Raw genomic sequence first — 72,089 nt, 5'->3', positions numbered from 1 at the left:
CTCCCAATCAGCCACCCTCTCAAAGACTGTCAGAAAAGCTTCCACATCATCCCCAGTGGTCATCTTCTGCATGGCCCGTCTTACCGCCTTCCTGACTTGTGAGTCATCAGTCGGCCCTGGGGGTGGGGCGGTCTCTCTGCCCTGGATGGCATCCGCCAGAATCTGTATCTGCTGTTGCTGCTCCTGCTGGTGGTGCTGCTGTGCCTTTTGCTGCAACTGGATCTGTTGCAGTAACAGTTTGGTCGTCTACTGTTGAGCTTGCTGCTGCTGCAGGATCTGCTGCGGCTGTATCTCCCGGTGTTGCTGAAATTGTTGCAGGTCCTGCTGATATTGCTGCTGCTTTCTCTGAACTAAATGCTTGATAAGCTCCTCAATGCTGCTGGACATCTCTGACTGGCTGACAGCCTTCACCTAGGACATCCACCGTTCTCTGTGGCAGGTAGCACAGTGTAGTCTCAGCAACACCTTTGGTGTTGCTCTCTGGCTTCAGCCCATCACAGCCTGGAGACTTCCCTCTCTAGATCACACACTACACACAGGAAACAATAGTGACTGAGCATTTGAACCTTGCTCCGCCACACCCTGAGGGGAGGTAAGGGAATGGCCTCCCACCCTCCTTGCCATTCCCATAAAACCACACCTTGTAAGAGAGATAACCCCCAGCATATAACATGCTGGCAGAAACTTAATAGGTTTTAGTTCACACAGGAGAGCAACCTGCATGACACATACCTCCCCTCTTATATCACACCAGTGACTCTGTCACAATATATACAGCTGAAACCAGAAGTTTACATACACTATATAAAAAGACACATATGCATGTTTTTCTCAATATCTGCCATGAAATCAGAATAAACCTTTACCGTTATATTTCAATTAGGATTACCATAATTTTTAATATTTGCCAAATGCCAGAATAATGAGAGAGCGAGAATGTTTTAAGGCATTTTTATTACTTACTGCAAAGCCAAAAGTTTACATACACTAAGATTACTATGCCTTTAAACAATTCTGGACTGCCCGTATGATGATGTTGTGCTGTTAGCTATTCTTTTACAGAGACTTTCAGCTATTACAGGAATATTTTCTTAATGTTATGTTTAATTGTTTTTTTTGTACTTTGCTGCCATCTACTGGCTGATACCCACCTCTGTTACCCACAATCCTTCCTGTCTGTAACTCCTCCTATCTCCTGCTCCTCACTTCCTTCTTCTTGTTCAGATTCATCTTGTCTATACATGCTGTATGACTGGAGAAAGGATTCTCTTGTTACCACATTACCTGGCGCTTCTAATAACCTACAGTCCCTACCTCATCCTCATCCTTCACCTTCCCTCACCTCATCTCATCAAGGTACTGTAAATAAACCTGTTGAATTCATCACTGCATCATCATTCTGGATTACAACGTGCAGTTCATGAGGAATAGAAGCACAGGTCAGTGAGTTAACGCTATCCGCCATTGCTTATACAGAGATCTGTGTCCACACTCCTCAGACACATCTCACCCCACGTCCGGTGACAGAATAGATGTCATGTGTTTGGCAGCTTCTGATATGTTTTTTGACAACATGTGAATTAATTAGAGACACCTGTGGATGTATTTTAATGCACACCTGAAACACACTGATTCTTTGTGTAGCATCATGAGAAAGTCTAAAGAAATCAGCCAAGATATCATGAAGAGAATTGTGGACTTGCACAAGTCTGTCTCATCCTTGGGTACAATTTCAAGATACCTGAAGGTGCCTCGTTCATCTGTACAAACAATTATACGCAAATGCAAACAAGATGAGAATATCCAGCCATCATACCGCTCAGGAAAAAGACGAGTTCTATGTCCCAGAGATGAACGTGATTCAGTCCGACATGTGCATATCAACCCAAGGACAAAAGCAAAAGACCTTGTGAAGATGATGGCAGAAGCTGGTAAGATTGTGTCAATAATCACGGTAAAACAAGTACTGTATCAACATGGGCTGAAAGGCCACTCTGCCATGAAGAAGCCATTACTCCAAAAGAAACATAAAAAAGCCAGATTAATGTTTGCAAATGCACACAGGAACAAAGACCTTCATTTTTGGAGACATGTCCTATGGTCTGATGAAACTAAAATTGAACTTTCTGAGCATAATGACAATTTACTGTTAATTTAGCATATAATTTTATATCAACATTAAGCAATGAGATTGGCACTTGGCTAACGCACAAGTAGGGGTCCTTTCCGGCTTTTGGGATTATTGTGTCGTGTGTGGCTGTTGCTTAAGGAGGAAAAAGGGATGACTCAGAAATATGGTTAAAAGATTGTATCATTAATAGGGTCAGTAGAGCTTGGAATGATTTGTAGAATTTAGACGTTAGGCCGTAAGGACCTGGGCTTTTGTTTCCTGGCAAATCCTTTATAATCAGAGAGAGTTCCTGAGGAGTGAATGGGGCTTCAAGATCCCTTACCACATCCTCCGGAAGCTTCTCAAAGAAGGACACGGGCGGGGCTGAGAGTGACGGATCAGAGTCTCATCTGGGGAGATTATATAGTTTGGAATAGTAAGATTGGAAGACCTCAGCAATTTCATTGGTTGTGTGGACCCGTAGGCCGCGCGCATTTTTAATACTTGGAATATGGTTTTGTGTAATTTTGTCTCTGAGGACTTGGGCCAACATTCTACCGGGTTTATTTCCATACTCATAAAATTACATCCTATTTGGAGAAAGCGATTGTGGGAGGTCTTGAATATATGCTTGACTTCAATTCTGGCCGCAAGAAGATCCCTAAGGGTAGCAGTGAAGAGAGCACTCTTGTGTGCTGGTTCAAGTCTTGCAACCACTTGAACAGCGTCTCTTAGGGTTTGGGCTCTCTCCCTCTTTATTCTAGTGCCATGCTAAATAAAGATTCCCCTCAGGACACACTTTAGCGCCTCCCATTTGATTGGTGGGGAAGTGTCATCAGAGGAATGATCTGAAATGAAGTTCTTTATAGCTGTTTCGATATCTGAATTACAAGTGGATTCTAGGAGTAGAGATTTGTTAAGGCGCCAGGACTATGCTACTTTCGTGAGTGAGGGTATTCTGATAGAGCAGAAGATGGGGGCATGATCTGACCATAAAATGTTACCTATGCTGGTGGAGATCAGCTAGGGTAGTGCACTATGTTGAAGTAGAATATAATCTATACAGCTATAAGAGTTGTGTGGAGTAGAATAAAAGCTGTAGTCCCTGTCTGTTGGTTGTTGCAGTCTCCATGCGTCATAGAGCTGCAGAGCTAATAATAACTTTTTATATGTTTGATGCTCATGTAAGGGAGATGGGATTTACCTTTGGAATTGTCTAAGGTTGGGTCTAAAGTGGTATTCAAGTCACCGCAAAGAACTAGGTTGCCTTTCACCAGAGTAGCGGCATAATCAATTAAATTAGAAAGGAAGGGAGCTTGATTTTGATTTGGGGAGTAAACATTGATTATAGTAAGAATTTGACCTTCCATAGATATGACGAGTATTATGAATCTAGCTTGTGGGTCGGTGAAGCAGTCGATTACCTGATGGTTCAAATATTTATGTATCGCATTTGCTACCCCTTTTGAACGAGAGGCAGGGTTGTTAGCAAAGTGCCAAGATGTGTAATATTTATTTCTAATAGTGGGGGAGTGATTTACTTTAAAATGCGTTTCCTGGAAACAAAGCAGGTGAGCTTTGCGGCTGTGAGAATGGCAAAGGATCTGCGCTCTTTTTTCAGGGGTGTTTAATCCTTTAGCATTAAAGGATGCAATATTTAGGTCTTCCATGGTAGAGCTAGGCGTGATTTTGACAAGTATGGCCTACTGCTACATGTCCGGATTGAATGGGAGCTATTTTTATACTGGAGACAGAAGGGAGGGAGAGACATACAAAACAAACAAAACTCATCAGAACAAAGCAAAAGCAGTAAAATAGATACTGCAGCATAAACTAGGGAGAGAGTTAAACAACACAGGAGCATGGAGGTTGTGCAGAACAGCAACATAAGCTCTCACCCTATTGGGGAAGGAAAAGTGGAGGCCATGGTATGAGAACCTACACTGAAAATGCAAAGTAATGTGAGTTATCACTGACAAACCCAATGTTGCAGTAATTAAAAGCGGGGTCTTAAGGACTACTTAAGAAGAGAAAGAAAAAAGACCAACAATTTCTAACACATTTATCAGACTTGATAGGGGACTCACACATTAAGTGCTAGGACCAGGAGTATACAATACAGATGTGAACGAAAACAGTGGGCAGATATGAGTTATTCAGTTCAGAACTTAGATCACTCAATGGGTCGCTGGCTTCGGCTCTGGGGTTGGTCTCCTCTCTGGCTGCCTCAACGGCCCTCTCTCGAAGGAAGGACTTTTTATTTTGGAGTGTCTCGTGGAACAGATCTGGGACCCGGTCTCTTCCTGAGGTCCGCGACTTTGAGTGACAGGATTAGCCAGGGGGTAGGTAGATTTCGGGGAGGTCCAGTCCTTGCACGAACGCCGGGAGGTCCTCGGGAGAGCGAAAAGTGAAGGTGCGGGCTCCCTTTTTCATGTTCAGTGAGAAAGGGAACCCCCAGCGGAAGGGGATATCCTTGGATTTAAGCAAGTCCAAAACAGGTTTTACTGTAGACTCGCTCTTTGTGCCAGGGTGTGTCGAGAAAGATCTTTCGGGATGCGGATAGGCGAGTTGTTCTATGTAATCAATTGTTTTTTCCTGGCCACCTTCAGGATCCGGTCTTTAAGAGAGTAAAAATGGATACAACAGATAATGTCTCTGGGACAGGATACGTCCGGATCAGCCGGGCGAGTGCACTATGGGCTCTATCCAGTTCAATTGCCTGGCCTGGAGGGTGCCCCAGAAGTTCGTTGAAGATGGTTGTGAAGACTGAGGGGATGTCAGCAGGGGAGATAGATTCTGGAAAGCCCCGTATGCGTAAGTTATTGCGCCTATTCCTGTTTTCCAGGTCGTCCACATTTTGTTGAAGCCAAAAAACTGTGTTGAATGCAAGCAGACCTCATCTTGGACCGTCTGGATGGAAATGGCGTCAGCTGAGTGCAGTCGTGATAGTTTGTCAACTCTGGTAGGGATAGAAGTAAGTTCAGTGTGGAAATGAGCAAATTCCTGTTTGCAATCTGAGACCACTTGGTTGGTCAGGGCCAGTATGCCATTTCTTGTAGGAATTGACCGTAGAAGAGTGCGAAGATCAGCAAGATAGGCTGGCCTGTTGTCATCAGCCAGGGACAAGGAGACCGTTGCCAGGGACACAGGAGCCGCTGGGTTTTGTTCACTATGAGCGCTATATAGTGGTTGGTGTCTGGGGGGGACTGTCTCACTCTCTCCCCCGAACAGGATCATAGCAGATGTAGAGACTCCCCTTTCCCCAAATTGGCCGAGGGGAGATAGCGGATTTTTGGGGCTGTTGCTGTGAGGATTGGAGGGGGCCCCAAGACGAGCCCGATGACCAAGTGGGGGAAGTGTTCGGTCCTGCGAGGGCAGAATTCAGGGTCACCTCAGGGATCGATCCCTCCAGGGCATATGAGTCCACTTGAGCCTCAGCAAGTATTGCTGGAAAGGAGTAAGGGGTGCTGTCTCCTTTAAGAAAAGAAGGGGAAAGAGTTAAACTTACAGGGTTGCTGAAAGGTCCCTGATGAGTCAGCAAGGTATGGGGCAGCGGACTCAGCTCAGTTCCCGAGGCAGGGGGTGAGGGTTGAGAGGTGGTGCTGACCTGTCTCTCGTCGCTGCTACGGCGGTCACCATCTTGCGCCGACATGGAGAACCTCAGAGGACCAGGACGTTGCTGCCCATCGCATGGTACGGAAATCCGACTAGTGGACCCCCCCGGTGTCGCAGGTGAGGTGAGAGCATACTCCCAGGATAGTGTTCGCGGCGAGGGAGAGTGTGTCTTCTGATGAGGATGGTGGCCATCTTGCGGCGTGGTATCAGTCAGAGGCTGTAGCTGACCAAGGGATCTACACCTCTCTGGGAGGCCTTGGCCCAGCCTGCTTCCAAGCGCTGCACGCTCCTCCGTCTGGTGACGGCTTCTGTGAACCCAAAAAGGATTCAATGTTTTCCAGGTGAGGTGGGGTGCAAGAAGAGGACCTGGTCTTTGTTTCTTTGCCAAATTTGCCCATATTTATATAGGCTTTGCCTTTTCCTTGCAAGCAAATTAAATGAAGAGAATAATACCAAAGAATTTGTGATTGCAATCATTTTCAGGAAGAAGCTGAGTATTATCTGACAGAATTGCAGGGGTGCCAATACTTTTGGCCAGCACTGTATAGCCAATCTGATAACTTTGTCCATGCCATTAAATTTAAAATTGAAAATAAATATTTTCCCTTTTTCTATCTTTTTTGTATGGGACTCTTTTAATAATTGTCTTTGCGTTGCTGGACCCACTCTCTGCAATGCCACATCTAAGACGTTTTCAGGATACCCTCTCTGAACAAACCTATTCCTCAACTCCTCAGCCTGATCCATGAACCGATTGTCATCTGAATTGATTCTTTATAATCTTAAAAATTGACTATAAGGTAGTGAGTGCTTCAAATGGACAGGATGTACACTCTAATAATGTAAGAAAGAGTTTGTAGTAGAGGGCTTCCTGAAAACCTCCATCATCAGGGTATCAATATTCACCATTACTTTAACATCCAAAAACTCCAAAGAGGGTCCTCCAATATTGGAAGTAAGCCTCATGTTCAAATCATTAACCTCCCCAAATGATGAATATGTCATCCACATATCTCAGATAGTCTGACATACTTCATATAGGAATTAGAACTAAAATAGATGCATCTCTCTTCAAAGACGGCCAGAAAAAGATTTGCAAAGGTGCAAGCTACCGGGGTCCCCATCGCGGTCCCCGTTCTTTCTAAGTACTAACTGTCCAAAAATTTGAACGCGTTATGACTTAACACGAAGTTCACGCCTTCTCTAATAAAATCTATAGTAGCTTCCTCTTTTTGCGTATTTCCCAATATTTGACCCATTGCCTCAACGCCTTCTTTTCTGGTGTATACACTTTCTACGTCTATTGAGACTAAAGAAAAATCCTCCTGCCACTGAAAATCTTGTATAGCTACTTAAAAAGCACTGGTGTCCTTAATATAGGAGGGAATTGATGTAAGTAAGGGTTTCAACAGCCAGTCCATATATTGTGAAAGGGGTTCTGTGATGGAACCTATCCTGTAGATGATGGGACGTCCCAGCAGTTTGTGAAGAGACTTTTTGGTATGAAATACCAGTGAGGTTTTTTTGGGAAAGTGGGAAACAAACGTTCAGCTTTTTTTCTTGTTAAAACACCTCTTTCCACCTGCCGCCTCAAAAAGGACTGTAGTTTGTTCTTAAATTTATGTGTAAGGTCAGACAGTAATTTGGTGTAACTATTTTCACTAGCCAGTTGTCTATATGCCTCTTTGAGATAATACTCCCTAGTTAATAACACCAGATTTCTCACTTATCCGCCTCCCTGATGATGGTATCTTCGCAGCTTTTTAATTCTTTCAACGCTCTTAGTTCTCCTTTATTGAGATTTTAAATTACTTCTTCCACATCTCTAAGAACCTGTGCCTGAAATATGTCAATTACATTTTCCGGGTATATAGGGGGCATGTATGTGGACTGAATCCCCCCTGTAAACAATTTTTTTGGGGGGCTGTCACCACGTCTTTCCAAAGTAACTGTGTCACTGGTTAAACTCAATAACGCAGCTGCATCATTCAAAATCTCTCCTCTTGAGTTACTCTCAGAAACCCCTACACAAAACCCCAAAGTATCTACACTGCACGGCCTTTCTTCTTCTGGAATCTGAGTTTCCACCTGCGTTGGGGAAAGAAATGCTTTCTATAAATGGATTTTTCTGGTCCCTTTGAACATATTAATTTTAAAATCGGTTAGATCAAAAACATCAAGATTACAGTAACCAAGACCCTTTGATAATAAAGAAATGGAGTCAGTGTCTAGTACGTGATTAGTAAGGTTAATGATGTTATATTTATAATCGTTCTGTTCAGGCTCTACCGTTCTGGGACCTGCGTTTCTTGCCACCTCTCCTGATTCTTCTCCTGGGGGGCACTCACGCTGTCCCAAACTAAAGGGTCAATTGCCATTGAGTCCTGATTAGTGGTCACCTCCTCACTATGACTCAAATCCGAGTCAGTTGTCCAATAGACCTTTTGCAGTTTTCTCTTGTTTCGTATCCTGTTATGGAAATTCTTATTTCTATTATATGCAAATTTATCTTTATTTTTTTGCCATGTGAAAATCTGTCCTGCATCATAATCTCCCTTGTCCTGAATGAATTTTTCATGCTTATTCTGTTTTATCTCCATTTGAGTTAATGCCAGTCTTTTTTCCAGTTTGTTATTAAAATTTGTCCATTGCAATTTGGTGAAATGGGATCTTAACTCTTGCTTGGTTTTATCTATTTCTGTGCTGATTTCCAGGTAGTTTTTATTATTCTGTTATAGCATCAATTTAAGTAGCTCTTATGAACAGCGGTGGAGTATATTTGACACGCCCCCTGGGGCCGTGGAGTACTCGGTGCCGGGCCGGTCGGTTCTTTTAGGAGAGTCACGGTGGCGTGACCCGGTCCATGGCCCCGGGCGGTCATCGATAATAAAGTTTTGCGGATAAAGTTTCGTGATGCCACCCGCGGTATGCTGCTATAGGTGGCCGCCGCTGCTGTTCCGATCCACTGGGGCCATTGGTGACGCAGCAATTAAGTCAAGGACACAGCAGGGTGCAGTCTTCAAGTTTTTACTCACAGTTCTTATGATGTTCCAGGTTACAACTGCCAGCAGGTTATAACAGCCCACCGAGTCCTGTGTCCTCCGTGGAAGAGATCCAGCCAACTCTCAGATAATTTGGGTGCACTTGATCGGGACCCCCTTCTTGTGTACCTTTCCCGGGTCGTCTCTCTCTGCGCTGGCTCTTGCCCTCCTACCCTGCGCCTCACACACAGTGTCCCGAGCCAGTGTCCGCGGGCCTTGTCGGGCGACGTCCTCTCTGTCCCCTTGGTCCTATATGGCCACCTTTTCAGCGAATGTGTGTGGTTTTGGCTACAGCACTTAGAGATACCGCAGCCTCCGGTTTGCTAGCAGAGTCTTGCAGTCCTCCACTAGTCTGGGGCCGGTCCCATACTGCGACCTGATCCCTTCTCCCGACTACAGTCGGCGTGAATTTGGGTGCACGGATGGACTCCGCACTTCCCATGCCCCTAAAATCGCTTCTCTGTCTCTGGAGCCCTTCTCTGACCCCCTCGATCCTCGATAGACAAAGAAAGTTTAGTAAGTAAGATTTCTGGTGTGGCACATGGAGGCACACAACACTCGTCAGACATGCCAGATTTATTTAGAGGCAAGTGCCTCTGAATAAATCAGGACTGTCTTACTCACACACACCTCTCATCAAGACTAGTGTGAATTACTGATTTAGATGAATCGAGGAGATATACTTTTGATCATCACAATAACAGCACTTACAGCTGAGCACAGCAGATATTGCAGATCATAAACTACATGAACAGAGCTGTGACAGTAAAGAGTTTAAAGTCATTGATATCTTCATCATGATCCATATTACTACCAATGTTCATCTACTCAGATTGCACATCTATGTGCTCAATTTTATGTCCTTGTCTGTAATAAATGTGGCTTAAACCCTAAACTCAATATTAGAAGAAATGTAAATATACTGTTGACCATATAACTTACCATGCTTAAAAATACCTTATACTGTATAAGTGAGACTGCCATATAGTGAACAATTAATACTTCAAAACAGTACTCAACTAAATCTAGCATGTAGTGTTTAAATGTGGATTGTTTAGCATATGTTTGCTTGGACTTTTTTGAGGTGGAAAAATCCAACATGGTTTTATAAAAAAAAACAACATCCGAATACTTGCACTTTTTCATGCGGTTTCCAGTTCTGATGCAGTTTTTTATATATATTGTTTAATCCTTTTATTCTGTTCATTTATTTTTAGCCTTTTGACTTCAGTGTCAAACTTGGTGCAAATTCCACAAGGAGTCCAAAACAAAGAAATGACATGTACTCTTTATATTCTGGAGCGCAGAACTTGTTGTATGAACAGCATTGGTGTTTCCTACAGAAATAGGAAGCTTATTCCAAGAAAAACCTTATTCCAATCAAAACGCTTTTGATATTAAATTTGGAGACTAATCCACTCCAAAATCCACATAAAAATAACTGCCTAATGCACCCTAAAACATTATAATTTTCATGTATTTTTTTACATGAGGCCAAATGTAAATGTTTCAATTTTAGACAGAAACCCTTCCAAAAAAGGAACTACTTTATAAAGTGTGTTGTTCCTTGGATTTTATTTTTGTATTATTATTGATTATATGATAATTCATTTTTAAAATTAAATAAAATGTGCTGTTGTAACATTTATTTTGTTATTTATTTCTGTATCTGTTGGGGGTTGCCATTTTTATTTGCTGGTGTGTAACTGTCTGAGCACTACACTTACACACCCCAAATATGGCAGTCCCAGGCCATAGGAGAGTGGGTTCAGTATGCGACTACATCTGCTATACTGTGGCTGCCTCAGCTGTGAATTGGGCACAACCTTTTGGGTTGGCTGTTATAAGCGCTTATCCTTTAACCCGCTAACATCATTCATGTCCAAATTTTGTAAAATCATAGATGCAGCTGTTGATAATGGTGTTATTACTAAGGAGTTGGTTTCGGCACTACGGGTCAGGGAGCCCTTGATTGCGACTTTATACCTATTACCCAAATTGCAAAAAAATCTGCAAATACCACCTGGCCGCCCAATAATATCTGGTGCAGGCAATTATGTAGAACAAGTGAATCGGTGGATTGATTCACCATTGCAACCACTAGTGGAGACCCTTCTATTGCTTCTGTTGGACACTGGGGATCTTTTGAGGCGAATTGTTGGTCTCTATGTAAGCTCAGATATGATGCTGGTGGCAGGAGATATAGAATCTCTCTACACCAGCATCAAACACACAGATGGAATTAGGGCCACTAAGTGTTTTCTGGGCAAATCCAATTTAGGTGCAGATGAGTTCTCCCTAAGTGCAATCATATGAAGTTCCAAGATAACACACAACTTTTTCACGTTCAAGTAGTCCTTCTACCTGCAGCTCCATGGGACAGCCATGTGGGCTTTGTTTGCCCCCTCATATGTTAACTTGTTCCTGGGGCTGTGGGAGAGGGGCCTCATCCTGTTAGGTTAGCAGTTGTCAACGGACCATGTCCCCTTTTGGATGCGGTACATTGACGATATACTGCTAATCTGGCAGGTGTCTGTAGAGTCACTATGCCAGTTCATGGAGCTCTTAAATAGGAATGACATGAACATTCACATCTCAGACCAAGTTGATGTGAATAAAATAAATTTCCTCTATGTCACTATAAGGAGAGATGATAACAATTTTTTACAAACTAACATCTTTAGAAAGAGTACAGCCACCAACAAGCTGCTGCATGCCTCCTCTTCCCATCCCAAATACATGATTCAGTCAGTTCCAGTAAGCCAGTTTCTCCGTTTGCAAATAATGTGCTCTGACAACTCTGATTTTGAAAAACAGGTGGAGGACCTGAAGGTATGGTTTCACGAGAGGGAGTACAGTAAATGAGCAGTGAAAAAAGCTTACAACCGGGAAAAACATTCTACATGTTTCGACCTCCTTTACAAAAAGAGGGAGGAAAAGAACAACGATAAGGTTAGGTTTATTACCAATTATCATGCCCAGTTTTCCTGCATGAAGGCGTGTTTGGCAAGAGCATGGCCCATCCTTCAGACTGATTACACAATCTCTAAATTTATACCAGAAGTGCCTAGAGTTACAATCAGGAGATCCAAAAATCTGCGCGACCATCTAGTGCACAGTCACTATCAGGGTGAGTCGAAGATGACATTTTTGGACTGTGTTGATCCTGCGCCTGGATGCATACCGTGTGGCCAGTGAGTTGCATGCCCTAATGTAGAACGTACCAGTACTTTTTTTTAAAATTCTTCTCAATCCAAAACCTACGATATTCGTAGACACATTACCTGTACATCCAGGTGTGTCATATATTTTGCCACATGTCCATGTGGCTTGATATATGTTGGGTTAACCAATCATCAATTTAAAGTAAGATTTAGAGAGCACATATTGGGCATTGAGGCTGCCACCGACCCCTCGGATGAGTCCACTCTCAGGACTGATCTGATGTTTACTATTGATTGATGATAGATGTTGATTATCTGCATGTTCCTTAGCTTAACTGTTGTCCATGATTTATTTCATGATGCATATATGCTCCAGCATTGTATACAAGGGTTTATATTCCATGTGAGGTCTTGATTATGTTGAGGGAGGGCAGCAATGACCCTTCACGGTTGACCAAGTGAGTGTCAAATTATTATGTTACAAGGTTGATTGCAATCAGGGAACCAGACGGAGACAGAGCTCTGTATGGGAGGATTCGGAGAATCTCTAATCCCGTTTATTTTACTTAGCATTATATATTGTTTTGAGTATATCAATAGCCAATCACCTACAGCCATACTACAGGCTTAAACCAATGTTAGTACAATTATTATGGAAACACACATATGGTCATATTATCGTTAGTTCAGCACATGATGGAAAGTTACAAGGTTATACATCCCGGCTCAGACTAGTTAGATAACAGGAGCAGGGTATTTCATAAAATGTTCTTGAGAGAAAAGGTTCTTGTGAGAAAATTGCATGTGAAGCAGGAGAAAAGAATAAAAGAATGTATGCTATGCAAGGAGTAATAATAACATGATTTTAGAAGCAAGCAATCAAAAATGAAGTATCTATAAAAGTAACTATAGCATGAATATCGATATGTCCTTTACAATTATAATGCTGGAATATTATTTGGTTTTATGTATTTGTACTTACATTTGATGGTACAATAAGTTGTTGATTCTCTGTCCACTTTATAAATTTATACTTTAATACATTGCAGAATTGTTGACGGTCGGCTGGTAAGTAATTGTTCTGTTGACAGGATTGTTCTACATGAAGATGCCCAAATGATATACATTAGCTTTACTTACCTTTTCGGTCCCACGTAATCGTCCAAGGTACCGGTACGCATGCGTGCCATGGTCTCAATGCTTTCGGCATCTCTTCGTGAGAACCTGCGTGAGTCATGTGTCATGTAATTCTGACGCGGGACTCACGTGATGTCGACGCCGAGGACCACCCAGATTATTATGACGTGGTATGTGTCACAAAGGTCCTCAAGGAATGTGATTGGTGGACACACATTTAAATAGATTGCCAGCACACCATTGCACCGCCCCCTGACGAAGGTTCGCCGAAACATGCATTGGGGCGGAAGTGTGCCTAACCAGCAAGTGTTATTCTTCTAAGATCCCCTTACTTAAGGTATATATAGACTCTGCACATTATATGACCTGTATCTAATGCCTAAGTGTACTATCTTTGACAGGCATAATCATGTAGTGGTTAGGATTATGGATGTGTAAATAACTATGAGGGATTGGTTCTCTATCTATTACCCTATTATACCAGATGTTTCTAGGTGATCTGCAGGTCCTGTCTACTTTTGCTCATGGTTTCCGTGTCACCTGTTCTTAAATTGTGATACACTTGTTTGAATATTTGAATATTAAATAAAGTTTCTATTCTGAAATGATTCAGGGGTTAAGCACGTTAAGCACTCTCCACAAGGAAAAACGTTACCCCTTAGATACCGGTCTGATGCCTCTCACCCAGCCAAACCAGAACTCACACTTTGCACTGATGAGGGGCAACACCCAGAAACATAGTGTCTGCAAATTGAGTTTCTCATTCTGACTTTTATCCAAAATCATGTGACAAGGCTCGTTAAATGGTCAATATTGACTTTTTGGATTGCTACTTCTTATATGTGGCACTAGAGTTCTAGTTCTCTTCCTCTCTGAAGAGACTATTTGCATATTTCCCAGAGGAGTATTGCGGCTTAAAAAGTCTCCATCCCTTGACATGCTTAAGGTGTTACTCTCTGCAAGGAGAAAAGTTACTTTTTTTAAACTTCACAGCCAGTGCTAAACCCCTCCCACGCTACTCTCATTGGTCAGGACTCTGCCTCTGCACTGCTCTATTTAGCCAGTGTCTCAGTGCTGGATCAGTGTCAGAAAAGCCATCCTGGGACTTCTTGTCCTCTTCATCTTCAGCAGAACTGCACAAGTTGCCTGCAATGTGACCATTATAGCGATAGTGCTATAAAGCTGTTAGATATTCCTTTATATTATCCTGCATTAGAATAACTGATGTGCTCCCTCTCTGCCCATCTACCTATATGTCTGTTAAATCACCAACTTATCTTCTACCTACACAATATTTTCTCTCACTGTCCACTTCTATCTCCGTGTATTAGAGTACTGCTCCTATATCATGTATTAACCCACATTTACGTGGTCAGTATTCATTCAGTATTTCACATCAGTATTTGTAAACCAAAACCAGGAGTGAAGGAAAATTCAAAAGTGGTGACGTGTTTCTGTTATACTTTTCCTCTGATTGTTCTACTCCTGGTTTTGGCTTACAAATACTGATGTAAAATACTGACCAAATACTTAACATGTAAACGTGGCCTTATACAGTATTGCTGAACACTTGTCACACCTGTCCAATCAACCCTGACTCTCCATTGATATATTTTACCTGTTTGTTTCTTAGAAAGCCTATTTTCCCCAGCTTCACCCTCCACATCTCATCATTTCTGCTCAGAACACTTCTGGGTTTACCTGATCTTCCCTGAAGGCCATGGCCACCACTATCAGTGTTTGGATAGTATTCGCTCAGAATTTTTTCTCAGGAATCAGAGCCAAAACCAGGAGTGGGTGATAAATGCAGAATTGGTGACTTGTTTCTATTATACCTTTTCTCTGATTGTTCCGCACCTGGTTTTGGCTCCTACTCTGGAGAAAAAATACTGACCAAACACTGATAGTGGGAACATGGCCCAATAGAAACAAGTACACCAATTCTGCATTTATCACCAACTCCTGATTTTGGCTCCCACTCCTGAGAAAAATTGCTGACCGAATACTGACCAAATTCTGATAGTGTGGTTTTCTGTTGAACTTTATGTTCACATTTACAACTGGTTGTAATGAATATACATATATATATATATATATATATATATATATATATATATATATATATACAGTCATATGAAAAAGTTTGGGCACCCCTATTGATCTTAAGCTTAATGTTTTATAAAAATTGGTGTTTTTGCAACAGCTATTTCAGTTTGATATATGTAATAACTGTTGGACACAGTAATGTTTCTGCCTTGAAATGAGGTTTATTGTACTAACAGAAAATGTGCAATCTGTATTCAAACAAAATTTGACAGGTGCATAAGTATGGGCACCTCACCAGAAAAGTGACATTAATATTTAGTAGATCCTCCTTTTGCAAAAATAACAGCCTCTAGTCGCTTCCTGTAGCTTTTAATGAGTTCCTGGATCCTGGATGAAGGTATTTTTGACCATTCCTCTTTACAAAACAATTCCAGTTCAGTTAAGTTTGATGGTCGCCGAGCATGGACAGCCCTCTTCAAATGATCCCACAGATGTTCAATGATATTCAGGTCTGGGGACTGGGATGGCCATTCCAGAACATTGTAATTGTTCCTCTGCATGAATGCCTGAGTAGATTTGGAGCGGTGTTTTGGACCATTGTCTTGCTGAAAGATCCATCCCCTGCGTAACTTCAACTTTATCACTGATTCTTGAAAATTATTGTCAAGAATCTGCTGATACTGAGTGGAATCCATGCGTCCCTCAACTTTAACAAGATTCCCGGTGCCGGCATTGGCCACACAGCCCCAAAGCATGGTGGAACCTCCACCAAATTTTACTGTGGGTAGCAAGTGTTTTTCTTGGAATGCTGTGTTTCTTTGCCACCATGCATAACGCCTTTTTGTATGACCAAACAACTCAATCTTGGTTTCATCAGTCCATAGGACCTTCTTCCAAAAAGAGATTGGCTTCTCCAAATGTGCTTTTGCATACCTCAGCCGACTCTGTTTGTGGCGTGCTTGCAGAAACGGCTTCTTTCGCATCACTCTCCCATACAGCTTCTCCTTGTGCAAAGTGCGTTGTATAGTTGACCGATGCACAGTGACACTATCTGCAGCAAGTTGATGCTGCAGCTCTCTGGAGGTGGTCTGAGGATTGTCCTTGACTGATCTCACCATTCTTCTTCTCTGCCTTTCTGAAGTTTTTCTTGGCCTGCCACTTCTGGCCTTAACAAGAACTGTCCCTGTGTTCTTCCATTTCCTTACTATGTTCCTCACAGTGGAAACTGACAGGTTAAATCTCTGAGACAGCTTTTTGTATCCTTCCCCTGAACAACTATGTTGAATAATCTTTGTTTTCAGATCATTTGACAGTTGTTTTGAGGAGCCCATGATGGCACTCTTCAGTGGAGCTTCAAACAGGAGAACAACTTGTAAGTGGCCACTTTAAGTAGCTTTTCTCATGATTGCATACACCTGGCTATGAAGTTCAAAGCTCAATGAGGTTACAAAACCAAAAAAAGTGCTTTAGTAAGTCAGTAAAAAGTAGGTAGGAGTATTTAAAACAAGAAAATGATAAGGGTGCCCATACTTATGCACCTGTCAAATTTTCTTTGAATGCAGATTGCACATTTTCTGTTAGTACAATAAACCTCATTTCAAGGCAGAAACATTACTGTGTCCAACAGTTATTACATATATCAAACTGAAATAGCTGTTGCAAAAACACCAATTTTTAGAAAACATTAAGCTTAAGAATAATAGGGGTGCCCAAACTTTTTCATATGACTGTATATACATATATATATATATTATGTATATATATTGCAGATGATGGTGAAGAAGTCTGGTGTGGTAAAAGTAAGCAGTCCACGTGATCGTCGGGACTGGATGCCGGATGAAGACGGCATGGTGTCGTTCTACGCTGTAGGAATGGAAGAAAGTCTTGCAGATATGAGCATGCTGGTGGAGTACCGAGTGACCTACCCTCGAGAGGTGGAAAAGTTGAATCTCACTAGACTGCGAGTGGATAGACAGCATCATCTGAGCAGCAGAAGATGGCAGCCGTCTAGAAAGTGTGAGACCAGACAGAGAAAGAGCTCCCTAAATTTCAGAGCAGCTGAGGTTAGGGACCTTTCAAGATGTCCTGGGAGTGGGTTTGGAGGTAGTGAGACCTCCAGTGACTCAGGGTTGAGTTGCCCATACAATCGACCCAATAGAGGGCGGAACCATGTGGAGTCAAACTGTTGTATTGACCGCTGGGAGCGGGAGAGACCTGGTAGGGTTTCGACTGACCGCTGGGAGCAGGGGAGACCTGACAAGGTTACGACTGACCGCTGGGAGCGGGGGAGCCGCTGGGAGCGGGGGAAGTTTGACAAGTTTACGACCCGGAAATGTGACTTGACGGAGTTGATGACATTGACAGATGGTAGGTCCCTAAGGAGTGGGCTAATGTCAATGACTAATGTTCCAGGGGCTGGAAAATGCAAGGGTCAAGTGCATGGTCTCAGTGTGAACTGTGGGATATAGACTGTTTGTGTATGTTATGTGTTCAACCCCATAAGTTTGAACAGAGGGGGGGAATATGTGATGTAGCAGACAACCCTTTAATGGTTCGGTGTGTTTTTCAATGACCATGTACCTTCCCCTTTAACGGACTGGTCACATGACTGTGACATCACACAGGTCCTTATGCACACAGAGGGTGTGGACACATGACTCTGACATCAGTTAAGGTCCTATCTGTGGGTGTGCTGCAAGATATATAAACCCTGTGTGTTCCTGTGTGGGTGTGTTCCGGTGTGTAGGAGTTCCTATGTGTTGGGAGCTCCTGTGTGGGCACCGTGTGCAGAGGTGAAAGGGGTGTGACAGGCGTGTTTCCTGTTACCCGTATGTGCGGACACCGTGTGAGCGGCACGAGGCTGTTCACTGGGTGTGTGTGTGGGAACACCGCTCGTGTGAGGCCTGGTGAGGCTTGGTGGACTCCGGTGGAGGTGAAGCCTGGATCCCTGTGAGAGTGTGGGGGGATGCCAGTAAGCCTCGAAGTGCCACACAAGCGTCCTGGAGGGCAAAGCCTGGATCTGAGTATGTGAGAGATGCCAGTGGCCTTGGACGGGTGGAGGGCTGGAGACCACGTGTGGTCAAGCCTTAGAGCCACAGTGGTGGCGGACTGAAGCAGCTAAAACCGACTAAAGGTAATACTCTTTGTGTTATGGACATTCACATGGACATTGTTTTATTATTACCTTGCGGAAGGCTGTTATTAGAACCAAGTGGGCCTGTCTGCCACTTGGGCTTGTTTGACATTATGTGTGTGAAATGCGGTTTATGATGAGATAATAAACTGTGGATTGTGAAACACGGCAAAGTAGTTGCTGGTGTGCATTGATTGATGCAGCAAAGCGAGTATCCCCCAGGATAATAAGTAGCGCTGCCTTACAATATATATATATGTGTCACATTTCTGTGTATGATTCTGTTTGTGAACATGTCCATGTGTATGGATACTCCTCGTACATGTGTGTGTATAAATGTGTAAGTTTGAATACAGATAGGTGCATGCATATGCTTTCATGTGCATGTATATATACACCCCTACATACAAATCTGTATGTTTGTGTGTTAATACTTGTGTACTGTGTTTCATATATATTCAGCTCTGGCTCGGGATAGCACGCGTGCTGGGTCACGCGTGCAATAGATTTTAAGTGCAATAGTTAAAAGTGCAGTTATACAATGGCAGGAAGCTGATAATCCACTCTCCTCTCTTCTTCTTCACACAGGTATTTAACTGCTCCATCCATTTGTGTGTGCTGTCTGATGATAAGTGTGAACAGAGTCATATTCTCTAGCAAGATTTTTCCATGGTATTTAATTGCTCCATCCGTTTTTGTGTGCTGTCTGATTATAAGTGTGAACAGAGTCATATTCTCTAGCAATATTTTTCCATGGTATTTAATTGCTTCATCCGTTGTGTTTTTTTTTTTTTCCTGTTCCTATTTTAGTGTTCAAAGCTTTCTATTTCACTGTTTTATGGCCTCTTTGTTTAACATTGAGTGTTTACTCTGCATAGCATTGCCTGCTCTGGCCTTGTGCTAATTGACTAATTACTCAGTATGACCAAGTGGTGCTGGATTTTAGTAGACATTTCATTTCATATATATTCAGCTCTGGCTCGGGATAGCACGCGTGCTGGGTCACGCGTGCAATAGATTTTAAGTGCAATAGTTAAAAGTGCAGTTATACAATGGCAGGAAGCTAATAATCCACTCTCCTCTCTTCTTCTTCACACAGGTATTTAACTGCTCCATCCATTTGTGTGTGCTGTCTGATGATAAGTGTGAACAGAGTCTTATTCTCTAGCAAGATTTTTCCATGGTATTTAATTGCTCCATCCGTTTTTGTGTGCTGTCTGATTATAAGTGTGAACAGAGTCATATTCTCTAGCAAGATTTTTCCATGGTATTTAATTGCTCCATCCGTTGTGTTTTTTTTTTTTTTTCCTGTTCCTATTTTAGTGTTCAAAGCTTTCTATTTCACTGTTTTATGGCCTCTTTGTTTAACATTGAGTGTTTACTCTGCATAGCATTGCCTGCTCTGGCCTTGTGCTAATTGACTAATTACTCAGTATGACCAATTGGTGCTGGATTTTAGTAGACATTTCATTTCATATATATTCAGCTCTGGCTCGGGATAGCACGCGTGCTGGGTCACGCGTGAAATAGATTTTAAGTGCAATAGTTAAAAGTGCAGTTATACAATGGCAGGAAGCTGATAATTCACTCTCCTCTCTTCTTCTTCACACAGGTATTTAACTGCTCCATCCATTTGTGTGTGCTGTCTGATGATAAGTGTGAACAGAGTCATATTCTCTAGCAAGATTTTTCCATGGTATTTAATTGCTCCATCCGTTGTGTTTTTTTTTTTTTTTCCTGTTCCTATTTTAGTGTTCAAAGCTTTCTATTTCACTGTTTTATGGCCTCTTTGTTTAACATTGAGTGTTTACTCTGCATAGCATTGCCTGCTCTGGCCTTGTGCTAATTGACTAATTACTCAGTATGACCAATTGGTGCTGGATTTTAGTAGACATTTCATTTCATATATATTCAGCTCTGGCTCGGGATAGCACGCGTGCTGGGTCACGCGTGCAATAGATTTTAAGTGCAATAGTTAAAAGTGCAGTTATACAATGGCAGGAAGCTAATAATCCACTCTCCTCTCTTCTTCTTCACACAGGTATTTAACTGCTCCATCCATTTGTGTGTGCTGTCTGATGATAAGTGTGAACAGAGTCATATTCTCTAGCAAGATTTTTCCATGGTATTTAATTGCTCCATCCGTTTTTGTGTGCTGTCTGATTATAAGTGTGAACAGAGTCATATTCTCTAGCAAGATTTTTCCATGGTATTTAATTGCCTCATCCGTTGTGTTTTTTTTTTTTTTTCCTGTTCCTATTTTAGTGTTCAAAGCTTTCTATTTCACTGTTTTATGGCCTCTTTGTTTAACATTGAGTGTTTACTCTGCATAGCATTGCCTGCTCTGGCCTTGTGCTAATTGACTAATTACTCAGTATGACCAACTGGTGCTGTACTTTAGTACACATTTCATTTCATATATATTCAGCTCTGGCTCGGGATAGCACGCGTGCTGGGTCACGCGTGCAATAGATTTTAAGTGCAATAGTTAAAAGTGCAGTTATACAATGGCAGGAAGCTGATAATCCACTCTCCTCTCTTCTTCTTCACACAGGTATTTAACTGCTCCATCCATTTGTGTGTGCTGTCTGATGATAAGTGTGAACAGAGTCATATTCTCTAGCAAGATTTTTCCATGGTATTTAATTGCTCCATCCGTTTTTGTGTGCTGTCTGATTATAAGTGTGAACAGAGTCATATTCTCTAGCAAGATTTTTCCATGGTATTTAATTGCTTCATCCGTTGTGTTTTTTTTTTTTTTCCTGTTCCTATTTTAGTGTTCAAAGCTTTCTATTTCACTGTTTTATGGCCTCTTTGTTTAACATTGAGTGTTTACTCTGCATAGCATTGCCTGCTCTGGCCTTGTGCTAATTGACTAATTACTCAGTATGACCAAGTGGTGCTGGATTTTAGTAGACATTTCATTTCATATATATTCAGCTCTGGCTCGGGATAGCACGCGTGCTGGGTCACGCGTGCAATAGATTTTAAGTGCAATAGTTAAAAGTGCAGTTATACAATGGCAGGAAGCTAATAATCCACTCTCCTCTCTTCTTCTTCACACAGGTATTTAACTGCTCCATCCATTTGTGTGTGCTGTCTGATGATAAGTGTGAACAGAGTCTTATTCTCTAGCAAGATTTTTCCATGGTATTTAATTGCTCCATCCGTTTTTGTGTGCTGTCTGATTATAAGTGTGAACAGAGTCATATTCTCTAGCAAGATTTTTCCATGGTATTTAATTGCTCCATCCGTTGTGTTTTTTTTTTTTTTCCTGTTCCTATTTTAGTGTTCAAAGCTTTCTATTTCACTGTTTTATGGCCTCTTTGTTTAACATTGAGTGTTTACTCTGCATAGCATTGCCTGCTCTGGCCTTGTGCTAATTGACTAATTACTCAGTATGACCAATTGGTGCTGGATTTTAGTAGACATTTCATTTCATATATATTCAGCTCTGGCTCGGGATAGCACGCGTGCTGGGTCACGCGTGAAATAGATTTTAAGTGCAATAGTTAAAAGTGCAGTTATACAATGGCAGGAAGCTGATAATTCACTCTCCTCTCTTCTTCTTCACACAGGTATTTAACTGCTCCATCCATTTGTGTGTGCTGTCTGATGATAAGTGTGAACAGAGTCATATTCTCTAGCAAGATTTTTCCATGGTATTTAATTGCTCCATCCGTTGTGTTTTTTTTTTTTTTTCCTGTTCCTATTTTAGTGTTCAAAGCTTTCTATTTCACTGTTTTATGGCCTCTTTGTTTAACATTGAGTGTTTACTCTGCATAGCATTGCCTGCTCTGGCCTTGTGCTAATTGACTAATTACTCAGTATGACCAATTGGTGCTGGATTTTAGTAGACATTTCATTTCATATATATTCAGCTCTGGCTCGGGATAGCACGCGTGCTGGGTCACGCGTGCAATAGATTTTAAGTGCAATAGTTAAAAGTGCAGTTATACAATGGCAGGAAGCTAATAATCCACTCTCCTCTCTTCTTCTTCACACAGGTATTTAACTGCTCCATCCATTTGTGTGTGCTGTCTGATGATAAGTGTGAACAGAGTCATATTCTCTAGCAAGATTTTTCCATGGTATTTAATTGCTCCATCCGTTTTTGTGTGCTGTCTGATTATAAGTGTGAACAGAGTCATATTCTCTAGCAAGATTTTTCCATGGTATTTAATTGCCTCATCCGTTGTGTTTTTTTTTTTTTTTCCTGTTCCTATTTTAGTGTTCAAAGCTTTCTATTTCACTGTTTTATGGCCTCTTTGTTTAACATTGAGTGTTTACTCTGCATAGCATTGCCTGCTCTGGCCTTGTGCTAATTGACTAATTACTCAGTATGACCAACTGGTGCTGTACTTTAGTACACATTTCATTTCATATATATTCAGCTCTGGCTCGGGATAGCACGCGTGCTGGGTCACGCGTGCAATAGATTTTAAGTGCAATAGTTAAAAGTGCAGTTATACAATGGCAGGAAGCTAATAATCCACTCTCCTCTCTTCTTCTTCACACAGGTATTTAACTGCTCCATCCATTTGTGTGTGCTGTCTGATGATAAGTGTGAACAGAGTCTTATTCTCTAGCAAGATTTTTCCATGGTATTTAATTGCTCCATCCGTTTTTGTGTGCTGTCTGATTATAAGTGTGAACAGAGTCATATTCTCTAGCAAGATTTTTCCATGGTATTTAATTGCTCCATCCGTTGTATTTTTTTTTTTTTTTTCCTGTTCCTATTTTAGTGTTCAAAGCTTTCTATTTCACTGTTTTATGGCCTCTTTGTTTAACATTGAGTGTTTACTCTGCATAGCATTGCCTGCTCTGGCCTTGTGCTAATTGACTAATTACTCAGTATGACCAACTGGTGCTGTACTTTAGTAGACATTTCATTTCATATATATTCAGCCCTGGCTCGGGATAGCACGCGTGCTGGGTCACGCGTGCAATAGATTTTAAGTGCAATAGTTAAAAGTGCAGTTATACAATGGCAGGAAGCTGATAATCCACTCTCCTCTCTTCTTCTTCACACAGGTATTTAACTGCTCCATCCATTTGTGTGTGCTGTCTGATGATAAGTGTGAACAGAGTCTTATTCTCTAGCAAGATTTTTCCATGGTATTTAATTGCTCCATCCGTTTTTGTGTGCTGTCTGATTATAAGTGTGAACAGAGTCATATTCTCTAGCAAGATTTTTCCATGGTATTTAATTGCTCCATCCGTTGTATTTTTTTTTTTTTTTTCCTGTTCCTATTTTAGTGTTCAAAGCTTTCTATTTCACTGTTTTATGGCCTCTTTGTTTAACATTGAGTGTTTACTCTGCATAGCATTGCCTGCTCTGGCCTTGTGCTAATTGACTAATTACTCAGTATGACCAAGTGGTGCTGTACTTTAGTAGACATTTAATTTCATATATATTCAGCTCTGGCTCGGGATAGCACGCGTGCTGGGTCACGCGTGCAATAGATTTTAAGTGCAATAGTTAAAAGTGCAGTTATACAATGGCAGTTGGACAGAGCAGGAGACAGGTAAGGTGCATAAGATATTCATACAAACATGCTTCTCGGTCAGTCATACTGCATTATGCATTAATTTTATCAATCTGCTTTTTATTTGTTTTCATTTCTGCTTTCTCACAACTCGCCCGCCCTTTAACATATTCTGTGCACTCTCTCTATATCAACCGCTCCCTTCTGCCCTCTCCCATGTATAACTCTGAGGCTCTAATGACATTCCTCACCCACTGCAAACCATCCTCTACCTCCATACAGCTCTCAAAATGCTATTACAAATCATTGTACCACCTGCTCTTTCTCTTCTTTCTCCTTTTACTAGTCGCAAGCGACATTTCCCCCAACCCTGGGCCCCCCTCCTCTAGCATATATTACTCTCCTCCAGCTGCATATAGAAACCCTGCTAATATTATTAACGTTCAGTGCATGCCCTCTCCTATCGATTTCCATTGCGCTCTCTGGAACGCACGGTCTGTGTGTAACAAACTAACTTACATCCATGATTTTTTCCTCTCTAATTCCCTTAACCTTCTGGCTATCACAGAAACCTGGATTCAGCAGCCAGACACCACCGCTGCTGCTGCTCTCTCGTTTGGTGGGCTGAAATTTTCACATACCGCCAGACCTGGCAACAGACAGGGTGGAGGTGTTGGTCTGCTCCTTTCCTCACAATGTGCTTTCCAGGTCATCCCCCCGGTTCCCTCACTTATATTTCCTTCCCTTGAAGTCCACACCATCAGACTCTTTAAACTCTTCTCCCTGCGAGTGGCAGTTGTGTATCACCCTCCAGGCTCCTCCCACCAGTTCTTGGATCACTTTACCACCTGGCTTCCTCACTTTCTATCCTGTGACATCCCCACCCTCATCATGGGTGACTTTAACATCCCCATCGATGATCCCCTCTCCCAATCTGCCTCTCATCTACTTTCTCTAACGCCTTCATTCCATCTCTCACAGTTTACTAATTCTCCTACCCATGAAGACGAGAATACTCTGGACCTGTTTTTTTTCCAGTCTCTGCTCGCTGAATGACTTTACCAACTCCCCTCTTCCGCTCTCGGACCACAACCTTCTTTCCTTCTCTGTCAAGAATTGTCTCCTCACCCGGCACACCCCCACTTACCACACTTATAGGAATACACGTACCATTAATACCCAGCAGCATATGGACAATCTCCACACATCTTTAGCCCCCATCTCCTCCTTCTCCTGTCCAGACTTAGCATTGTCACACTACAATAATACACTGAAGAGTGCCCTAGATGAAGCTGCTCCTTCTACTCGCAGAAAGACCTGACACAGACAACGGCAGCCCTGGCACACGATGCAAACACGTTTTCTTCAACGTTGCTCAAGGTGTGCTGAGCGTCAGTGTACAAAATCTCTTTTAGCAGAGGACTTCATCCACTATAAATTCATGCTCAAAACCTATAAGTCTGCCCTTCACCTGGCCAAACTATCCTATTTCACCACCCTCATCACTTCAATGTCCAACAATCCAAAACAACTTATCGAAACCTTAAACTCCCTTCTGAAACCTAAAGCACAGGCCCCCACCACCAACCTCAGTGGGGAGGATCTGGCCTCTTATTTCTTTGAAAAAATCAATCACATCCATCAGGACATCTCAGCCCAATCTCCTCAGTGCCTGGATCCCCTTCCCTGCCGCACTTCAAGCTCACTTGCCATCTTTGAGCCTGTTACAGAAGAAGTTGTTACCCAGCTCCTCGCTTCTTCTCGGCCTACAACCTACAACAGTGACCCCATTCCTTCACATCTCCTGCAGTCTCTCTCACCGGTGGTCACCACTCACCTAACTAAAATATTTAACCTCTCTCTTTCTTCAGGTATCTTTCCCTCCTCATTTAAACATGCCATCATAACCCCTTTACTTAAAAAGCCATCCCTGGACCAGAACTGTACTGCTAACTACAGACCTGTCTCTAATCTTCCCTTCATCTCTAAACTCCTGGAACGCTTGGTCCACTCCCGTCTAATCCGCTATCTCTCAGATAACGCTCTCCTCGACCCTATACAATCTGGTTTCCGCTCCTTACACTCCACTGAAACTTCCCTCACTAAAGTCACTAATGATCTACTAACAGCCAAATCCAAAGGTCACTGCTCCCTGCTGATTCTCCTGGATCTCTCTGCAGCATTTGACACTGTGGATCACCAGCTCCTCCTCACTATGCTCCACTCTATAGGCCTCAAGGAAACCATTCTCTCCTGGTTCTCCTCCTACCTCTCTGACCGCTCCTTCACTGTATCTTTTGCCGGTTCCTCTTCCTCTCCTTGTCCCCTTACTATCGGGGTTCTGCAGGGCTCAGTCCTAGGCCCCCTCCTCTTCTCTCTATACACTGCCCCTATTGGACAAACAATCAGCAGATATGGGTTCCAGTATCATCTCTATGCTGACGACACCCAATTATACACTTCTTCCCCTGACATCACCCCTACCCTAATACAAAATACCAAGGATTGTTTGTCTGCTCTGTCTAACATCATGTCCTCCCTCTATCTTAAACTGAATCTCTCCAAAACTGAACTTCTTGTGTTTCCCCCCTATACTAACCTAACTCTACATAATATCGAAATTACCTTGGAGGGTTGAACCATAACTCCTAAGCAGCACGCCCGCTGCCTTGGGGTCATATTCGACACTAACCTTTCCTTTACTCCCTATATCCGATCACTCACTCGCTCTTGTCACCTGCATCTTAAAAACATCTCCAGAATCCGATCTTTTCTCACTTTTGAAACTGCTAAAACTCTTACTGTCGCTCTTATTCACTCTCGTCTGGACTACTGCAACTCTCTTCTGATCAGTCTCCCTCTTACCAAAATTTCCCCTCTCCAATCTGTCCTGAATGCGGCAGCCAGGGTCGTATTTCTGTCCAGCCATTTCACCGATGCCTCCACCTTGTGCCAGTCATTACACTGGTTACCCATTCGCTACAGGGTCCAATATAAACTCATTGCTCTCACCCACAAAGCTCTCCACAGTTCTGCACCACCTTATATCTCCTCTCTCATCTCAGTCTATCGTCCTACATTTGCCCCCCGTTCCACAAATGACCTAAGACTAACATCCCCCATAATCCGAACCTCGCACCTCCGTCTCCAAGACTTTTCTCGTGCTGCGCCAGAACTCTGGAATGCTCTACCCCAGACGATCCGATTGATGCATAGCCCCGATGTCTTCAAGCGTGCTTTAAAAACCCATCTCTTTAAACAAGCCAACCACCTCAAATACCCAGTAAACTAACTTTCCCCTGTTCCCTCCTAAATACTATTCAGAATCTGCTCCCTACTGTTCATCTGTCTCTATACTCTCCATGCACACGATAACTGCACTCGGTAATTGAGTATTGCACTTGAACATACAGGCTGATGACCGGATCATACAGCTTTATATGATAATCCCGACTTATTATAATTGCCAGACCTGAAATAACAAGCACTTTCCAGCTATTGTGTCCCCCCCCCATTTCCTTGTAGAATGTAAGCTTGCGAGCAGTGACCTCACTCCTGATGTAACTGTTTAAACTGTCTCACCTTGTATTTAATTTATTGTCTGTACATGTCCCCGTTTAATTGTAAAGTGCTGCGGAATATGTTGGCGCTATATAAATAAAAATTATTATTATTATTATTATTACTGTGTGTGAGGATACACATACGCATTGGATAATGGGATGCACACTGACAGAATATAGAAAAAAAAGTTTCAAAAAGAAAAAAATCAGATCAGGAGAATGAGAACCTTTTATTAACCCCTTTACCCCCGAGGGTGGTTTGCACGTTAATGACCAGGCCAATTTTTACAATTCTGACCACTGTCACTTTATGAGATAATAACTCTGGAACTCTTCAACGGATCTCTCTGATTCTAAGATTATCTTTTCATGACATATTGTACTTCATGATAGTGGTAACATTTCTTCAATAACTCTTGCGTTTATTTGTGAAAAAAATGGAAATTTGGCAAAAATTTTGAAAATTTTACAATTTTCAAAATTTTAATTTTTATGCCCTTAAATCAGAGAGATATGTCACACAAAAGAGTTAATAAATAACATTTCCCACATGTCTACTTCACATCAGCACAATTTTGGAACCAAAATTTTTTTGGGGATAGGGAGCTATAAGGATTAAAAGTTGACCAGCAATTTCTAAATTTTCCAACAAAATTTACAAAACCATTTTTGACACCATTCTAAAAATTGCACTCCTCAAGGTGCTCAAAACCACATTCAAGAAGTTTATTAACCCTTCAGGTGCTTCACAGGAATTTTTGGAATGTGGAAGAAAAAAATGAACATTTAACTTTTTTCACAAAAATGTTAATTTAGACCCCAATTTTTTATTTTTGCAAGGGTTACAGGAAAAAATGGACCCCAAAATGTGTTGTGAAATTTCTCCTGAGCACGCCAATACCCCATATGTGGGGGAAAACCACTGTTTGGGCGCACGGCAGGGCTCGGAATGGAAGGTGCGCCATTTGACTTTTTGAATGTAAAATTTGCTTGAATGATTAGCGGACGCCATGTTGCTTTTGGAGAGCCCCTGATGCGCCTAAACAGTGAAACCCCCCCACAAGTTACCCCATTTTGGAAACTAGCCTCCTCAAAGATTTTATCAAGGGGTATAGTGAACATTTTGGATCCAGAGGTACGACACAGAATTTGATAACATTAGGTGGTCATATTGAATAAGTTGTCATTAGTCTTGAGCGCAAGTGCTCGCTACTTGAGTTTGCATCGGGTACTCAGGTATGCACCATGTATCACGGGTGCGCAAGTGACATGCTCGAGTCCCCACCCACATGTTTCATGGTTGTTAGACACCCCAAAGAAAACAATATGCAGGGATCGCTTGTGCATTGCAGGCAATCCCCGCGAGGTATTTTTGACTGTATAACCGCTGCAAAACATATGGGGAGGAGACTCGAGCATGTCTCTCCAGCACCCGCGATACTCGGTGCATACCTGAGCACCCGATGCAAACTCAAGTAGCGAGCACTTGCGCTCACTAGTTGCCATATCGTCATCATTTTTTTTCTTTACTTTTGAAAAAAATCACAACCCTAACCCTAACAAAACCCTAACCCTAGAGTTTATTTTTTACGCCGTTCCTCATGCGGTATAAGTGATTAGACTTCTTTATTCTTTGGGTTGGTGCGATTGCAGAGATACCAGATTCATATCGGGTTTTTATGATTGACAGCTGTCACCTACTAAAAGACGCTTTTTTTTTTGCAAAGACTAGTTTTTGCATCGCCATATTTTGAGAGCTATAATTTTTCTGTATTTCGGCCGACAGTCATGTGACGGCTTGTTTTTTGCGGGACAAGGTGGCGTTTTTATTGGTACCATTTTTGGGCACTTGACATTTTTTGATCGCTTTCTATTCCGATGTTTGGTAGGGAGAATAAAAAAAAACAACAATTCCGTAATTTTTTTTTTGTGTTTTTTTTTTTATACCATTCCGCGTGTGGTAAAATTGATAAGGCAACGTTATTCTTCAGGTCAGTATGATTACAGCGGTACCACATTTATATTTTTTTTATGTTTTGGCACTTTTACACATATAACAAATATACAAATATTTTTTTTGTATCGCTTTATTCTGAGAGCTATAACTTTTTTTTATTTTTTGGCCGATGGAGCTGTATGGTGGCTTGTTTTTTTGCGGGAAAAGATGACATTTTCAGTGGTACAATTTTTATTTACATTTGTCTTTTTAATCACGTTTTATTGCATTTTTTGTTTGGCAGTATGATGATAAAGCATGTTTTGTTTTTTTGTTTTTTTTTTACCGTGTTCACTAAAGGGGTTAACTAGTGGGACTTTTATTTTGATTATTTTTGTACTTTTACACCTTGTCCCACTCTGGGACTTTCACATTTTATTTTCAGATCGCCTGTATAGCATAGAGAGCAGCAGCAGCTCCCTGTGCTATACAAGCTGTCACTGCTGCAGAGGAAAAAGATACTTTGGTCATGCACTGCGCATGACCAAAGTATCTTCCTGCTGTCTGGTGACCCGCATGTTGTCATAACGACATCGCGTCATCATGGCAACATCCGAGAGCCTTGGCAGACAGCGTTGGACGCCGGCAGGAGAGGTGAGTATTGCCGATCACCTCCCCTTGCCCCCACAATGCTGCGATCGACTTAAATCGCAGCATTGAGGGGGTTAATGTGCAGGATCGCTCCCTGCACATAGTACCGGGTGTCAGCCGTGACAATAAGCTGACACCCGGCGGCGATCGCCCAGCACCGCTTGTGTGCGGGCGCGATCGCCATATGACCTAATAGTATGTGATTGATCCAAACGGCCCAGGTCACCATAATATTAGGTCACACGTCAGAAAGGGGCTAAAGTACACACAAAATAACATCAAGTTATGTGATCTAATGTTAAAAGGCTCACCAGGACTATTTATCTTTTTTACTATGGACTAAAAAGTAGCAGGCAGATAGTTGCTATCTACCTGCCTGTTGTGCCAATGCCATTCTCCTCCCGCACAATGTAGTCAGAGACCTCTCCTGCTGGCGATTCAGCGGCTTCCGCTGATGTCACTTCAGCAGAGCAGCAAACTCTCTTCCGATCTACTCTGTTGACTTGGCGTGACTGATAATGTCATGCTGATTGACAGCTGACTCCCTGCTGCCTAACTGTGGGAAGCTGGCTGTCAATCAGGATGACATTGACAGAGAAAAGAAAGAGCTGCTCTGTTGACATGAAGCAACTCAATCGCCCAGGAGCGATAAGTGACTGCTCTGAGACGCCGCCGAATCGAACAGGTAGATAGTTGCCTTTGTTTGCAATGGTCTGTCTGTTAGTTTTAAGCTCATAGTAAAAAAAAAACAATAGTCCTGGACAACCCTCTTTACAACATTCTAAAAATGATGAACAAATAGTCTCATTACAGACAACTACAACTAATCAGGATAATTTGCAGACCAAATTAGACGCTCATTTCTATTTTTTCAGTATCGTGTCTCATGTTGACGAATTAGTTCATGCTTGTCTGCTCTCTCAATCGGGGCAATGTTCTTTGGAAACTCATGACGTTTTGATTGCCATGTAGTTCTCATTTTAGTATACGTATTACATCTTTTAGTATATCATCCATAAATTGTTGGCATGTTGGTTCATACAAAGCCTTCACAACCCATGCCCTTCTACCCTTTGAGAACTCCACACGATATTGAACTGTGCCAACAGGATCCCCAGACAAGGTTGCCTCTTTCACAACTGCTGGTACCTGTCACACAAGGTGTGGGAAAGACTTAGTGCAACACAAAGGGAAGGGGGAAAGGGAGCCCAGACTCTAACGAAAGGGGGGAGTGGAGACCTCCTAGCTTGATCTGATATCACCCTGTCTCCACTAACGTCCCTATATTGGTTCTACACTAATCACCGTACGCAAACGTAAACCCTGTATTTCCCTAGCGCTTGGTCCTGTAGGTAAGAGAGGAATGAGCGCTAGTCAGTTCTCATTAACCATTAAAGACAACAAGGAGAGCCAGACATGGGGGAAGTAGCTTAGCTTTAGTTAATAGGACAGTCATATGCACGATGAGGGGGAAATCCTGACTAGTGTTGAGCCACCCCCGTAGTGTTCGGGTTCGGTTCGGTTCGTCGAACACCGGGATGTTCGAGGAACTGTTCGTCGAACTGTTCGTCGAACACCTTAGAACACTGTCGAACACCGTTAAAACCAATGGCAGGCAAACAAAAACACATAGAAACACATAGAAAACACCTTCAAAGGTGTCCAAAAGCTGACAAACTGCTCAGAAGACGCTTTCTTTAAAAAAGCCGGCCGGCAATTCAGCAGCGGCATACACCGGTACCCGACAATTTAGACAAGAAGGAATAGAGCCTCACACATAGATTAGATAGATAGAAACATGTCAGTCACATATATATGAAGTACAGTGACAGTGTTGCTTACTGTACTTGTCATTTAGTGTAAAGGATTTATTAAAAAATATAATAGTGTTTTCATGCACTGTCTCTTTAAAAAAGCCGGCCGGCAATTCAGCAACTGTACCCGACAATTTATAACAGACAGAATAGAGCTTCACACATAGATTAGATAGATAGAAACATGTCAGTCACATATATATGAAGTACAGTGACAATGTTGCTTACTGTACTTGTCATTTAGTGTAAAGGATTTATTAAAAAATATAATAGTGTTTTCATGCACTGTCTCTTTAAAAAAGCCAGCCGGCAATTCAGCAACTGCACCCGACAATTTATAACAGACAGAATAGAGCTTCACACATAGATTAGATAGATAGAAACATGTCAGTCACATATATATAAAGTACAGTGACAGTGTTGCTTACTGTACTTGTCATTTAGTGTAAAGGATTTATTAAAAAAAATAATAGTGTTTTCATGCACCGTCTCTTTAAAAAAGCCGGCCGGCAATTCAGCATCTGTACCCGACAATTTATAACAGACAGAATAGAGCTTCACACATAGATTAGATAGATAGAAACATGTCAGTCACATATATATGAAGTACAGTGATAGTGTTGGTTACTGTACTTGTCATTTAGTATTAAAATAAAGGATTTATTATTAAAAAAAATTGGCGTGGGGTTCCCCTTAATTTTAGTCTCTAGCGGAGGTTAAGCAGACAGCTGGGGCAGATGTTTGAAGCCTGGGAAGGGGGTAATACCCACGGAGCTTCCCAGGCTACTAATATGAGCCCCCAGCTGAATACATAGCCTTTACTAGCTATTAAAATGGGGGACCCCCCCAAAAAAATGACGTGGGGTCCCCCCTAATTTAATAGCTAGCAAAGGCTAGGCAGACAGCTGGGGGCTGATATTAATAGCCCAGGAAGGGTGCCATGAATATTGGCCCCCTCCCAGGCTAGAAACACCAGCCATCAGCCGCCCCAGAAATGGCGCATTCATAGGATGCGCCAATTCTGGCACTTAGCCTCGCTCTTCCACGCTGCCCTGTAGCGGTGGCAGTGGGGTAATAGGGCTGGGGTTGATGTTAGCTTATAATGCCAGCTGGCATCAAGCCCAGGTTAGTAATGGAGAGGCGTCTATAAGACACCCCCATTACTAACCCCATAGTCAAAGTTAAAAGAAAACACAAACACCCAGAATAAAGTCCTTTAATTGAAATAAAAACACAATCCTTTATTGTTCTAAATTAAACCATACTTACCGTCACGCCCATTCCAGCTGAAGCCAACGATCTCCTGCAATAAAAGAAAAATAATAAAGCAACATCATCCTTACCTTTCCATGGTTCCCACGACAGCTTCAGCTCTGCTACATCGAGATGACAGGCTGGACCGCAGCAGAAAGCTGCCATCCAGCCTGTCATCCCGCAGACACTGAGAAGCGCAGGCTTGCTTGCGCTCTGCAGTGTCTGGCTGTGACGGCATAAAGATGAGACGAGTTCATGTCCAAGCGTGGGAAAATTCTCATGCTGAAGCGCTGAGTGCAGGAGAATTCTCCCACGCTGTCAGTGATGTGCATAAGGTGAGCTCATGTCCAATGAACTCAGCTCACCTCCTGCACGTCACTGACAGCGTGGGAGAATTCTCCTGCACTCAGCGCTTCAGTGTGAGAATTCTCCTACGCTGAAGCGCTGAGTGCAGGAGAATTTTCCCACGCTGTCAGTGACGTGCATGAGGTGAGCCGAGTTCATTGGACATTAACTCGGCTCATCTGGATGCCCTCACAGATAGACACTGTGGAGCGCAAGCATGCCTGCGCTTCTCAGTGTCTGCGGGATGACAGGCTGGATGGCAGCGTTCTGCTGCGGTCCAGCCTGTCATCTCGATGTAGCAGAGCTGAAGCTGTCATGGGAACCATGGAAAGGTAAGGATGATGTTGCTTTATTATTTTTCTTTTATTTCAGGAGATCGTTGGCTTCAGCTGGAATGGGCGTGACGGTAAGTATGGTTTAATTTAGAACAATAAAGAATTGTGTCTTTATTTCAATTAAAGGACTTTATTCTGGGTGTTTGTGTTTTTTTTAACTTTGACTATGGGGTTAGTAATGGGGGTGTCTTATAGACGCCTCTCCATTACTAACCTGAGCTTGATGTCAGCTGGCATTATAAGCTGACATCAACCCCAACCCTATTACCCCCTGCCACCGCACCAGGGCAGCGTGGAAGAGCGAGGCTAAGTGCCAGAATTGGCGCATCCTATGAATGCGCCATTTCTGGGGCGGCTGACGGCTGGTGTTTCTAGCCTGGGAGGGGGCCAATATTCATGGCTCCCTTCCTGGGCTATTAATATCAGCGCCCAGCTGTCTGCCTAGCCTTTGCTAGCTATTAAATTAGGGGGGACCCCACGTCATTTTTTTGGGGGGGGTCCCCCATTTTAATAGCTAGTAAAGGCTATGTATTCAGCTGGGGGCTGATATTAGTAGCCTGGGAAGCTCCGTGGGTATTACCCCCTTCCCAGGCTTCAAACATCTGCCCCAGCTGTCTGCTTAACCTCCGCTAGAGCCTAAAATTAAGGGGAACCCCACGCCAATTTTTTTAATAATAAATCCTTTATTTTAATACTAAATGACAAGTACAGTAACCAACACTATCACTGTACTTCATATATATGTGACTGACATGTTTCTATCTATCTAATCTATGTGTGAAGCTCTATTCTGTCTGTTATAAATTGTCGGGTACAGATGCTGAATTGCCGGCCGGCTTTCTTAAAGAGACAGTGCATGAAAACACTAATATTTTTTTTGATAAATCCTTTACACTAAATGACAAGTACAGTAATCAACACTGTCACTGTACTTCATATATATTGTGACTGACATGTTTCTATCTATCTAATCTATGTGTGATTCTCTATTCCTTCTATTCTAAATTGTCGGGTACCGCTGCTGAATTGCCGGCGGCTTTTTTAAAGAGACGGTGCATGAAAACACTATTATTTTTTTTGATAAATCCTTTACGCTAAATGACAAGTACAGTAAGCAGCACTTTCACTGTACTTCGTATATATGTGGCTGACATGTTTATATCTATCTAATCTATGTGTGATGCTCTATTCTTTCGGTTCTAAACTGTCGGGTACCGGTGTATGCCGCTGCTGAATTGCCGGCTTTTCATGTTTCACTGTTGGCACTGTTCCCATCGATTTGGGCAATCACTGTAATGCCACAACCACCATGGCTGTGGCATTACAGTGAGTGGCAGACAATCCCTGCATGATTGGTGCTCTAAATAGCACCAGACATGCAGGACACGCTTTTGGTGCACGAACAGTTATCGAACATAACCTCGAACAGCCGAATTTTTTGCAAATCGTTCGGGTTTGTCGAACAACTCGAACACCGCCCAAAACAGCTCGAATTTGAGATTGGCGAACAGTTCTAGTCGAACAACGCTCATCTCTAATCCTGACACCCCCTCTCAGAAAAAAACCTCCTCAAAACCAGACAGAAAAGCAGGTAATATTTCCATAGAGACAGTAGCAAGGGAAATATCTAAACAGTTCTCATGGCAGTAATCTCCCCATTCAATAATCTCCCGGGTTTGCCAATCTACCAACGGATTATGTTTCATCAGTCAAGGAAGACCCAAAACAATAGATGTGAGATGACTGTCAAGGACATAGCAAGGGATTATTTCACAATGAACCGACCCCACCCTCAGTTTTACATCATGTACTATCTGAGTAAATGCTTTCTGGGCAAGACCATGAGTTTTCACAAATTCAGCATCAACCATGCTGACTCCAGCTCCACTGTCAACAAACAGGAATTTTCTTGGTTTTGCTCTCTAGCACCACCTCTGCTGTCAGGAAAAAGCATGAACTGCAGGTTGGCAACAAATGCACCCCTTGTTTATCCAACTCCAGATTAACAAGAGTTAATTGAGTTTCCTTTTGTTTAGGAATTGAAGGACAGGTCCCAATAAAATGTCCTTTTTTCCCACAAAAAATACACCTTTTTTCTTGCGAATTTTTGGGGAAATGTATGATGCAGAGACACTCCCAAACTGCATAGGTTCCTCCACCTCCCCCAGTACTGGTTCACCAACAGACCGCTCCCCCGGCATAGGTACATAACCATGACAAGAAGGCCCCAGAGAAAGTGGTCTCACCCGCCTATCAAGACGTATGGCCAATGACATGGCAGGCTCCAAGGACTGAGAGGTTTCATATGCTGCCAAAGCATTTTTCAAACTTTCAGTAATACCCTTGCAAAATTGACTTCTAAGGGCAGAGTTATTCCATTTGGAATCCGTTGCCCATCTACAAAATTCCAAACTGTACTTCTCCACTCACCGATTCCCCTGCTGAAGGCGACATAACCTAGACTCAGCCAAGGCGACTCGGTCAGGGTCATCATAGATGAGGGCCAAAGCCCCGGAAAACCCCTCTACAGACTGGAGACAAACTGAATCTTGTGGTAAAGAAAACGCCCATGATTGAGCATCTCCCTGCAGTAGAGAGATCACAATTCCAACTTGTTGCTCCTCATTTCTGGAGTAGTAAGGACAAAGTTTAAAATACAGTTTGCAGGCCTCCTTGAATACAAAAAACTTGTCCCTACCTCCTGAAAACCTGTCGGGGAGGGCAATCTTGGGTTCAGACTGGACAGGCCTACCTACAGAGACCCCCACATTAGCGACCTGTAGCCGCTGATGTTATTGCTGAACCTCACAGCGGAGGTCATTCACCTCCAGAGACGGACTGCGCAGCCACTCTGCGAGCTCTGCAACAGAAACCATGCCAATGGAGAAACGAAAAAAAAATCCACGCCCAAAAAACACATACACAAAAAAAAACAAAGTGTCAATTTTTTTTTTCTTTTCAAAATGTGCACGGCTGGCGATAATGTCACACAAGGTGTTGGAAAGACTATGGATGCCGGTATGGGGGTTATCACGGTGGCTGACCCGGTCCGTGACCCAGGGCGGTCAATAAAAAGGGGAAATATTTATAGAGGATTTGGAAAGTTCGTGATGCCACCTGTGGAATTCGGCTAAGGGGTGCCGCCACTGCGGAGCAGTCCTCTGGAGCTGGTGTTACGGCAGCAGGGATGGTGTGACTCTCCACAGGTAGAGCTAGCTCCAGGGCAGCATGGGGTGTAATGGATGGTGGTGCAGGGGAGAGACGGCAGGACAGTCCCGGAGGAAAGACGGACACTCACACGGGGGTAAACTTCAGTACCTTTACTGGTAATGTTGCAGACACGGTCCAGGGTACTCCGGACGAAGGGCGCACATTTGGACACTCCCCAGTGAGCGGGTATAGGGCCTCCTGATCCGTGGCTTTACTTGTTAAACTTCTGACCTGCCTGGAGCTAGGCCTAGCTTGGTTACTGTCTCTCTTTGCACCTGCTGACCTGGTGGTAGGGCCTTCTCTTGGAGATCACTCTCCCTGGATGCTGGGGCCTCCGTGACTCCTAGCCCTGGTACTGTAGTCAGAGTTTGGTAAACCTGGGACCTGTAGTCCTCCAGGGGTCCCTACTTTGTATAAAGGGTTCCCGTAGGCGCGGACCTGGTGTTCGGAATATATATATATATATATCGGGGTGAGCCTGGTATGCTCCTCTGCCCCCTCGCTACTTCTTCCTTCTCCTCTTGCCTTCGGCCACACTCAGCGCCCTCACTAAGCCTTCACACATGCTGTAGGCCTTGGCTCGCCTAAGCACAGCAGCCAGTGTGCTGCTCTCCGAGCCTCAGCACGCTCTCTGCTCAACTCTGAGCTCTGTCCCTCTCTGTGTCTGAGAGACTAACTTCTGACTCACTAAACTGCCTGGCTCCACCCTCCCTATATATGTCCCTAACGGGCTCCCTCTGGTGGTCTGAGGTGGTAGGGTGGAGGTGTGTGAATGTGTGAGGGCCTCTTGTGGAGAAGTCCATCCATGCACCCTTCTGGGTTCTGTGGCACCAATGCGCAGCAGGGCGCAACATTCCCCCCTAGTAAAACTCAGTACTCCTGGACTGAAGCATTTTTCTCAAAACAGGTTAAACAATAACATTTCTTCCCTTTATGGGAGACACTTTTCTTGAACGTTACAGGTAACATAATAATACAATAATTACAATTATAAATAACAATAAAGTTACAGCAAGTCCCGTAACCTGGTGTCCATTTGAAGAAAGAACATGAGGAACATGAGGGACCCGCCTGAAAACCCTCAACGTAGGCCCTGGGCGTGGCTACAGGGCATAGGTGATCCAGGTGCTGGACCACGTCTTCGGCCACGCCAAACGGGTTTTTGTTCAGTGGTCACCTAAGGGGCACTCCAGGGAGTACAACTATGTACATGAACAGTTTTTGGGCTGCTCACAGTCCTCAGACTATGAGTCCTTTTTATATACTCTTACGGGTTGCTAAATAAACACATACATTTAATTTCAGTTTATACAATAAACATTATGCAATACCCTACCGGGTAACTATTTATACTGCAGGTATTTTTTAACTTACTCCTTATACCTGACAGGGGTCCGGCCTTTTGTGCTACGCGATGACCTACGTAGTACGGGGATGCGTGTAGTGTGGATGCTTGCGCTATTTTCCGCTCTATGTGTTGGTGGGCTGCAAGACTGCCTTAACGTCTCTACGGGACTGGCAAGTACACTGGTTACTGGGCCTACTGGCTCTGCTTCTACTGGTGATCCTTCTTCCGGGGATTCTTCCTGAGCAGGCTCTTCTGGGACACTTACAGGTCTTACTTGCGGTGGAGAGTCTTCTGGCTGTTGGTAGAAGTGTATGACAGGTATTATTACCGCTCCATCCAGTTGAGGCCAATCTGCCGGGAAATCTCCTAAGACAGTATGGAATACTTCTTCTTTAGGCTCCTCCGGTACAGTGAGAGGCACTTCCTCCTGGGGCTTCAGCGGACTTGGGCACAACTTCAGATGGTCTCTTGATACCATTGCAGTCGTTCTTCCTCCATCTTTGCTAATTAGACAGGTTTTCCTATTGTCGAATCTGGAATTCAATACAGTGTAAGGTTCCCTTTCCCACTGGTCGTCAAGCTTGTGGCTTCTTCTCTTTCGTTTCAGCACAACTTCTCCAAGTGTCAAGGGTTCGGCCGGTGCACTCTTGTTGTACTGTGCTTCCTGCTTATCTCTCACCTTACTTAGACTGTCTTCGACACAGGCCTGTACTCTCCTGTACTGCTCCTGTCGAGTCGCATCCCAGTCTTCAGTGGACATACCTGCTTCTGGCTCTACCACTCCAAGCTCCAGGTGCATGGGCAACTTTCCGGGTCTTGCTCTCATGAGGTACGCTGGAGTACAATTGGTGGAACTCACAGGTATGTGATTGTACAGATCTACCAGGTCAGGTAGTTCGTCTGGCCACTGGTTTCTTTCTTCTAAAGGTAAGGTCTTCAACAGGTCGATGACTATGTTATTCATCTTTTCACATAGCCCATTGGTTTGGGGGTGGTATGGTGTAGTCCGGATCTTCTTACACCCGTACAGATGGCAAAACTCTTTGAACAGCTTGGCTTCAAAGGCAGGGCCTTGATCCGTCAGCACCTTATCCAGGTATCCATGGAGCCTGCAGAAGTAGGCTTGAAACGCCCTCGCTGCAGTTTCTGCCATCAGATCCTTGACAGGGGCTACCACCAGGAACCGGGAGTAGTGATCCACCATGGTCAGGGCATACGAGTAGCCTAACCTGCTGGGTGACAGCTTGACATGGTCCAGAGCGACGATCTCCAGGGGCTAGGTTGTCTTGATGGACTGCAGGGGTGCCTTCTGGCTGCTGTAGTCTTTACTTCTGAGGCTACAGGGTCCACAATCCCGGCACCACCTCTCTATGGAACTTCACATTCCAACCCAATAAAACCGACTCTTCAGGAGGGTTTCCAGCTTCTTCCAGCCAAAGTGCCCTGCTTGATCATGGTAGGCCTCCAACACCATCTGGATGTCTATCTTGGGCACTACGATCTGCCATACCATCTCAAGGGTCCTAGGGTTGATGTACCTTCGGCACAGCTTCTCTCTATAGATGAACAGCCGGCTTCTCTCATTCCACAGTTGCTTGGCTTGTGGAGAAGCGTCCTCCTCCAGGGAGGAACCTTCCTGGGTTATCAGTTCTTTGATACGGCTGACAACCAGGTCGCTGTCCTGGGTCTCCTTCCAACTGTGGTGAGGTAAAGGGTTTAGTGTCTTACCACGATACCTCCTGGAGGTACGCTGCTCGTGGACTATCCCATTTCTATGAAAGGCAGGTAGCTCAATCTCCTCCAGGTCATCCACTTTTTTTTCAGTGTCCAACTGGTGAGGCATTCTGAATAGGGCATCGGCGTTGGCATTCTTGTGGCCCGCCCGGTACTTAATGGTGAACTGATAGTTTGATAGCCGGGCCATTCACCGTTGTTCCATGGCTCCCAACTTGGCTGTCTCTAGATGTGTCAAAGGGTTGTTGTCAGTGTAAGCCGTGAACTTACCGGAGGCCAAGTAGTGCTTGAATTGTTCAGTGATGGCCCAGACCAAGGCCAGGAACTCCAACTTGAAGGAGCTATAGTTTTCCGGATTCCTCTCGGTCGGACGAAGCTTCCTGCTAGCATAGGCAGTCACCTTCTCCTTGCCATACTGCTTCTGACTCAACACAGCTCCTAGTCCCTCGTTGCTGGCATCATTGTACAGCAGGAAAGGTTGGTTGTAGTCAGGGTAGGCCAGGATTTCTTCGCTGGTCAGGATCTCTTTCATCACTGCAAAGGACTCAGCCTGCTCTTTACCCCACTGGAAGGGGGGGTTATTGCCTCTGTTGGTCTGTCCTACCAGGAGATCTTGCAAAGGCGCTGCCTTCTTGGTGTAGTCCCTTACAAATCTCCGGTAATACCCGACCAGTCCCAGGAACTGACGTACCTCCTTGAGATTCTTCAGTTCTGGCCATTTCTGGATGGCAGTAACCTTCTCCGGGTCTGGTGCTACTCCTTCTGGACTGACGATGTGCCCCAGGTACAGAACCTTCCGTTTGAGCAGGTGGCACTTGGAAGGCTTCAATTTCATCCCATACCGGGACAACGATTCAAATACCGCCAGGTGCTTCAAATGGTCCTCATACGTCTTGGAGTACACTATCACATCATCCAGGTATAGCAGCATGGTCTCGAAGTTACGGTGTCCCAAACAGCACTCGATCAATCTCTGGAACGTTCCAGGGGCGTTGCAGAGTCGGCATACTATTGAACTCGCAGAGTCCCATCGGGGTAGTGAAGGCCGTTTTCTCCCGGTCCTCTTCCGCAACTGCTACTTGCCAGTACCTACTAGTGAGGTCAAGGGTAGAGAAGTAATTTGCAGACTTTAATGCAGCCAGGGATTCCTCTATACAGGGCAAAGGGTATGTATCCTTGTGTGTTATGCGATTTACCTGTCTGTAATCTAATCAAAAGAGTGGTCTATTCTCATCAGATCTATAACCACAGGTGTACACCACCAAAATAGTCATGTAAGATAGGGAAAGGGGAAAGTAGGAAAAGTGTGGATATAAAGAAATTTAAAATGCATAAACTTTATTAATTAATTAAAATTCTATAGATATAAAATTGCTCATGCATCTATAGATGCATATAAGATAACCACCTACTGGTTGAAAAAGTGGTACTCACTAATAGATCTGGCTGTATGTAGTGTAGGGCAATTTTTGGGACACCTCAGTCGAGTCCCTCTAATGTAGGACCGAGGTTATATATATATGTGATATCCCCATATATTGGAATAGCCTAAATATGAATGTCAGGTGGAACAATTAAGAAAAAAAGTTGCTATAGTAGCAAAATGCTAATATATAAGTCTGCCTTAGGGCATTACTATTAACCACCTGACAGACATATATACATAGGCTGGCACAAATCCAGTGGTTTAAAATATTGTAACAGTGGGAGATGTCAGATATCAACACTCGTTCTCTGCTCAATCACACAATTGCACAGTATATGTATTTAGACTGCTTATTAATGAGCCGGCACCGTTCAAAGTCATTAGCAGGAGGAGATCACACTGTCAAGCGATCGTTTCCTCTGTTACACTGAGGAGCCGTCCGCTGCCCCGAGCGACTCCTCACATGTCAGAGGTTAATGATCACACTGTAATTCAGCCTGTCCAGCTGTACGGTTGATCACCTGAGTGAGGAGCAGTCTATTGTCCTCTGTCTCGCTCCCCGCACACACATGCTCGGCGTGCCCAGCAGAAACAGCTGATCGCTGCAGTGTGGAGCAGTCAGCTGTCTCATAGCTGCACACGTGTTCGGCGTGTCCAACTCAGACAGCCGATCACTGCGGTTATACTCTTTATTATCCGCTACAGCTAAGAGTGCAGACACAGTTCTCCCTATTATTGAAATGCCGCCATAGTGTGCATGTTCCTAGGGTTAAATCTCATTCCCCCCTACACTATCATGCAGCTCAGATAAGTTCCCTGACGCGCGTTTCGCCGGTATACCGGCTTTTTCCTAAGGGTGAGGTCGGCCTCCAACTCCGGATCTTTATACCATCCAGAGTGATTGACAGGAGGATCGACCAATCATATTGTGTTGATCGAAAGAAAAAGAAATGTATTTTCTAAATGACTCTTATATGTGTAAATCATACTGCTTGAGCAATATTAGGACAAACAAATTGTCCGTTTGTATAATCCACATCATTGATTATAGGAATAACACAAGAAGGAGAATAAAATGAAGGTAGTTCAAGAGATTGATACTCTAGAGATCAGTACTCATACTTTACAATTGATTGATCTTAAATATATTTGGAATAGCTCCTCTAGATAAATTCCCAGAGAGATGACAAATAGGGAGATATAATATGGAGGGAGAAACAATGAAAAAATGAAAAATTGAAAAAATTATTGAAAAGTTATTAAATTATTGAATTATTAGAAGGGGAAAACTGGCAATAGAAATTATTCAGATCTCATTATAAATTATTTTCATTATTATTGCTATTAATTTTTACTTTGTGTCTCTTGTTTTTACAAATGACACCTATTTCCATATATTCCATATTAATGTGTATAGGGACTGTGATGTGTAAGTCCCACATACCACAAAAAAGAGGATTTTTAATGCAATTTTAGTTACAAGAAGCATCCAAAATTGAAGCTCTCATTTAGTCCGTGTGGATTCACAAAATTACATCTAAAAATCCACTCACTTTCTTTTTTCAAAAGCATGGAATCCAAATCTCCGCTCTATTGTCCAATTTTATTTGACAAATTGCCCAACCTTTCAGATCTTTCCATTATGATTGATGTTTAATCTTGAAATGTCTAGCAATCGGTGTTGGGGTAAATAATTTCCCCTGTTCCTGACTCCTCTTCTCGTCCCTGTCATAATTACCAATGCTTTGAATATGTTCCCTTATACGGGTTCTCAGATCCCTTATTGTTTTCCCAACTTATTTAAGCCCACAGGTACATTCAAGGCAATAAACTACCCCACTGGTGGCACAGTTAATATGTTGGTGAATTGTATATTTCTTCCCAAAGGCATCCATGAACCATTTTCTAGGAACTAAAACCCGACATGCCTTACACATTTTGCATGGGAAGAAACCGGGATCTCTTGTTCTAATAGATACATTGTCCCTCTTAAAATGACTGGATACTAGAAAACTTGAAATTGACGTACTTTTTCTATAACCAGAAGATGATTGTGATGTTACACAATTCCTTAAATCCACATCTGATCGAATAATGTCCCAATGTTTATTAAGGATATCCAGCATCGTTTGCCATTCCTCGTGAAATTCTGTAATGAATCTCACGACATTATTGTCATCTCTAATTTTCTTCTTAGGAACCAGAAGCTCATTTCTCTCTACTCTTAGGGCATGATTATATGCCTTTTTAATCATTCTCCCTGAGTAGCTTCTCTCCAAGAGTCTAAGTTTCAGTTCTCGAGCCCGTTCTTTGAAAAGCTCAAAAGTTGAGCAGTTCCGTCGTAAACGTAGAAATTCTCCTTTCGGAATTGCTCTAATAGTACTGATCGAATGGGCACTTTTGGCATCCAAGATGCTATTGGTGGATGTCTCTTTCCTGTACAAATCAGTTTGTACTAAGTTATTTACGTCTTTTTGAATCATTTTATCTAGGAAGGGGATCTTTTGCCTGTGGAGAGCCAGTGTAAGTTTTAAATTGAGGGAATTGTTATTCAGTATGTTTATAAATTAATGTAGTTTATCTTCCGTTCCCCTCCACAGTATCAGCACGTCATCTATGTAACGTTTCCAAGTTACAATACAATCCACAAACGTTGACATATTTTCGGCAAAAACTATCTCCTCCTCCCACCATCCTAGATATGGATTGGTGAATGTAGTCGCTATGGCCACACCCATCGCGGTTCCCCGCCTTTGAAGGTAGATGCGGCCATCAAAGAGAAAGAAATTACGCTTCAAAGTAAATTTCAAAAGATCAAGAACAAATTTTTTCCGTATAGAGTTGTATTCTTGATCCTTGTTAAGAAAAAATTCCACTGCTTTACAGCCCATCTCTTGATCTATGCTCGTATAGAGACTCTCTACATCACAAGTAACAAATATTTCCTGTTCCTCCATTTGATAGCCTTCTAGTTCCTGTAGAATCTGCATAGTGTCTCTGGTATAGGAGGGAAGATCGTATACATATCCCCTTAATTCTTGATCAAGCCATTGATTTGCTTTTTCTGTCAAGTTCCCTATACCAGAGACAATAGGGCTACCAGGAGTCTCTATACGAGCATAGATCAAGAGATGGGCTGTAAAGCAGTGGAATTACATAGATGACGTGCTGATACTGTGGAAGGGAACGGAAGATAAACTACATTAATTTATAAACATACTGAATAACAATTCCCTCAATTTAAAACTTACACTAGCTCTCCACAGGCAAAAGATCCCCTTCCTAGATATAATGATTTAAAGAGACGTAAATAACTTAGTACACACTGATTTGTACAGGAAAGAGACATCCACCAATAGCATCTTGGATGCCAAAAGTGCCCATTCGATCAGTACTATTAGAGCAATTCCGAAAGGAGAATTTCTACGTTTACGACGGAACTGCTCAACTTTTGAGCTTCTCAAAGAACGGGCTCGAGAACTGAAACTTAGACTCTTGGAGAGAAGCTACTCAGGGAGAATGATTAAAAAGGCATATAATCATGCCCTAAGAGTAGAGAGAAATGAGCTTCTGGTCCCTAAGAAGAAAAAGAGAGATAACAATAATGTCGTGAGATTCATTACAGAATTTCACGAGGAATGGCAAACGATGCTGGATATCCTTAATAAACATTGGGACATTATTCGATCAGATGTGGATTTAAGGAATTGTGTAACATCACAAGCATCTTCTGGTTATAGAAAAAGTACTTCAATTTCAAGTTTTCTAGTATCCAGTCATTTTAAGAGGAACAACGTATCTATTAGAACAAGAGATCCCGGTTTCTTCCCATGCAAAATGTGTAAGGCATGTCGGGTTTTAGTTCCTAGAAAATGGTTCATGGATGCCTTTGGGAAGAAATATACAATTCACTAACATATTAACTGTGGGCTTAAATATGTTGGGAAAACAATAAGGGATCTGAGAACTCGTATAAGCGAACATATTCAAAGCATTGTTAATTATGACAGGGACGAGAAGAGGAGTCAGGAACAGGGGAAATTATTTCCCCCAACACCGATTGCTAGACATTTCAAGATTAAACATCAATCACAATGGAAAGATCTGAAAGGTTGGGCAATTTGTCAAATAAAATTGGACAATCGAGGTGGAGATTTGGATTCCATGCTTTTGAAAAAAGAAAGTGAGTGGATTTTTACATGTAATTCTGTGAATCCACACGGACTAAATGAGAGCTTCAATTTTGGATGCTTCTTGTAACTAAAATTGCATTAAAAATCCTCTTTTTTGTGGTATGTGGGACTTACACATCACAGTCCCTATACACATTAATATGATAGGGAATATATGGAAATAGGTGTCATTTGTAAAAACAAGAGACACAAAGTAAAAATTAATAGCAATAATAATGAAAATTATTTATAATGAGATCGAAATAATTTCTATTGCCAGTTTTCCCCTTCTAATAATTCAATAATTTAATAACTTTTCAATAATTTTTTCAATTTTTCATTTTTTCATTGTTTCTCCCTCCATATTATATCTCCCTCTCTGTCATCTCTCTGGGAATTTATCTAGAGGAGCTATTCCAAATATATTTAAGATCAATCAATTGTAAAGTATGAGTACTGATCTCTAGAGTATCAATCTCTTGAACTACCTTCATTTTATTCTCCTTCTTGTGTTATTCCTATAATCAATGATGTGGATTATACAAATGGACAATTTGTTTGTCCTAATATTGTTCAAGCAGTATGATTTACACATATAAGAGTCATTTAGAAAATACATTTCTTTTTCTTTTGATCAACACAATATGATTGGTCGATCCTCCTGTCAATCACTCTGGATGGTATAAAGATCCGGAGTTGGAGGCCGACCTCACCCTTAGGAAAAAGCCGGTATACCGGCGAAACGCGCGTCAGGGAACTTATCTGAGCTGCATGATAGTGTAGGGGAAATGAGATTCAACCCTAGGAACATGCACAGTATGGCGGCATTTCAATAATAGGGAGAACTGTGTCAGCACTCTTAGCTGTAGCAGATAATAAAGAGTATAACCGCAGTGATCGGTTGTCTGAGTTGGACACGCCGAACACGTGTGCTGCTACGAGACAGCTGACTGGTCCACACTGCAGCGATCAGCTGTTTGTGCTGGGCATGCCGAGCACGTGTGTGCGGGGAGCGAGACAGAGGACAATAGACTGCTCCTCACTCAGGCGATCAACCGTACAGCTGGACAGGCTGAATTACAGTGTGATCATTAACCTCTGACAAGTGAGGAGTCGCTCGGGGCAGCGGACGGCTCCTCAGTGTAACAGAGGAGACGATCGCTTGACAGTGTGATCTCCTCCTGCTAGTGACTTTGAACGGTGCCGGCTCATTAATAAGCAGTCTAAATACATATACTGTGCAATTGTGTGATTGAGCAGAGAACGAGTGTTGATATCTGACATCTCCCACTGTTACAATATTTTAAACCACTGGATTTGTGCCAGCCTATGTATATATGTCTGTCAGGTGGTTAATAGTAATGCCCTAAGGCAGACTTATATATTAACATTTTGCTACTATAGCAACTTTTTTTCTTAATTGTTCCACCTGACATTCATATTTAGGCTATTTCAATATATGGGGATATCACATATATATATAACCTTGGTCCTACATTAGAGGGACTCGACTGAGGTGTCCCAAAAATTGCCCTACACCACATCCAGCCAGATCTATTAGTGGGTACCACTTTTTCAACCAGTAGGTGGTTACCTTATATGCATCTATAGATGCATGAGCAATGTTATATCTATAGGATTTTAATTAATTAATAAAGTTTATGCATTTTAAATTTCTTTACATCCACACTTTTCCTACTTTCCCCTTTCCCTATCTTACACTGACTGTAATCTACACACATCCTCATGCTTCCATCCTTTTTCCTGACCAGGACCAGGGGAGCTGCCCAGGGGCTACAGCTATCTTTTATTACCCCTGCCTTCTTCATGTCATGCAACATTTCCTTCGCTTTCTGGTAGTGTGCCGATGGTATGGGCCGGTAACGTTCTTTGATGGGTGGATGATCACCTGTGGGTATATGGTGTTGTACCCCTTTAATCCTCCCAAAATCAAGTGGGTGTTTGCTGAATACCTGTTCGTATTCCTGAACCACCCTGTATACACCTTGTTTTTGATGGACAGGAGTGGCGTCAGTCCCAACAAGGAGCTGTTGACACCAATCCCCCAACTGTGCTTCGGAGTCATTGTCCTCCACTGTATCTGGTGGGGTGAAGGATTCCACTGTGTGTATGGCATTGTTATCCACAGTATACAACCTGGCAACAGTGGTGTATCTTGGTAATTTAACTTCATTCTCCCCACAATTTAGGAGACGTACGGGTACCCTCCCATTGCGTACATCAACCACCCCTCTGGCAGTTAACAGTGTAGGTCTGTGCTCTGAGCTAATTGGCTCCACTACCGCCTGGTAGTTCTGTCCTTTGAGACCTATTGCTGCTCTACACCAAATCAGCATTTCACTCATCGGGGAATCACAATGGGTATCGGGTCTGTCACCCGTACATTACCAATTTCACCACCTGTTAGCTTTACCTGTTGCTGGTACAGGAGGGCTCGTCTCTCTCTCCGGAGCACCTTCCTCTGCCCTGGTTTGGCGGTGTCAGCAATCTGTTGGAGCAAAAACAACACTTCTCCCAAACAGTTACCGACAATATTTGTACCAAGTATCATATACAAGTCTGTATCACCAGGATTAGACTCGACTACAATCAGTCCTTGGTCCTTTAGTTCCGCTCTCCCCACCTTCACTGTCACGCTCTTAACCCCTACTAGGTTAAGAGGAAGGCCGTTAGAGGCATACACGGAGAGGTTCGGGGCTGGCGGTTGGAGTTCATCTACCGACCAGTACCTTTTGTAGAGGACATCAGATATCATGGTTACCTGAGATCCAGTGTCCAGCAGGGCAGGTGTCGCGATGCCATCCAGCACAATGGACAGGAAAGGTCTTCCTCCCACGAACTGATGGTACCAGCTTGATGAGCCTGCTTGATTTACTCCTGGGTGTCGGCCCTCGGCCCCAGGGTTTGCTCGTTTAAAGGACAGTTCCGCGCTGTGTGGCCTGCCTTCTGGCAGCGGTAGCAGATGAGTTCTCCTGGAGGGCGACGTTGGTCGTTGGTCCTCCCACGGGGTGGCGTTGTCCTCCTCCAGGGTGGCGCTGTCCTCCTACGGGGTGGCGTTGTCCTCCTTCTTCTTGTCATCCAGGGGACATCCTTAGGGCTGTCGGAGAGTAGTATCCTTCCTTCCGGCTCGGGCTCCTCCTGTAGCTGCAGGGTGCTCAGGACAGTGGCCAGGGTTTTACTTAACTGATGCACTTCAGAGCGTAGGCTGTCCAGCTCGCTAGGAGGCACTATTTGCATCTTTGTTCCAGCCGTTAATGAAGGAGCAGTGGGTGCTGCGGACACTGGGGTGGCCCCGCCCTGGTAACGTTGGATAGCAGTATCTGATGTTTCCAGGGGCTGCAGACCCTTTATAGCCATGTCCTTAAGTTCTGCTCTCCTCCTGGGACTTCAACCCCCAGATGAACTGTTCTGTCAGCATTTTATTTTCATTCTGTATGCTGGCTGGACTAACCTGTTTCAGGGCCCGCAGTGCTTCCTGTAAGTGCCAGGCATAGTCCCGGACACTGTCCTCAGGTTTCTGGACACAGTGGTAGAAACTCATCCGGAGATCCGTCTCAGTGCGGTTTTCAAACACAGTTTGCAGTCTCTTAAAGGTGATGGATACCGATTCCTGGTCTGCGGCTGGCCAGGTTTCAACTTCCCGCTCTGCGGCACCAGTCAATTGTCCCAGCACAACAGCAGCTCTCTGCTTACCAGTCATAGAATACATGTCTAGCACACCGCATATTTTTCTCTTGAATCCGGACAGGGTGTCCGGTTTGCCATTACACTGGGGAAGCCATTTTGCTCCAGGGATATACGGCAGGGCCATGGTTATCAACGGGGTCACGACCCCTGCTGGTGGAGCGGCCGCTCCGGCCTGTGCAGCGCCGGGCGCAGGTTGGGCATCAGGAGCGTTAACCGGTGCTCCGACGGCTTGCTGGTCGTCGGCCATGATTGCGCCCCCCTAGTGAACCGGAGCCTACCTTCTTCACTTCTTATCAGGTAGGCCGCAGCTTCGCGGGCGACTGTCTTCTTCCAGGACCTTGCGTCGCACGCGTCTGACGTCAGAGCGTCCTCTGGGCTCCTTCCAGGACCTGACGCTTCCTGGTTCGACGTCAGGGGCGGGGCATGTCCTGGGTTTCACGCGCTTTCAGTGGTCACACCTCTCCGATTCCCGCGGTTATGCCCCTCTTCTTCCCGCGCGGTGACAGGAAGATGGCGGACAATGGCGGGAAATCTCGGAAATGGCGGGAAACCTTTACCACAGTGAGTATTATAGTCTTGCCGGTGGCAACGGGCACGGAATCCTATTCGTGACACCAAGGTTGATGCGCCCCCTGGACCATGGGGTACTCGGCAGCCGGGCCTATGGATGCCGGTATGGGGGTTATCACGGCTGGCCCGGTCCGTGACCCAGGGCGGTCAGTAAAAAGGGGAAATATTTATAGGGGATTTGGAAAGTTCTTGACGCCACCTGTGGAATGCGGCTAAGGGCTGCCGCCGCTGCGGAGCAGTCCTCTGGAGCTGGTGTTACGGCAGCAGGGATGGTGTGGCTCTCCACAGGTAGAGCTAGTTCCAGGGCAGCGTGGGGTGTAATGGATGGTGGTGCAGGGGAGAGACTGCTGGACGGTCCCGGAGGAAAGACGGACACTCACACGGGGGTAAGCTTCAGTACCTTTACTGGTGATGTTGCAGGCACGGTCCAAGGTACTCCGGACGAAGGGCGCATTTTTGGACACTCCCCAGTTAGCGGGTATAGGGCCTCCTGATCCGTGGCTTTACTTGTTAAGCTTCTGACCTGCCTGGAGCTAGGCCTAGCTTGGTTACTGTCTCTCTTTGCACCTGCTGACCTGGTGGTAGGGCCTTCTCTAGGAGATCACTCTCCCTGGATGCTGGGGCCTCCATGACTCCTAGCCCTGGTACTGTAGTCAGCGTTTGGTAAACCTGGGACCTGTAGTTCTCCAGGGGTTCCTGTGGTCCCTACTGGGTATATATATATATATCGGGGAGAGCCTGGTATGCTCCTCTGCCCCCTCGCTACTTCTTCCTTCTCCTCTTGCCTTCGGCCACACTCAGGGCCCTCACTAAGCCTTCACATGTGCTGTAGGCCTTGGCTCGCCTAAGCACAGCAGCCAGCGTGCTGCCTCTTCGCTGATCTCCGAGCGTCAGCACGCTCTCTGCTCAACTCTGAGCTCTGTCCCTCTCTGTGTCTGAGAGACTAACTTCTGACTTACTAAACTGCCTGGCTCCACCCTCCCAATATATGTCCCTAACAGGCTCCCTCTGGTGGTCTGAGGTGGTAGGGTGGAAGTGTGTGAATGTGTGAGGGCCTCTTGTGGAGAAGTCCATCCATGCACCCTTCTGGGTTCTGTGGCACCAATGTGCAGCAGGGCGCCACATTCCCACTAAACACTAAAGACAACAAGGGGAGACAGACATGGGGGAAGGAGCTTAGCTTTAGCCGAATTCAGAGAGATAACTTCAAGCGTCATACTAGCCTTAAGCCTTCAAGGAAAATTGTGAATATCGCCGGCACCTCCCTCTAGCACACCGCAGGTATTTTTACACCTAGGCCATGGTTGTGTCTTGTTCAGCAAAACATCTTTCAGAAGGTCTATTGCAGGGGATTTGTCCAACAGCCACTTGGTTGTCTGAAAGTTCTCCTCAGAAAGTGGTGGATATGAGCATCTTGTATATTGTTCTGGCCCCACCCATTCATGGACATTCTAAACATGCTGAATGATTGATTTCCATCAGCTTACTAACTCCTCACCATACTCACCACATGTGAGCACACCACCATATATGGTTTTTAATGGACTGCACCAAATTACCAAGGATAGCACATTCCTGTGAGTCTGATGCCGTGAAAAGTTCATTTCCAACAGATTTAGCAAGGTGCCAGATATCGAACTGATGGTCAATGTGAGAATATTTTTCTCGCATTATCTTACGAATGGACGTATTTCAGTCAGTAGCAATGAAATGGATGTCAATAACTTGTTCTAAAAGTGCAACAGAGGAGAGATTTGGAACTACTTGCTCTACTGAGAAAGTACATATGTTTTGCGATGATAAATCCATGAGAGAGTATATACAGTATTTTGCTGAATATCCTGGACTATCGCACTGTCCATCTCCTGCGAAACAGAAAGAACTCTGTTTCATTTCACTTAGAACTTGCTTCTGTTCCTTCTGCCGCTGATGGTCTATAGCAGGGAAGAGATATTCAGTTTGGTTTTGGTAATATGTTGACTTACCAATAGTCTTCATTTTTTAATATTTTGAAAAACTGCTGCATCTTCAAAAAACTTGAGCCACTCCACAACAGTGCAACAGACAACATGACATTGCCAATGGGCCAAAGACCATGTTTCAGTTGACTCTCCCAAAGTTCATGACCTGACCATTGATGCATTTTTCTACAAATCTGACCATACTTCCAACATATTTTTTTTAAGACCAACTACTTGGCTGGTTCATGTCTGGCTGGATTGGCAGGGAACTAATTGAAGCAAGGATCTCAGTGAGCTATCAAATATTAGGTATTTTGGTTCAAGTGCATGGTTTTCAAATACATGACACAAGTCCTCAAAATGATCATCCACCTCACATTCCTCATCACTATAAACTATGAAACCATCCTCACTCTCTTTCTCACAGTCAGATAGGAGAAAAGTTTCATCCCCTGGTTCCACCACAGTGGAGAAGGTTTCTTCACTAGGCTCTAAGTGAGGTTGTAATTGCTAGTAAACAGTGTTTGAGGGTCCTGCACATTCTTGTATGGGAGACAATGGAAAAACACTTTCCATGATTGGTATCAGTTCAGTGAAATGACGATTATCATCAGTTGGAGTATCTTGGGCTTCTATCTCCATTTGAGCATAATCATGTTCACTTAGGAAAGCTAGCTGCAATTTTTGTGAGTTAACTTTCATGGGAGTTGATGTGAATACAGGTTGAATTACATGTTTTATTGTGGATTCCACCTCTGAAGAAGGATATGTATGATGCTCCTTACTGCCACAGCTAACATCTGGGCAAGATATTTTTGCAGACCGTTTCTTTGGTGAATGTTTCATATCTACCTTAGAATCAGAACTTAAAGAAGTTGTCCACTACTATTTACTACTATTTAAAATGCCTCCAATTTTTTAAACTGTGCAGATAAGTGTTTTTTAAATACCTTTCGTTGTCATTATTGCCTGTGAGCGGCTCTATCGCTGGCCGCTCACAGGCATCATATGACCTCTGGCTGCAGCCAGTTCTGGCTTCCACTGTTGTCACGTCAAGTCAGGCATGACTCAGTGACGCGTTCCCCGCTCATTCATGGGCTGTGGGCGGGGTTTCCCCTCGCATCACATCTCGGCATCCACCGTGCGCTTTCCCTCTCCTCATTAATTGGGAAAGCGTGCAGTGGATGCCAGGCTGTGATGTGCGGGGAAACCCCGCCCACAGCCCAGCATTCACCTCAAGGAGAACGTCACTGAGTCACGCCTGACTTGATGGTACATCAGCGGAAGCCAGAGCTGGCTGCAGCCAGGGGTCACGTGATGGCTGTGAGTGGCCAGCAATAGTGCCGCTCGCAGGCTATAAAGACGAAAGGTATTTACAAAAACACTTATCTACACAGTTTAAATACATTGGGCATTTTAAATAGTATTAAATAGTAGTGGACAACTTCTTTAACTCACAAATCAATTGATCTGGATCTAAAATGGTAATTGTAACATCTGGATCTTCTTCTTGTGGCTGTGTACTTTTAGGTGTGATCATTGTGTTTTCGTTTAAAGTGTGTCTGAGTATGTCGAGTTACTTGAAACTTTTGATTTTCTGTTACAGGCAAAGGAGTGTTTCTTTTTTAAAACTTTTGGAAAAAAATCTCTTTCCACCACTGGTGTGGCATGCTGTTCTTCAACCATCACATTTGATGTTACATACAGTGGGTACGGAAAGTATTCAGACCCCCTTAAATTTTTCACTCTTTGTTTCACTACAGCCATTTGGTAAATTCTAAAAAGTTAATTTTTTTCTGCACCCCATCTTGACTGACAAAAAACTGAAATGTAGACATTTTTCCAAATTTATTGAAAAAGAAAAATTGAAACATCACATGGTCATAAGTATTCAAACCCTTTGATCAGTATTGATTAGAAGCACCCTTTTGAGCTAGTACAGGCATGAGTCTTCTTGGGAATGATGCAACAAGTTTTTCACACCTATATTTGGGGATCCTCTGCTATTCCTCTTTGCAGATCCTCTCCAGTTCCGTCAGGTTGGATGGTGAACGTTGGTGGACAGCCATTTTCAGGTCTCTCCTGAGATGCCCAATTGGGTTTAGGTCAGGGGGGCTCTGGTTGGGCCAGTCAAGAATGGTCACAGAGTTGTTCTGAAGCCACTGCTTTGTTATTTTAGCTGTGTGCTTAGGGTCATTACCTTGCTAGAAGGTGAACCTTGGGCCAAGTCTGAGGTCCTGAGCACTCTGGAAGAGGTTTTCATCCAGGATATCTCTGAACTTGGCCGCATTCATGTTTCCTTCAATTGCAACCAGTCGTCCTGTCCCTGCAGCTGAAAAACACACCCATAGCATGATGCTGCCACCGCCATGTTTCACTGTTGGGATTGTATTGGGCAGGTGATGAGCAGTGCCTGGTTTTCTCCACACATACCGCTTAGAATTATCACCAAAAAGTTCTATCTTCATCTTATCAGACCAGAGAATCTTATTTCTCATAGTCTGGGAGTCCTTCATGTGTTTTTGAGCAAAATCTATGTAGGCTTCCATTTGTCTTGCCCTGAGGAAAGGCTTCCGTCGGGCCACTCTGCCATATAGGCCCGACTGGTGGAGGGCTGCAGTGATAGTTGACTTTGTGGAACTTTCTCCCATCTCCCTAAAGCATCTCTGGAGGTCAGCAACAGTGATCTTGGGGTTCTTCTTTACCTCTCTCATCAAGGCTCTTCTCCCACGATTGCTCAGTTTGGCTGAACGGACAGGTCTAGGAAGACTTCTGGTGGTCCCAAACTTTTTCCATTTAAGGATTATGGAGGCCACTGTGCTCTTAGGAACCTTGAGTACTGCAGAAATTCTTTTGTATCCTTGGCCAGATCTGTGCCTTGCCACAATTCTATCTCTGAGGTCCTTGGGCAGTTCCTTTGAGCTCATGATTCTCATTTGGTCTGACATGCACTGTGAGCTGTGAGGTCTTATATAGACAGGTGTGTGCCTTTCCAAATCAAGTCCTATCAGTTTAATTAAACACAGCTGGACTCCAATGAAGGAGTAGAACCATCTCAAGGAGGATCACAAAGAAATGGACAGCATGTGACTTAAATATGAGTGTCTGGGCAAAGGGTCTGAATACTTATGACCATGTGATATCCTAGTTTTTCATTTTTAGCAAATTAGCAAAAATTTATGCAATTCTGTTTTTTTCAGTCAAGATGGGGTGCAGAGTGTACTTTAATGAGAAAAAAATGGCTGCAATGAAACAGAGTGAAAAATTTAAAGGGGTCTGAATACTTTCCGTACCCACTGTATATGGGCACAACTGAAGAAGTGCTTGGCAAGTTTGCTAATAGATGGGAAATGTTGAATTGTAGCGTGCTTGCAGGTTCATTTTTAACTTCAGTCCTCCTTTTCTTTATGATTGGTGATGGTCCTGTTGACTGTAATTCCTGTCAAGTTGAAGGACTTACAGAAAAATAACTGCTCACAATGGATGTTGTACTTGTGACAGTGCATGTAACTGTAAAAGAAACAGTATTAGTAGTAGCGGTGTTTGTTGTCAGAAACGGCACCGCTTGCCCAGTAGATGATGAGAGTCGAGCGACAGGTAAATGAACTGATGGGTTGCTAGAAGGAGATCTCTGTTCTGGCAATGTTATTTTCATTGGAAAGATTGTGGGAACTGCATCTGTCCTGAGAATACATTAATCTTCAGTGTAAGTGTAAGTAAGCATCAATTGTAAAAAGCAAACATGGTATTTGTCTGACACTTTGCCATCCAAGATTTTTTGGTCCATTTGGTCAACGTTCAAATCGTATTGCCCAGTTTTCATGATACATTGATTAATTCTCTCTAACTGTCATGGGTAGAGATGAGCGTTGTTCGACTCGAACTGTTTGCCAATCTCAAATTCGAGCTGTTTTGGGCGGTGTTCGAGCCGTTCGGCGAACACGAACGATTTTAAAAAAATTCGGCTGTTCGAGGTTATGTTCGATAACTGTTCGTGCACCAAAATCATAACTGGATTTTTTCTCAGTAATGATGAAAATTAATGTTAATAAGCAGTTTGAGTGTACAGCGGGGCAGGGGGAGGGGCAGGGGATGGATCTCTGCAGGAATAATGAAGATCTCCATTTTTTTTTCTCTTTCCCGCATTTACAGTGGGGAGGTGCAATCTGTCAGCCTATCAGCAGAGCACACACGGAGCGAAGTGCTTTTTTTCACACAAGCAAGGGCATGTGTCATTGGCAGTGTATGTCACATGTCCTTGCCCTATAAGACCCAGCCATTTTCCCCATAGCCACCATTTTCTCACTGCTGCAGCTGTGTGTTAGACGGCACCGCTGTTGCTGTGTGCGCTATACCTTGTTGATTTCAAGCCAATTTTCGCACAAATCTACAGATAGCTTGGGAGTAGAGAATAGTTGTGATTGCAGTCCTTTTAAGGACTAGGTTACAGCATTTCCTACGACTTTTATCAGGCAGGTCTGTGCTCTTAAATAGATAGGTTGGGAGTAAAGACTAATTGTAATTGCAGTCCTTTTCAGGACTAAGTTACATCAGTTCCTATCAGTTTTTGCCAGGCAGGTCTGTGCCAGTGCTGTGCAAGTTTTTTCACAGCATTTGGCTAAATCTAGCAAAGCTAATCCTTTTTGGCCTATTGCAGAGTGTGTTAGTCAGTGGAGTAGCCTATCTGTGTTGCAAGCTACACCACCTGTGTATAGAATACCAATTTTTTTACTGCACCTAGTGAAGTAAAACCTTTTGGGCATAGCATCATTCTATTAGTCCATCTATACTGACCTCCATCAGGTTGCAAATTGAATATATTTTTTTTCTGCATCTAGCTCTGAAAAAATATTTGGGCTTCTAGCAGTGTGTGGAACTTGGTCTATTAGTCCATCTATACTGACCTCCATCAGCTTGCAAATTGAATATAATTTTTTTCTGCATCTAGCTCTGAAAAAATATTTGGGCTTCTAGCAGTGTGTGGAACTTGGTCTATTAGTCCATCTATACTGACCTCTATCAGGTTGCAAATTAAAAATATTTTTTTTCTGCATCTAGCTCTGAAAAAATATTTGGGCTTCTAGCAGTGTGTGGGACTTGTTCTATTAGTCCATCTATACTGACCTCCATCAGGTTGCAAATTGAATATAATTTATTTCTGCATCTAGCGCTGAAAAAATATCTGGGCTTCTAGCAGTGTGTGGGACTTGGTCTATTAGTTCATCTATACTGTCCTCCATCAGGTTGCAAATTGAATATAATTTTTTTCTGCATCTAGCTCTAAAAAAATATTTGGGCTTCTAGCAGTGTGTGGGACTTGTTCTATTAGTCCATCTATACTGACCTCCATCAGGTTGCAAATTGAATATCATTTTTTTCTGCATCTAGCTCTGAAAAAATATCTGGGCTTCTAGCAGTGTGTGGGACTTGGTCTATTAGTCCATCTATACTGACCTCCATCAGGTTGCAAATTGAATATATATTTTTTCTGCATCTAGCTCTGAAAAAATATTTGGGCTTCTAGCAGTGTGTGGAACTTGGTCTATTAGTCCATCTATACTGACCTCCATCAGCTTGCAAATTGAATATAATTTTTTTCTGCATCTAGCTCTAAAAAATATTTGGGCTTCTAGCAGTGTGTGGAACTTGGTCTATTAGTCCATCTATACTGACCTCCATCAGCTTGCAAATTGAATATAATTTTTTTCTGCATCTAACTCTGAAAAAATATTTGGGCTTCTAGCAGTGTGTGGAACTTGGTCTATTAGTCCATCTATACTAACCTCCATCAGGTTGCAAATTAAAAATATTCTTTTTCTGCATCTAGCTCTGAAAAAATATTTGGGCTTCTAGCAGTGTGTGGGACTTGTTCTATTAGTCATCTATACTGACCTCCATCAGGTTGCAAATTGAATATAATTTTTTTCTGCATCTATACTGAAAAAATATCTGGGCTTCTAGCAGTGTGTGGGACTTGGTCTATTAGTCCATCTATACTGACCTCCATCAGGTTGCAAATTCAATATAATTTTTTTCTGCATCTAGCTCTGAAAAAATATTTGGGCTTCTAGCAGTGTGTGGGACTTGTTCTATTAGTCCATCTATACTGACCTCCATCAGGTTGCAAATTGAATATCATTTTTTTCTGCATCTAGCTCTGAAAAAATATTTGGGCTTCTAGCAGTGTGTGGGACTTGGTCTATTAGTCCATCTATACTGACCTCCATCAGGTTGCAAATTAAAAATAATTTTTTTCTGCATCTAGCTCTGAAAAAATATTTGAGCTTCTAGCAGTGTGTGGGACTTGGTCTATTAGTCCATCTATACTGACCTCCATCAGGTTGCAAATTAAAAATAATTTTTTTCTTCATCTAGCTCTGAAAAAATATTTGGGCTTCTAGCAGTGTGTGGGACTTGGTCTATTAGTCCATCTATACTGACCTCCATCAGGTTGCAAATTAAAAAAAATTTTTTTTCTGCATCTAGCTCTGATAAAATATTTGGGCTTCTAGCAGTGTGTGAGACTTGGTCTATTAGTCCATCTATACTGACCTCCATCAGGTTGCAAATTCAATATAATTTTTTTCTGCATCTAGCTCTGAAAAAATATTTGGGCTTCTAGCAGTGTGTGGGACTTGTTCTATTAGTCCATCTATACTGACCTCCATCAGGTTGCAAATTGAATATAATTTTTTTCTGCATCTAGCTCTGAAAAAATATTTGGCTTCTAGCAGTGTGTGGGACTTGGTCTATTAGTCCATCTATACTGACCTCCATCAGGTTGCAAATTGAATATATTTTTTTTCTGCATCTAGCTCTGAAAAAATATTTGGGCTTCTAGCAGTGTGTGGGACTTGGTCTATTAGTCCATCTATACTGACCTCCATCAGGTTGCAAATTGAATATAATTTTTTTCTGCATCTAGCTCTGAAAAAATATTTGGGCTTCTAGCAGTGTGTGGGACTTGGTCTATTAGTCCATCTATACTGACCTCCATCAGGTTGCAAATGGAATATAATTTTTTTCTGCATCTAACCCAGCCAATAGTTTTGGCCTAATACCACAATTTGGCCACTCAGCTCTGCTCGGTTCCCATCCATTGTTTTTTTGTGCAAACAACTCCAGAGTTGTGAATTAGTTAACCACCAAATGAGTGGAAAAGGCCTGCTGCTGGTGGAAACAGGAATAGGCGTGTTGGGAAGGGGAAAAAAGGTTGTGTCCGTGGGGTAGGTGTTAAAGCAACAGTAACATCTGCAGAAGAAAGACCATCTTCCAGCCAAACTAAAATGTCTACTTCTTTTAGCGGACAATGTGATAAGATCCCTTTCTTACGGCCACACCAATCGCTACAAATTCCAGATGAGGCACAAAAACAGCGGGTGCTTCAACGGATATCAAGTGCTCCTTTAAGTGGGCTCTCCTCCACATCAACTTCAACATCACAAATACTCCAGGCACTTGCTTCCTCACAGCTCCCAAATCTCCAGCTGCCCGTCTGAGTATGAGGTAGAACAGATGGTTGAGTCTGCAGAGCTGTTTACTCATACTATAACCTGGGAATCAGAGGTCGGCTCCAGCTCTTCTGTGAATACAGACGAGGAAATGATCTGCACTGATGCCCAGAATCTTTATGAGTCGGATCCAGGACCAGACGCTGAAGGTTCTGACCATAATGTAGACCCTCATTCCCAAACTGTAACTCCTGTTGGTGGAGACAATGAGGAAGACGATGATGAGACTCAAATACCTAATTGGAGCGACAACTTTAGTTTTTTGTCAGGGCAGGAACAGGTTGGCTCTGAGAACGACGGGTGTGATAACGCACAGGGTGATGATGATGAGGTTGGAGATCCCACTTACTGTCAACCCACAGTCAGCCAAGAGATGAGGTCAGCAGAGGAGGTGGAGGAGAATGCTAGTGACGACGAGGTCAGGTTGCGCCTTCCTGGACAGAGACATAGTACTGGAAGCACGTCAACAACTGCATCCTCAAACACAACTCTGCCTCTCACCACAAGTCGTGGTGGCTGTTCAGGTCGCATGGGTGCTAAGCCTTGCATAGCCTGGTCATTTTTTCAGATCGATAAAGATGACCCAACTAGTGTTATCTGTAACATTTGTCAGCAAAAACTAAGTAGAGGCCAAAAAATACATAGTTTGAGTACTTCATGCATGAACCGGCACATGGACATGAAGCATAAGTTGCAGTGGGAAGCTCACTGTGCTACAGTGCGGCCTAGCCGGCTGGGCCAACTGCCGTCTGCCATATCTTGTGCATCCGCGGCCTCTTCATCCTCTGTGACTGGGGGGACAGCAGTCACCCCTGTTTTGGGACGCAGACCTGCCACCTCTTTACCCACAACAGCCAGCGTGATTGGCAGGTCATCATTTTCTTTGGAGGTGGTAACACCAGCTGGTGTTGAGCGCTGTCCGACATCGATAGCACCACCTTTGGATGAAGGCAACCTAACATGTCCGCCTGCATCTTCCTCACAGACCGGCAGTTTGCCGGGGACACCCTTATCAACCCCGTCTAAGCACAATAGCCAGCCCTCGGTCCCTCAGATGTGGACAAGTAAAAGACCATTTCCTCCTAGCCATGAGAAAGCTAAGAGGTTGAATTTCACCATCTGCAAGCTCTTGGCTACAGAAATGCTGCCTTTCCGCTTGGTGGACACAGAGGATTTTCGAGACCTTATGTCCGTCGCAGTGCCCCAGTACCAGATGCCCAGTCGGCACTACTTCTCAAAGAAAGGTGTGCCTGCGCTCCACCAGCATGTCGCACACAACATCACCGCTTCTTTGAGAAACTCTGTGTGTGACAGGGTGCATTTCACCACAGACCCTTGGACGAGTAGGCATGGACAGGGGCGTTACATGTCGCTGACTGGGCACTGGGTAACTATGGTGACAGCAGGACAAGGGGCTGCTGTCCAAGTCTTGCCGTCCCCACGAGTTGTGCATCAATCCTCTTTATCTCAAAGTTCCTCCACTGCTTCTGCCTCCTCAACCTCCTCTCGGTCCTCCACCTGCACCCAAAGCCTGTCTGGTCATGCCACAAGCTTTCTAACTGCGCAGAAGGGATCCTGCACACCTCCTTACTATGCTGGCAGTAGGGCTCAACGTCATCAGGCGGTTTTTACTTTGAAATGTCTGGGAAATGTGAGTCACACAGCTGAGGAGTTGTGGTCAGCTCTGGAGAACCAATTTCATGAATGGTTGTCTCCACTGGACCTGAAACCAGGGAAGGCCGTGTGCGACAATGCTGCAAACCTGGGTGCGGCCCTTCGCCGGGGCAATGTCACACACGTGCCTTGTATGGCTCACGTGTTGAACCTGGTTGTCCTGCAATTTTTAGCCCACTATCCCGGACTAGATGGCCTTCTGCAGAGGGCACGGTCGCTGTGTGCTCACTTCCGCCGTTCGCATCCCGCAGCTCAGCGACTTACATCTCTACAGAAGTCTTTGGGCCTGCCACTTCACCGGCTAAAATGCGATGTGCCTACCCGGTGGAATTCAACTCTGCACATGTTGCAGCGACTGTGGCAGCACCGACAAGCCCTGGTGCAATACGTTCTGATGTATAGCCTGGGCCAACGAGATCCAGAGGTGGGGCAAATCACGCTGGAGGAGTGGTCTCAGATCCAGGACCTATGCACCCTTCTGCACAGTTTTGAAATGGCGACGAAGATGTTTAGTGCTGACGATGCCATTATCAGCATGACTATTCCGGTGATTTACATGCTGGAGCACATGTTAAACAGAATTCGGAGTCAGGTGGTGGCACAAGAGGAGGTGGAGGAAGTAGAGGAGGAGGAGTTGTATGTGGAAGGGCTAACATCTGCAAGGTCCAGACGGTCGGCAGCACCAAGGCGGCAGGCATGTGAGGGTGGGGGAGATGGTTTTACCAGGGTGCATGGTAGCAGCCAAACTAGTGAGGAAGGTGTAGGAGCCCAGGAAGAAGTGGAGGACGAACTGATGGAAGACTCATCAGATGAGGGAGACCTTGATCACATTTCTGTTGTGCGAGGTTGGGGGGAGAGGACAGAGGAAGGAAGCATGATTGTTACCTCGCCACCAACACAACAAGGACTTGGTGCTCCTGGATGCGCAAGACCCATGAGTGCCTTCTTGCTGCACTACCTGCAACATGACCCTCGAATTGTGAGAATTAGAAATAATCCTGACTACTGGATAGCCACACTGTTAGATCCGCGGTACAAAAGTAAATTTGCAGAAATTATTCCTGCCACAGAAAGGGATGCACGCATGCAGGAGTATCAGCAGAGACTGTTGCAGAATCTTACATGTGCTTTTCCACAAAACACCAGTGGTGCACGTAGTGAATCTCACAGTTCCAACTTGCTAACCATGGGACCGTCGAGTGTTCAGCACTCAAACGGTAACAGAAACACAGTATCTGCTGGTAACATCAAGTTTGCGGAATCATTTCACCACTTTTTTAGCCCATCCTTTGCAAGGCCACAGGAGACAAGAAGTCTGACACATAGTCAACGCCTAGAGACGATGGTACAGGAGTATCTCCAAGTAAACATTGAAGCCATGACTGTGTCACTGGCCCCTTGCTCTTTTTGGGCTTCCAATCTGGATAAATCGCCGGAGATAGCCACTTATGCCTTGGAGATCTTGTCATGCCCCGCAGCCAGCGTTCTGTCTGAACGTGTGTTCAGCGCTGCTAGTGGTGTGCTGACAGATAAGCGCACGCGGCTCTCCACTGATAATGTAGACAGACTCACATTCATAAAGATGAACAAATTATGGATCCGAAACGACTTTTCTACCCCTGTGTCATCCTGGGGTGCGTAAAAGCTTGATGATTGGTTAAAATCACCTCACCAACTGTTTTAAGCTTTCAAATTACTAATCATGTTTATCTGTATCTTCACTGGAAAATAATTTGGGCTTTGTAGCAGTGTGCAGCACTGATTCTAATAGGCCATCTATACTAAGCTCCACCAGATTTAAAATTACTAATCATGTTTATCTGTATCTTGGCTGGAAAATAATTTGGGCTTTGTAGCAGTGTGCAGTACTGATTCTATTAGGCCATCTATACTAAGCTCCACCAGATTTAAAATTAATAATAATTTTTAGCTGCATCTAGCCCGGAAAATAATTTTGGGGCTCCGAGATGCGCAAGACACATAAGTGCCTTCTTGCTGCACTACCTGCAACATGACCCTCAGATTGTCAGAATTCAAAGTAATCCTGACTACTGGGTTGCCACACTCTTAGATCCCCCACACTCTTCGATTAACCTTTTTATTTTAATAAAGACCAAAAAAATGGTCATTTTTTAAATTATAAGCATTAGCAGGTTATTAGAAACTGAAATCAAACAGTTTTCAACTCAAAACTTTATTCTAGGTGATGTTACATTTGCACATAGGACCCCTTGTTCGAAAGGAGCTTCTGAACTCTCTCGTCCATTGAATTTGTCAGGTTTTGAATGGTTTCTGCTTCAATTGTTTTGCATGAGGACAGAATACCCTCCCAGAGCTGTTGCTTAGATGTGAACTGCCTCCCGCAGTTCTGAATGGGGTAGAGTTTGTCCCCTTTTATGCCCATATCAGCCAGAGATGCAGATGTGTTATGTGCAGCATTAGACGGTGCATTATCATGCATAAAAATGATCTTGCTGTGGAATACACGGTTCTTCTTCTTGAACCATGGCAGGAAGTGCTGTTTGAGAAACTCCACATACATTATGGAGTTCATCTTTACCCCTTCAGGGATCCTAAAGGGGCCGACAATCTCTCTCCCCATGATTCCAGCCCAAAACATTACTCCACCTCCTCCTTGTTGGCGCTGTAGCCGTGTTTGCGTGGGGTGTCCATCAACCAGCCATCCTCCACTCCATCCATCTGGACCATCGAGCGTTGCACGGCACTCACTGGAGCCGTTTCTGCTTGTGTGAAGTGGATAGAGGAGGTCGACAGGATGGCGTACGCACAGCTGCAAACCTCTGAAGGACCCTGCATCTTGTTGTTCGGGTGACGTTGGAGGCACCAGCAGCTTCAAAAACTTGTCTGCTGCTATGACAAGGCTTTTTTGCCGCTGCTCTTTTAACCTGACGTAATTGCCTGTAGGAAAGAGTCCTCAATTTGCCCTTATCAGCACGCACACATGTGTACTGTGAATCAGCTACATACTTCTTGATTGCCAAGACACTTCATCCTGATCATCGCACAATGTTGATTGTAGTCATGCCTTGACCGAAACACTCCACAATTTGTTGCTTCTCAGCAGCCGACACATCCTTTTTCTTTCCCATTTTGTCAGAAAATGTAGGCTGCTTAATAATGTGGGACAGCCTTCTTAAGTAGTCTTGCCTTTCATTGGACACACGTGCCAAACTAATTAGCACAGGTGTCTGCAATTGCTTACAGTGATATAAAGAGCCCTGACACACATCACCATCAATGAGTTTAACTGACAAACAAACAAATTCTTCCCTTATCACTCCTAAACACTTTTTGCATAATAATTTGGAACACAGTGTACATGTGCTTTTCCACAAAACACCAGTGGTTCACGTAGTGAATCTTACAGTTCTAACTTGCCAACTGTGGTCTGTATGGAGTTGTTCAATAAAGGGCCCAAAATTAAGATAACATAGACGAGAGAGGTCTCTATGAATAGGAATTCCTAAGTATTTGATACCCTGTGAGGGCCAGGCAAAGGGAAAGTTGGACTGGATGGAATCCTGTATGGATTTGGGGAGGGAGACATCGAGGGCCTCAGACTTCGCTGCATTGATTTTAAAATTTGACCATGTAACAAAGTGATCTATTTCAGCCATAACAGCATGGATGGATATATGTGATTGAGTGATATATACTAGGACATCATCAGCAAATAGAGAGCACTTGTACTCGGTGCCTCCCACCTCAATCCACCTAATATTGGGGTTATGGCGAATTGATGAGAGCAGGTGCTCCGTCACTAGGATGTATAAGAGAGGGGACAGAGGACATCCCTGCCTTGTCCCATTGGTGATTATGAAAGGTGATGAAAATGTTCTGATGCGCCCCCTGGGCCTTGGGACACCCGGAGCCGGACCCTTTTTGGTGGATGCTGGTGGTTGTAGTCTCCATGGCGGCGACCCGGTTCCGTGGCTCAGGGCGATCAAACCAGTGGCGGAACTATTTATGTGGTTTTGATGTTTAAATTTCCGACTACGCCACCCGTGGATTGCGGTCAGAGTGAACCGCCGCTGCAGGGCAGACCGCTGAGGCTGGTGTTGTGGGTGCAGCAGAGCGTAGCATAACTCCCCACGGGAGGAGTATAGCCTCAGGGCAGTGTATGCGGAGGATGGGGGTGATAGTGCAGGGCAGCAGCAGTAACGACACGGAGTCAGTAATGCAGTCCAGGGCCTTTACTCACAGTTCTTATTATCCAGACCACTTCTGCAGGTAACGGCTGCCCACGTCGTACTGTGCTCACCAGGTGAGAGGCTCAGACAACTCCCAGATAACTTTGGAGCGCTTCACGGGACCCCCTTTGTGTGTCCTTTGTCTGGCCTTTCTTACCAACCCTTCTGTCCGGCTGCCTCGGGCCTCCTCTTGGTAAACTTGGCGCCAGTTTCCCTGAACCTATGTGGTGCCTTCCTAGCGGGTGTAGCGAGGGGCTGCGCCACATAAAATGTCACAGCCTCCGGTTTCTAGCTGAGGGTCATTTCCCGCCTCCACTAGTTTCGGGGACCGGTCTCCCCCTTTGGCCTGACCCCTCCACGCAGGTGTATTCTGGCGTGCGGTGGCGACTCGCCCATCCGCACCCCTGGGATCCCTTCGTTCCTCGTTCCTGGAGCCTTCTCCGCTCCTCTTCCTTCCTTCTCTCTCTTCCAGGCCTGGGCCTCTGTTACTAGGCCCGCCTCTGGAGCAGAGCTCATGCAGAGCCCCTGCTCCCTGTCACTTCTGCTCAGACTTCTCTGCACTGAACTAAGATGGTGCCCACCTTTTATACTCCCTTCTCAATGCACCCAGGAACTGCTTCCTCCCTGCTCCTGCACTACAGGGTTCCCCTTCCTCAGTGTTCCCTCCCCCCACTCCAGCCAGGGACAGGGACTGTCGTGCCCATCTCAGGGGCATATTGGTCGCCCTGCCCCACGGCAATGTGGTGTAATGCATGCAGGTGTCGGGTCCTGATCCACACTCCATCCTTACCTAAGAGTGAGATATCACACCTCTGGGTGAGGTGCAATACCTCTGTAGCAACCGAGCCCTCAGGGTGCTACAGTTCCATTTTTCTTCAGCCTAGGTGACGTATTGTGATACAGGGCCGTGATTTTGGCTATAAAAAGTTCCCTAGACCCCTACCCCAAGCTTTTTAAGAGAATAATATATGGCGTGCCAGGAGACTCTATGGAATGCTTTCTCAGCATCCAACGAGAGTATCTAATTACAAATTTTTAACTGCATCTAGCCCAGGAATTACTTTGTGCCTAGTAGCAGTGTCTGCTAGTCAGCGGATTATCCCGGCTGTTAAGCAAGCTACACCACCTGTAGTTTGGACACTTAATTTTTTCAAAGGAAATGCTTCGGGACCACGGGATAATCAGTGAAGAGCATCAGGAGGCACCCCAAGGCATAGGGGCTGGGACTGGCGGTAGGATGCCTTGTGGTGGACAGCCGAGTTCGATCCTTATAAAAGCTTTTTAACTGCAGCAGCTTTAGTGGACGCTACTGGAGCTGGAATTACGCCGCTGCTGGCATGAGACTTGCCCTCCAATAGATCCTTGTAAAAGGATTTAAAGTGTATTCATTCAAATTTGATAGACAATTTAAATTAAAAAGCTTAGAGCTGCCTCCACCACAGGGGGGCTCGCTCGACTCACCAGCAGACAGGCACCAGTATTGGGAGAGGGGGGCTGGCCGTCAGGGTCCACCGCGTCTCTGGCACAAACCCGGCGACACGGAGGTGGCACGGGCAGGAACGGACTGGCCGTGTCGGCTTCTCACTTTGTGGATTTTAGAAGGGCATGACATGCCTATATCTGTGTCTCCCCCTCCTTTTACTCCTCCACCTCTTTTCTTTTCGCATGACTATATGTACTTGTCACTTTTCAATGCATTAGTTATGTCTTCTGAGCAGTTTGTCAGCTTTTGGACACCTTTGAAGGTGTTTTCTATGTGTTTCTATGTGTTTTTGTTTGCCTGCCATTGGTTTTAATGGTGTTCGAAGGTGTTCGACGAACCGAACCGAACTCGAACACTACGGGGGTGGCTCAACACTAGTCATGGGAACACATGGAGACTGATGGAGGGTTCACGTTTCCTACCACCGGATGTACAACCTTTTACAATGCAGGTGTTAGAACCCTCCTGTTTGTTTTTTCTATCTTGTGTTTTGCGGTCACGTGACCATCTGCCTTTATATTCCAGCTCCGTCCTGTTGGCTCTCCTGGAATTCAGTGTTTGACTGTTTCTCTAGCCTGGTGCTTCGGTGCCTTCCTCTGTCAGTTCGCTTGGTCCTTCTGGGACCTCTAGTACCTTTTGTCAGTTTTGTCTTTTTGTGTTCTGCAACAACTTCTCTGTTTAGGAGGTGTCCCATTTTTGTCCCAGTTCTTTTAGGGACCCCTCCCTTAGTGCTACAGGTCTTCGTTCAGACTAGCCGAAGACTAAGGCGGGTCTGTTTGCTAGGAAAAGGCAGCCCCCTACATCGTAGGGATTCAGCTTAGTCTTACTGTAGGGACATTCTTCCCCTATCTTTCCTTAGTTCATGTTGCAGATCATAACAGTAAGTCCAGCCCAGAAAAACTAAACGGAAAGAAATTCGGGGATCAGTATGATTACCGTCCAGGATTTGGCTCAACGCCTGCAGGGATTGTCTCTGGTGGTGGTGGCCGAGCTTCAGCAACACGTGAGTAGCTGTTCTGGAGCACATTTTGTTGAACCCAAGGTAGGACTGCCTGATGTTTTTTGTGGTAAACAGCAAGATTTTTTTCCTTTAAAAATTCTTGTTTGTTATATTTTCGTTTGAGACCAAGGTCCTCTGGCAATGAATCACAGCGCATTGGTTTTATTATGTCACTTTTGCGCAATGAACCACAGGGGTGGGCTTTTTCTCTCCAACCTAATGATCTGTGTTTAAGGTCTGTAGAAATTTTTTTTCTGCTATGGGTCTATTATATGATGATCCTGACCGAGTATCATCTGCTGAGGCAGAACTGAGGCGTTTGAATCAAGGGTCAGGTGATGTTGAAAATTATTGCACACACTTCAGGAGATGGGCCTCAGAAGTCAAATGGAATGATCCTGCGTTAAAATGTTTATTTCTTGCTGGTCTGAGTGAAAGGGTTAAGGATTTGCTAATTGCATTCCCCGCACCTGAGACTCTGCAGGATGCCATGCAGTCAGCTGTTCGTGTGGACAGGAGACTGAGGTCCAGGGTGAATGAGGTAAAGACTTCTGTAATGTCAGGTCCTAGTCCCCAGAAAATCTGCTCTGACGGCAGAGAACCGATGGAGGTGGGGCGAAGTCGCTCTCCTCTCAGGAAAGAGACCGGAGGTTCGCCGAGAGATTGTGTCTTTATTGTGGTAAACCTGACCATTTGTTTAAGTATTGTGAGATTCATTTAAGTAAAGAAAAAAAAAAGTCAGTTACGCCCGTATATCTTGTTTACGCTCTGCAGGAGTATTTCTTTCTGGGAGTACTACTTTGCAGGAAAATTTGATTGAATTTCAGGTATTTGTGGATTGTGGTTCAACACTTAATGTGATTGATAAAAGGTTTTTGGAAAACCTTAAATTGAAATCCAAACCTTTGTCATCACCTATTTCTGTGATTGCAATTTATAACACTCCCTTAAAATGTATTACTCACAAGGTTGCTGCATTTCACCTCACTATCAATGGAGTTCACCAAGAAATTTTGGACTTAGTTGTATTGGATAATTTACCCTCTCCGGTCGTTTGCCTTGGTTAAAACTGCACAATCCTTTACTGGACTGGTCCACTAATGTGATTAAGTCTTGGAGTCTGAAGTGCTATGATAAATGTTGTAATGGTCACATTGCGGCTGTGGAAAAAAGGGAATTACCTGTACCTATTCAAGATTTTTGGAGAGTTTTTTCAGAGGAGGAGTCGCAAGTTTTACCTCCTCATAGGGATTATGATTGCACCATTGAGTTTGTTCCTGGAGCTACTCTTCCCAAGAGTCGCTTGTTTAATCTGACTATTCCTGAAAGAAAGGTCTTGGAGGAGTACATACAGACTAGCCTGGCTGCTGGTCATATTAGACCTTCTAAGTCGCCTGTGGCAGTTGGATTTTTCTTTGTTAAAAAAAAGGACGGGGGTTTACGTCCATGTCTGGATTTTCGTGAAATTAATAAGATTACCCTATGCAATTCCTACCCATTGCTGTTAATTCCTGACTTATTTAACCAGTTGGTGGGGGCCAAGTGGTTCTCTAAAATTGATCTCCGGGGGGCATACAATTTGTTGCGAGTGAGGGAGGGTGATGAATGGAAAACTGCTTTTAACACTTCGGTAGGTCATTTTGAGAATCTGGTGATGTCTTTTGGTCTTACCAATGCACCTGCATTTTTTCAGAACCTTATTAATGATATCCTGTGACCTTTTATTGGTAAGAATGTGGTTGTGTATTTGGATGACATTTTGATTTATTCACCAGATTTAGAGTCCCATTGGCAGAGTGTATGTGAAGTTTTGCAGTTATTGAGTGATAATTCACTCTTTGCTAAGCTGGAGAAATGTGAGTTTACTGTGCAGAAAATTAGTTTTTTGGGCTACATTGTCTCCAGCGAGGTCTTTGAGATGGACCCGGTGAAGGTTCAGGCTGTGCAGGAATGGCCTAGGCCTATTGGTTTGAAATCTATACAGAGATTTTTGGGTTTTGCCAATTATTACAGGAAATTCATTAAGAATTTTTCTTTAATTGTTAAGCTTCTGACCGATCTCACCAGGAAAGGTGCGAATACAGCCCAGTGGACTACTGAGGCCATTGAAGCGTTTAAGTATCTCAAAGAGAGGTTCAGTTCTGCCCCTATCCTTATGCAGCCTGATGAGACCAAGCCTTTTTTGGTCGAGGTCGATGCTTCATCGGTAGGGGTCAGAGCAGTTTTGTCTCAGGAGAACAGGGATGGAGTACATCCTTGTGCTTTCTTTTCGAAAAAAATTTCGGAAACAGAACTGAATTATGATGTTGGAAATCGGGAGTTGCTGGCTATTAAACTCCCGTTTGAACATTGGCATCATTTTTTGGAAGGTGCTAGATTTCCTATTCAGGTTTTCACAGATCATAAGAATTTGATCTATCTGGATGCTACCAAGCGCTTGAATGCCCGTCAAGCTAGGTGGGCACTTTTTTTTTCTCGGTTTAATTTTTCTGTTACCTATATCCCTGGTACTAAGAATGTTAAAGCCGATGCTTTATCTCACAGCTTCTCTCCTACAGTCAGTGCCGAGGAGGAGGAGAGCATTTTACAAAAAGGAGTTGTAGTGGCGGCGACATTGGACTTGGAGGTGGTTTTGGAGAATGGGATTCTGAAAGCTCAAGATGAGGCTTCATCTAACACTCCCCATGGTAGGTTGTTCGTGCCTAGAGCCTTTAGGAGAGATTTGTTTGTGGAGTGTCATGAGTCTCGGTTGGCAGGAATTTTGGAGACTAAGAGACTTATCAGTCGCAGTTTTTGGTGGCCTTGATGGCAGAAGGAAGTCATCAAGTGGGTGAGTCAATGTACTGTGTGTGCTAGGTCAAAGGCTTCACATACTCCTGCTGTGGGGTTGCTTTGCCCTCTGGAGGTTCCTAGTGCGCCTTGGACACATTTCACAATGTATTTTATTACTGATCTTCCTGTGTCCGAGGGTTTTACTGTCATCTGGGTGGTCGTGGACCGTTTTAGTAATATGTGTCATTTGGTTCCATTCATTAAGCTGCCCTGCGCCAAGACACTCGCTAAGGTGTTTGTTAAGGAGATTGTCAAGCTCCTTGGCGTTCCCACGGATATTGTTTCTGATAGAGGACCTCAGTTTGTGGCGCGCTTTTGGCGTGCTTTTTGTGACAGGTTGGGAGTCCATTTGTCATTTTTGTCTGGTTATCATCCTTAGTCTTATGGACAGACTGAAAGAAAGAACCAGGATTCTGAACAGTTTTTGCGTTGTTTTTTTGTGGACAATCAAGAGGTGTGGTCTGAGTTTCTGCAGAATTGCTCTTAACAATCATACATCCTCTTCTGCTGGGTGTTCTCCTTTTTTTGTTGTACTGGGAGACATCCATCTTTTGGTTCGTTCTCCAAATTGGGGTCGGCGGTGCCGGAGGAGGAGAATTTTTCCGGTGATTTGGAGAGAGTTTGGACTAATTTACATTGCAACCTTCAAGAGGCTAACAAGAAGTCCAAGAAGTATTTTGACAGGAAACGTAAGGAGGTTTTGTTTTCTGTGGGTGACATGGTTTGGTTGTCCTCGAAGAACCTGCGGTTAAGGATTCCCTCTAAAAAACTGGGTTCTAAGTTTGTGAGTCCATTTAAAGTGCTTCAGGTTGTTAACCCGTCTGCTGTTAGGTTGGATGTCCCTACTTCCTGGAAGATTAATCATGTGCTTCATGTTTCCTTGTTGAAAAAGGCTGATGTATCTGATAGGGACGCTCTGTCACAGTTCCTCCTGTGGTGGAAGACGGCGAATATGAAATTTCTCGTATCTTGAATTCTAGATGGCATAGAGGGAAATTACAGTATCTTGTCTCCTGGAAGGGTTTCGGTGCCGAATACCACTCCTGGGTAAGGACGGATGATGTCTCTGCTCCTAGGCTTGTTAAAGCTTTCCACAAGAGGTTTCCGGAAAGGCCTGGAGGATCCGGAGGATCCTCATAAAAGAGGGGGTACTGTTTGTTTTTTCCATCTTGTGTTTTTCGGTCATGTGACCATCTGCCTTTATGTTCCAGCTCTGCCCTTTTGGCTGTGCTGGACTTCAGTGTTTGACTGTTTCTCTAGCTTGGTGCTTCAGTGCCTTTCTTTGTCAGCTTGCCTGGTTCTTCTGGGATCTCTATTACCTTTTGCCAGTTTGTCTTTTTGTGTTCTGCAACAACTTCTCTGTTTAGGAGGTGTCCCATTTTTTTCCCAGTCCTTAGTTCTTTTAGGGACCCCTCCCTTAATGCTATAGGTCTTCGTTCAGACTAGCCGAGGACTAAGGCGGATCTGTTCGCTAGGAACAGGCAGCCCGCTACATCGTAGGGATTCAGCTTAGTCTTACTGTAGGGACAGCCTTCCCCTATCTTTCCTTAGTTCATGTTGCAGATCATAACAGCAAGATGGCATTCTAGGACAATAAGAGTTTAATTAGCAACAAA

Source organism: Phyllobates terribilis, unplaced genomic scaffold (genome assembly GCF_046119375.1).
Source record: "Phyllobates terribilis strain yellow unplaced genomic scaffold, ASM4611937v1 Scaffold_3__8_contigs__length_932513732, whole genome shotgun sequence".
In the NCBI taxonomy this organism is placed as follows: domain Eukaryota; kingdom Metazoa; phylum Chordata; class Amphibia; order Anura; family Dendrobatidae; genus Phyllobates; species Phyllobates terribilis.
Note: the sequence above shows the minus strand (reverse complement) of the source record.